A 69412-nucleotide genomic window follows, 5' to 3' on the forward strand; every position below is an offset into this window, starting at 1 on the left:
TGCAGGAGTATTTCTATTTACCAAGAGCCCTAAAGAATGTTGACCATGAAGACAGGCATCCTGTGACTGTCCACTAAAAAGTGACCATCACAAGATAATGATCGTGGGACTGAAAGATGTTTCCCTGCTCCCAGCCCCTCACCCTTTGGAAAAGTGCCTTTATAAGCTGCACATGTTGGGGGGGGGGGTGGCAACATTCCTCTTTCTTGTTGGCTCCCCTGAGATAGTACAAGCTATCTCTAATAAACTCTGCCTGTTTTCTTTCTCAGTGTTTATTTTTGTGACATTGAGATTCAAGAACTGGATTCAGGGGTCCAGTAGCATCCATCTCCAAACTCATTCATCATCCCAAACTGAAACTCTGTGCCCATTAAACAACTTCCCTTTCCCTCCTCCCCCCGCCTCAAACCCCGTCCCCTGGTAGCCATCTGTCTACTTTCTCATCTTTATGAACTGAAATAGTCTAGAGATCCCACATAAGTGGAATCATACAGGGGCGCCTGGCTGGCTTAGTCAGACGAGTGTGCGACTCTTAATCTTGGGGTCATAAGTTCCAGCCTCACGTTGGATATAGAGATTACTAAGAAAAATAAACTTCAAAAAAAAGTGATAAAAAATCTTTAAAAAGATAAAACAAGGGGCACCTGGCTGGCTTAGTCCATGGGGGCATGAAACTCTTGATCTCAGGGTTGTGAGTTCAAGCCCCATAGTGGGTATAGACATTACTTAAAAATAAATTTAAAATCTTAAAAAATAGGGGCGCCTGGGTGGCTCAGTCGGTTAAGCGTCTGACTCTCTGTTTCGGCTCAGGTCATGATCTCATGATTCCATGGGTTCGAGCCCCACTTCCGGCTCTGTGCTGACAGCGTAGAGCCTGCTTAGGATTCTCTCTCTCTCTCTCTCTCTCTCTCTCTCTCATTCTCTCTCTCTCCCTCTCTTTCTCTGTCCCCGCCCCCTCTCCCCCCCCACTCATGCTATCTCTGTCTTTCTCAAAATAAATACATAAACTTAACAAAAAGTTTTTAACCTTAAAAAATAAATATATAAAAGTGGAATCATAGAGTATTTGTCTTTTTCTGTCTGGCTTATTTCACTTAGCATAATGTTTTTAAGTTTATCCATATGATAACATATTGCATTATTTCCTTCCTTTTTATGGCCGAATAATATTCCTTGGCATGTACATACCACTTTGTTTATCCATTCATCCATCCATGGACACTGGCGTTTCTCCCACCATCTAGCTACTGTGAATAATGGTGTTGTGAACAACAACAGGGGCACCTGTGTAGCTCAGTCGGTTAAGTGTCCAATACTTGATTTCAGCTCAGCTCATGATTGCACAATTCATGAGTTCGAGCCCCACATTGCGCTCCGTGCTGACAGTGCAGAGCCTACTTGGGATATTCTATCTTTCCCTTTCTCTGCCTCTCCTCACCTCAAAATAAATAAATAAACTTAGAAAAAAAAAAAAAGATATCTGAAACCAGAGATGAACTGAAACTAACTAAAGCTACGACCTAGCCCACCTCCTGATTAGCTGGAAGAAATTAACCTCATACCATGGCTGCCTGACGGAGGAAAATACAAACTCTTTCTAGAGGCATTTAGTATGTACTTCTATCTCTGACTTCTTTTATTTATTTTTGTAAAGTTTGTATTTATTTATTTATTTATTTATTTATTTTTGAGAGAGAGAGAGAGCACAGAGGAGAGAGGCAGAGAGAGAGAATCTTAAGCAGGCTTCATGCTCAGCATGGAGCCAAATGTGGGGCTCAATCCCACAACACTGGGATCGTGACATGAGCTGAAATCAAGAGTCAGATGCTCAACCAACTGAGCCACCCAGGCGTCCCTCTACCTTCTTTCAAACATAATATGTAGCACACAATATTAAATTATGAGACATGCAAAAAAAGAAGAAAATGTGACCCATAATCAGGAGGATAAAAAAACGGCCAATAGAAATAGGTCCACAGGGGACCAAAGTATTAAAATTAACTGACAAATTGGGGCACCTGGGTGGCTCAGTCGGTTGAGCGTCCGACTTCGGCTCAAGTCATGATCTCACTGTTCATGGGTTTGAGCCCCGCGCCGGGCTCTGTGCTGACAGCTCGGAGCCTGGAGCCTGCTTCAGATTCTGTGTCTCCCTCTCTCTCTGTCCCTCCTCTGCTCATGTTCTATCTCCTCTCTCTCTCAAAAACAAATAAACATTCAAAAGAAAAAATGTTTAAAAAAAATAAAAATAAAATTAGCTGACCAAGACTTTTAAGCAATGATTATAAATATGCTAAAGAATTTAGAAGAAAATATGGACTAAGCAGGTATACAGATGGTGAATTTCAGCACAGAAATGGAAACTTAAAAAAGAACCTAGTGGAATTTCTAGAACTGAAAAAAAAGTATCTCAAATAAAGACTGTATTACGTGGGTTTCATAGCATCGTGGGGGCAACAGAAGAAAGAATTAGTGGAGTCAAAGTCAGAGCAGTAGAGACTCTCCAAATGGAAAAGAAGAATGTGATGGCGCTTTAGCCCCTTTGGGGTGATACCCTGACTGACCTCCCCACCCCAGGGCCTCACCTTATGCCACAGGGCCCCGAGACAGCTTCTCCGCAGGGTCGTATGCTGCCATGCCAGGTACTCATCCACACGGGCGCAGGCCTGTAGATCCTGGGGGTACCAATGGTCAGCGACTTTATACTTGCGGGTCAGGTAGAGCAGGATGGCCACACTGCAGGGGAGGAAGGACACGGTGCTAGGGGCTTTATACAGAGTCCCTTCTTTAATCTTCCTGACAATGTGCCAAGGTATTTGCCTTATTCTTCAGACAAGGAAGCCATGCTTAGAATAGTGAAGGGACTTGCCCAGGCACAGTTTCAGAAGAGCTGAGAGTCTATCTGAGGCTCATCCTACCACCGGGCAAAAGCCCACAGCAGAATATCCTGCCAAGTGTTCGGAGACAGTTTCTGACCAGAGAGCTTCCTGGAGGAGATACCATCAAAGCTAAGCCTTAAAGAAGCTTAGTTCTTCTTAGCCTGCATCCATTCTCATCATCTGGCATCCAGCCTAGCCTCAGACGGCCTGATTGCTCAAAAAGGCTTTCTTGTCGTCTCTGTTCTCCCTAAAGCATCCTGTAGGAAATGCTGGGGGTGCCGCAGGATCATGGAACAGAGCAGACAAGGCCCCTGGAGCTTCCTCCTGCCCTGGGTTATGAAGGTGTTGTGACAGGGGTGGACCTAGAGGGCCCTTGAGTATGCATGAATTGTCTCTAAAATAAAGGGGTAGGCCAAGATGGTTCCAGTGAGGTCTGGTAGCAGTTACCTCTCAGCCAAGGTGAAGTCCCCATCTTTCAAAGCAGGCACCTTCTTCAGGGGGTTCACCTGGGCAAAGGCATCGCTGAGGTGTTGGCCTGCGGAGAGCCCATCATGTTGGGGGAGGGAGTTACCACTGAGGGCTGCATGGCCTGTGCCCACTCCCTCCTATGCCCAGGCCCCAAATTCATGACTTTTCTCCAGCCCCCAGCTGTTCTCCTGCATGGCCTAGGCTGGTGAGGGCCACTTTGGAAGGAACAAGAGACTACTCTGCCAAATGTTGCAAAATGAACCTAGTCAGCCCATGCCAAGTCCCTTTGTGCACAGCCCAAGGTGTAGGATATGATGCTTCAGTTGGGCCTTCGTATGCACCCCACCCATCACCTTTGCACCATCCCCAGCCTCATAAGTTCATATTCAGGGTGCCCCAAGCTTTCAGAGCAGGGTGGCTGTTCACCCTAATGGAGCTCTGACTTCATACAGTGCCCCTTTCCCTGTGGACTCTAAGGTAAGGTCACCAAATACAGAGAAGTGGCCTCTTCCTGGTATCTGTTTACCTGCAAAGAACTTCTACCAGCTCTTCTGTGTCCCCTTATTCACCCTGTCCTGGCCATTAGGGACGCGGGGGCTGGCCCTGCCTTTAGGCTCTGCTGGAGCTGGGACAGTCACATTTTTGTCCCCAAAAGGTACAGCCTAGTGTCCCCGGGGACACAGGCCTCTGCTTGAGCGCATCTGGGTGGTTCCTACTCCTTCAGATGCAGCCAGAGAGAAGCTTCTGAACAGCACTTAAGCTCATTGCCATCCTGCTCAACAGTCTTCAGTGGCTCCCTATTACCCCAGGATCAGGTGGAAGTTCCTCAAAGCCGTATATGATTGCCTTCACCCTCTAGCCTCAAACACACCCACCGTCCTCCCACTTCCCTCCCTGAGACTGCTCCTTCTTCACCAGACACACCTGCCCTCCTCTCCTAGTGAAACACACTGCTCTCTGCACCCTTTATTTAACAGCCTGGCTGGGATGTTCTCTTGTCCCTATGCCTTCTCCCCTATACTCTGTCCCTGGGCAAGACAAGTGGGAAATGCCCTGGAGGGGGGAGAAGATGATGATTCAGGCAGAGGGACAGGCCAGTGCCAAGGCACAAAAGCAGGCAAGGGCCCCACACTGGTGGGGAAGCGATGAGGGGAAAGGTTCAGCCAAGGAGAGTTACCCTACTTGCCCACCCAGGAATATCTGGGTCCTGCCTCCCTCTTACCCCCCAAGTTCCAACTGTGTCCTTGGAGCCTCGGGAGCCTGCCAGAGAAACAAATCCTCCTGTTGAGAGTGCAGGGATCACCAAGCCGCAGCAGCCTTCCCTGCAGTCTCCCCTCAGGCTCCCAGCACACCCCCAGGGGGACCCCCACCCAGCAGGAACAAGAGAGGCAGAGGACAAGGTAAAGCAGGAGAAGGCAAAGCAGAAGAAGGAGGAAGGGACAGAGGGGGACCCCCAGTGCAGACTGGACCAATGCATAGAGCAGGGCTGGAAAGTGAGACCCTGGGACAGTGACCGTTGTTGCCGAATTTCAGCAGTTGGGGGCCACCAAGGAGGGACTCGGCTCTGCCCCGGTCTCTGTGCTCAGCCCTCCCCCTGCCCCCATCTCTGTTCTGGAGGTCCTCTATCCCTATGTCCAGGTGTAGCCCTCCTTTTTGCTCACGACGTCTCTCTTTTTCAAGTTCTCCACCCCTCGACTCGGCCTCCGCCGAGCCCCATCGCCTACCCGGTGGGACGGAGCACTGTTTTGGGGATGAATCTCTGATCTCCCTGGCGGCTCACCTTTTCCGGCGATGGCCCCGAGAAGGAGTTGGCGCCGCAGGTCCTTTTAAGCAATATTTGGTCTCCCCGTTCCTCCCCGATCTCTCGATTCCCAAACCCGAGCCTCGGCCCACCTTTGAGCAGCTCCACTGTGCGCATCTCGAAAGGAATGCGGTTCTTCTTGGCAAAGATGTAGATGGCGCGGCAGGGCTGGGACAGCAGGTCCAAGTACAGCTCCAGGCCCATGGCGGGGCGGAAAGACCGGACTCGGGACCCGAGGGACTCTGCAAACCCCAAGCTGCCAGGGAACTCACACGCAGTCCTCGCGGCCACGCCCCACCGGCCACCACTCCCCATTGGGCAGCTCCGGGCACCCCGGCGCTTTGGTCCAATGGCTGTGCGGCCATGGGCCTGTCTGACAGGTTGGTTAGAGCAGCGCACCGCCCAGCAGGCCAGGTGGTGGCGCGATGGTCATCCCTCGGAGGGTCCTTTGTGACTATCTTATTTCACTTACCATGGTGTCTTCAAGGTTCTTCCGTGCTATTTGTGTCAGAATTTCCCATCGTTCCCATTTTAGAGATGTAGAAATGGAGGCAGACAGTGATTAAGGACCCAGAAGGTCCGGCTCCAGAGATCTTAGCCCCACACCCCAGAGATCGTGATACTAGCCAATGGCACAGCCTCAAGGCTTATGTCTAGCATTTTGTGGTAACTCACTCTGCTCAGATGGTACTCCCCGTACTTGGGTCTTCCTGCTCCTGCCGGCACAGTGCCTCACATTCCCTGAATTTGTTTCTTCCCTCATTCAAATCCTGGGGAGAGATCCAGCAATCCCACTTCTGGGCATATATTCAAATGAACTGGAAACAGGATATGAAACAAATATTTGCGCGCCCACGTTGATGGCAGCATTATTCACAACAGCCAAGATGTGGAAACAACTATTCGAGGGATGAACGGATACAGAACATGCGTACAGACACAATGAAATACTATTCAGCCCTGAGGAAGAAGGAAATCCTGCCATTTGTGACAATCTGAATGAACCTTGAGGGCATTGTGCTGAGGTAAGTCAGACAGAGAAAGAAAAACAAATATGGTTTCACCACACTTCTATGCAAAATCTAAAAGAAGCCAAACTCACAGAAACTAAGTAGAATAGTGGTTACCAGGGCCTTCGGGTGGGAAAACTGGAAAGATACGTAAGAGTACATACTTGCAACTAGGAGAGAAATAAGTTGTGGAGATCCATCACAACATAATTACTATTAGTCAACAACATTAGTTGTCAACAATATAGTCAACAACTGTATTACAATTTCAAAGTTGCTGACAAACTAGATCTTAATTGTTCTCCCCACAAAAAAGAAATAATTAGGTGACGTAATAGAGGTGTTAGTTCATATTGCAATATATAAATGTATCAAATCACCATGTTGCACACCTTAAACTTCCACAGTGCTATAGGTCAGTTATATCTCAGTAAGAGATAGGTAGGTAGGTAGGTAGATTAAATGGTGGGGAGGCTAGAGCCCTCCAGGGCCCTTGCAAGTTGCCACCCCTAGACACACCTCTGAGCCTTGATCATAGGCCTATTCCTTGCTACCCAGGAATCCCCTAGAGCCTGCCACCTGGCTGGTCAGATGGTGTCTGTGTCATCTTCTAAAACAAGTCCAACTGAAAAATGCACCTGCAGGAACATGAGGTTTTCTACATAGTAAGGAAGATTTCTGCAAAGAAAGGAAATGTTGGTAATAATGATCTTTAACAGAGAAAAAAGTTTTTTTTAATTTTTTTTATTTTATTTCATTTTATTTTTTTTAGAGAGAGCACATTCAAGTGGGGGGAGAGCAGCAGAGGGAGAGAGAGAGAGAATCTTAAGCAGGCTCCACACTCCACGCGGAGCGACATGGGGCTCAATCCATGACCCTGGGATCATGACCTGAGCCAAAATCAAGAGTTAGACGCTCAACTGACTGAGCCACCCAGGCGCCCCTCACTGGAAAAAAAAAAAAAAAAATTTAAGGAAGGATGAGAACTTCAGATTTCAGTGGTGAAGTTTGAAAAAGTACCTAGACCCTCAGATGAGGCAACAGTTAGTTACCCAATGCCCACTTTCCACTGACCCCAGTCAGCACCCCCAGAGGAGCTGGGCAGGATCCTGTCTCGGGCTCAGCCTCAATCTTGAAGGTTCAAAACCTACATTGGTCCATATTCAGGATGAATCCTTTTCTTTGGGTCTGACTCACGTAACCTATCTCACAAGAGACTGATGGATTTATTATTCTATAGAAAAAGAGACAAAGGCTATTTATTTATTTGTGTTTTATTTATTTTTGAGAGAGAGAGAACGAGCCGGGGAGGGGCAGAGAGAGACACAGAATCTGAAGCAGGCTCTGGGCTCCCAGCTGTCAGCACAGAGACTGATGAGGGGCTCGAACTCATGAACTCCACCATTAAGTATGATGTTAGCTGTGAGTTTTTCATAGACGCCCTTTATCAGGCTGAGGGAATTCCCTTCCGTTATTTGTTGGGTTATTTTATCCTGAAAGGGTGTTGGATTTCATCAAATGCTTTTTTCTGCATCTATCAAGATAATCATGTGATAATCATGTGATTTTTTTCTTTATTTTGTTAGTATGATGTGTCATAATGATTGATTTTCACGTTTTTTTGTTTTAAGTAGGCTTCATGCCCAGCACGAAGCCCAATGCAGGGCTTGAACTCGAGACCCTGAGATTAAGACCTGAGCTGAGATCAAGAGTCAGATGCTTAACCAAGTCACCCAGGTGCCCTGATTGATTTTCATATATTGAATCATCTTTGCATTCCTGCTCATGATATATAATCCTTTTAATATGCTGTGGATATGATTTGCTGGTATTTTGTTGAGAATTTTAACGCCTGCATTTATAAGGAATATTGCAACAAAGTTGTTTATTTTCTCATGTTCTTTTTCCTGTTTGCATCTCAGAGTCATCCTGGCTTCATAGTGTAGTAGCACTCCACCCAGTCTTAAGGGTTCACTTGCTTCAAGCTTATGCACTCCTTGTTTGCTGACTTAAATCCCTTGATCTGTAGCAGAACTTATTTCCTTGAGATTTGAACGCCACTGGCCTTGAGGAGTGAAGGACCAAACTTACCCAAAAGATAAGGATTGACTACATCCCAAAATAGCTGCCAGTGATGCCAGCAAGTCCGTTCAGGGTCATGTCCACATAGCACTAGCCACCTGGGCACCTACATCTCCCCCATGTAACCCCACTCCCTTTTCCTGTGCCTTCCCAATTAAAACCCTCTGGCTTCACCTGGACGAGGAAGATGATCTTAGCGACATTTATCCACCATCTTCCCAGGTTTCCAGCTTCCTGAATAAAGCAAACTTTCCTCCCCCCCCCCCATCATTTGTCTCTCAAGTATTGATTTTCAAGCCTCAAGCAACAAAATATGAATTTGGAACTGGTTCTCTGATAACAATGGAATCAAGTGGGAAATGTTTCCTCCTCTTCTATTTTCTGAAAGAGTTTGTAAAGGCTTACTGTTAATTCTTTTTATGCTGTTAAGATTTTATTTTATTTTATTTTTTAAGTTTCTTTATTTACACAGAGAGAGAGAGAGAGAGAGAGAGAACAAACTGGAGAGGGGCAGAGAGATGGAGAGAGATTAAATCCCACATAGGCTCCACACTGCCATTGCAGAGCCCAGTGGGGGTCTTGAACTCACAAACCGTGAGATCATGACCTGAGCTGAAATCTCAAGTTCGAAGCTTAACCAACTGAGCCACCCAGGCGCCCCTAAGATTTTATTTTTAAACAGTCTCTACACCCAACATGGGGCCAGATCTCACAACTTCAAGGTCAAGAGTTGCATGCTCCACTGACTGAGCCAGCCAAATGCCCCATTTGGTGTTAATTCCTTAAGCATTTGATAGAATTCACCCGTGAAACTTTCTGATCCTAGGCTTTTCTTTGTAGGAAGGTTTTTTTTATTATTATTTTTACTATTTCAATCTCTTTACTTGCCATAAGTTTATTCAGACTTTCTATTCTTGAGTCCATTTTGGTGGATAATGTGTTCTAGGAATTTTCCATCTCAAACAGGTTGTCTAACTTATTCTCATACAATAGTTCCTAGCATATTCTTTACAATCCTTTATACTTCTGTAAGATGAGTTGTGATGTACCCACTTTTATTCCTTATCTGAGTAGTTCAAGTCTTATATTTTTCTTGTTCATCATAGCTGCTAAAGATTTGTCAAGTTTGTTGATCTTTTCAAAAATCCAATTTTGGGGGTGCCTGGGTGGCTCAGTCGGTTAAGCAGCCGACTTCGACTTAGGTCATGATCTCACGGTTCGTGAGTTCGAGCCCCACATTGGGCTCTGTGCTGACAGCTCAGAGCTTGGAGTCTGCTTCAGATTCTGTGTTTCCATCTCCCTCTGCCCCTCCCCTGCTCGTGCTCTGTCTGTCTGTCTGTCTCTCTCTTTCAAAATTAAATTAAAAAAATTTTTTAATCCAATTTTGGGGGCACCTGGATGGCTCAGTCAGTTAAGCATCTTGATTTGGGCTCAGGTTGGTAGTTCCCAGCCCCAGGCGGGCTCTGTGCTGACAGTGTGGAGCCTGCTTGGGATTCTCTCTCTGTCCCTCTCCCACATGGGTACACATGCACAATTGCGCATGCATTCTCTCTCTCTCTCTCAAAATAAACATTTTTTTAAAAATCAATTTTTTTGTTTCATTGATTTCCTGTCTTGTTTTTCTCTTTTTAAAGGGTTTTATTTACTTTATTTTATTTTTATTTTTTTATTTGAGAGTGAGAGATAGCACCGGCAGGGGAGAGAAACAGAGGGAGAGAGAGAGAATCCCCAGCCTCAGCAAAGAGCCCAACTTGGGGCTTGATCCCACAACCCTGGGAGCATGGCCTGAGCTGAAATCAAGAGTCTGACACTCTGGGGCGCCTGGGTGGCTCAGTCAGTTAAGTGTCCAACTCTTGATCTCAGCTCAGGCCTTGATCTCAGAGTCATGAGTTCAAGCCCCACATTGGCCTCTGTACTGGGTGTGGAGCCTACTTTAAAAAACAAAAGAGATGGGGTGCCTGGGTGGCTCAGTCGGTTAAGCGTCCGACTTCGGCTCAGGTCATGATCTTGCGGTATGTGAGTTCGAGCCCCGCATCGGGCTCTGTGCTGACTGCTCAGAGCCTGGAACCTGTTTCGGATTCTGTGTCTCCCTCTCTCTTGACCCTCCCCCATTCATGCTCTGTCTCTCTCTGTCTCAAAAATAAATAAATGTTAAAAAAATAAATAAATAAAAAATAAAAAACAAAAGAGAGAATGTATTGTTTAATTTCCAGATATTTGTGAACTTTCTAGTTTTCCTTCTGTTATTTTCTTTTTTTTTAGTTCATTTTTAGTTCATTTTTTCTTTATTTTTGAGGGAAAGAGAGAGAGGGAGGGAGGAGCAGAGAGAGAGAAAGGGAGAGAGAGAACCCCAAGCAGGCTCCTTGGTGAGGAACCGATGTGGGGCTCAACCTCATGAACCATGAGATCATGACCTGAGCCGAAATCAAGAATTGAATGCTTAACTGACTGAGCCATCCAGGTGCCTCTCCTATTATTTTCTAATTTCACTCCATTGTGTTCCCAAGAATATACATGATATGACTTCAATCTGTTTAAATTCATGGAGATTTATTTTGTGACCCAACATATGGTCTATCCTGGAGAATATTCCATGTGTGTTTGAGAAGAATGTGTCTTCTCGGGCACCTGGCTGGCTCAGGTGGAAGAGCATGCAACTCTTGATCTCGAGGTCATGAGTTCCAGCCCCACAATGGGCATGGAGATTACTAAAAAAAATAAACTTAAAAAAAACAAAAAGAGTGTGTATTCTGTGGTCGTTGGTGGAGTGTTCTGTATATATATCTGGTAGGTCCACTGGTTTATAGCATCGTTCAAGTCCTCTATTTCCTTGATGATTTTCTGTCCTACTGTTTTATCCATTATTGAAAGTGGGGTATTGAAGTCATCAACTATTATTGACAATTGAATCATGTTTATTTTTTAAGTTATATTAAATCCAGTTTTTTGTTTGTTTGTTTGTTTGTTTGTTTTTAGGTAAGCTCTATGCCCAATTTGGGGCTCGAATTCACAACCCTAAGATTGTTGCATCCACACGACTCCTGAAACAGAATACTATGGGCACCAATGACAGTCACAACAAAGTTTATTGCAATAAGAGGCAAGGCCAACCGATCAAGACCGACACTCTTGACCCAAGTGCGGTCTCAAACAGCCGGGGTACAGAGTTTTTATAGCCGACCACATGGTCTTATCATCATCTGGGAACAGAACAAAGAAATAGTTCCCAGATGGGGGTGGAAACAGTTCAGACATGCCCTGCCCCACTCCAATCAAACACTAATCCAGTTGATTTTCCTTGAACTTTTGTTCCCTTGATTGATAGGCCAAGGCTGTTATCTCTTAATCTACGGTGTTAAAACAAAGCTGTTATTTCTTAAGGCTACAGGTTAGCCCTACACTACAATTTAACCCTTACAAGATCAAGAGTCACATGCTCTACCAACTGAGCCAGCAGGGCACCCTTAATCATATTTAACCTTTAGCTTTTAAACTCTTTTTGGAACCTGGGAGGACCCATCACCGCCATCTTCTCCCACATGAGAACTTATGCTCACACCAACTGTCCCAGGCCCAGCAACCATGGTGGTTGTGACAGTACTTTATTAGGTGAAGAAGTGGAATTGTTTTCAACATCTCCCCTAAGGAAAGAAGCTCAAAGGCCTGGGCCAGCCAGGCCCTGCAGGATGGGCTGCTTCTACTTGAACTTCTGCAGCAACTCACAGATCCTCTCCTTGACCATTGGATCCAATGTTGAACTGTCCCACTCGGCCAACCTCATCAGCCGGTCATGGGCCTCCCCAAAGAGGCTAGGGCCAATGGCCAGCTCCACCCTCATGCGCCACTCAGCAATCTTGGAGCTACTGAGGAAGACATTATAGTTGCCTCCCATGGGCTGTAGATACACAAAGAGGAAGAGATGGTCAGCCAGGGGACCAGCCCTACCTACGTCCCCTCCTACAGCCTCAGGGTGTCTCCCTATCTGCCACTGCAAAGAGTGAGTCTGTGACCCATCCCATCCCAGGCCTGAGCAAGGGGTCATACGCTATGTGATAGATGTGGGGTGGGGGCTGGAAGGTCAGAATCTCCAGGTTCTCCACTGGTCTTGCTCCAAGGTTCCTGAACCCCTTTCTGAGGTGACTCCTGGCCCAGATGACTCCTACTTTTTAGTGTGAAACCTCCCATGGGCCCTGCCTTCTACCAGAGAAATCCCTTATTCTCAGATGAGAGTGGGAAGAATTCACACATTGAATTTCCACATTGAACCTTCCTCTGTGATCAGGCGCAGGGCCTGGAATGGGAGACCCAGCAGGTAGTCTAAGAGACATGCACGCAAAAAGCCTGGGGGCTCCAAAATGGGGTGGGGTGGGTGAAATGTAAGGGGTAGGGTTTGAAATGTAGGGGACTACACCACCTGAGACAGAAAAACTGAAATGGTTTTCTCTGGTGCTGATCTGCCCTGCACACTGACCATGGACTAAAGCGGACATTTTGCATACTGGCCAGAAATTGCGTTGGCCTCTCAAGACATTGGCCGGGGTCTCAATTGGCCACCCTGCATACCAGCTAGGGCAGAACTAGCCACCCTCCCCTGCATGTAGAAACCACAAAACTGTCCCACACCCAGGTGGACCCCCAAAAGCACTGTGGATGCCCCTCCGACCCAGAACCAGGGAGCTTCCTTGTATAGCTAGATGTCTGGTGCTCTAGAAAAGAGGCATTCATCCAGAAGGACTCTTTGGAGGCCTCTGGACACTTCCTGGAGGGTCCGGCAGGAGGCGGAGGCATCCAGGATCCTGGCTGACTAACTGAGAAATGTTGTGTTCTTCTCCCTGTCCCAGGCCTGCCTTCCAGCTCCTGCCCACACTGAAAAAGCATTGTGAAGCATGGATGATCGTGACCCTCCTTGGTTCAAAATCTCCTGTGCTTCCGGTTACCCTTGGGTCAGGTCTAGGCACCTGGCTCCCAGAATCCCTCTCCCTCCAGCAGCCTATCCTCACACTGTGGCCCCAGTGGTCACAGAGGAGTCCTACCTCTGCCCAGGCTGTGTCCCTACCCCACTGCACACCTGCATCATCTCCACCAGGGCCACCACGTCAGCCAGTGAGATGTGGTCCCCGGCAATGAACATCTTGTCCTGCAGAAACTTCTCCTCAAAGAGCTGCATGCTGTTCTTCACCTCTGCCACCATCTGCTCCACCTTCTCATCTGGAACCTCCTCACCAGTGATCATTGGGATCAGCATCTGGCCGGGGTGGGGGAGAGGAGGGAAGAGGAGGTTGCACCCTAGTCCCATCTGACCCTCCAATCTTCAGCATCCTTGTCTGCTAGAGAGGTGTTGGACAGAACCAAGGATGTAAAAGCAAGTTCACCTCTTTTAGCAGTTCTGGTTGGTAGAAGTTACCTGGGGCCATTGTCCAGAAGGATTTTGAGATCCTAGCAGGATGGAATCCTGTGATTGATTAGTGATGTCTGTCACAGGCATGAGATAAGAAGTAAGGGTACATATACATACATTGGCTAGTCGTCATCTTCAAATTTGGTGGTCTCTCTGGGCCCTTTGACTGTGATGTTTTCTAGTTCAGAATGAAATTTCTTGAATCTTATCCAGTCTTGAGTAATATCAGCCCCTCCTGGGTACCCTTCCCCTTGTCTTTATAAGGCTTTTTCATACCCAATCGTTCATTCCACACTCCCATCAGCTCTGTAAGGCAGGCAGGAGAGGGAGCTGAGGAAATGATGCTCAGGAAGGGAGGGAGACTTGCTTGAACTCACTGGTGGTCAGCCCAGCCTTGACCCCACTCACCTTGATCCAGAGGATCCTGCTCATGGGCATCTGAATGGCAGTGTGCTGCCAGGCCATGAACTCATCCACGCGGGCACGTGTGTGCAGGTCTGGTGGGTACCAGTGTGAGGGTGTGCTGTACTTGCGGCACAGGTAGAAAAGGATGGCCACGCTGCAAAAAGGAAAAGTCGGGGGGCACTGCTCTTGCCTTCCTCAACATTGTTACACCCACCACCCCAGCGTGGCCGGGGCTCAGTGTGGGGCTTCCAGCCACAGGCAGGTGCTAGGCATTGACATTCTTCTGGGGGGAGGATGAGCCCAAAGGGTGCCAGGAAAGGCAGTCAGTCCGCCAGTCAGCGAGTGCCCGAAGGAAGACCAGCAGGGTGAATGGGATCTGATGGATGGCATGAGGAAGGGCAGTCTAGACGGAAAACAACATGTATGGGAATTCAGGGGTAAGAGGTAGCTACACTCTGTCTCTCTTTGTCTCTCAAAAAATAAATAAACATTTAAATATAAATAAATAAATAAATAAATAAAAGAGGGGTGCATGGGTGCCTCAGTTGGTTGAGTATCTGACTTCAGCCCAGGTCATGATCGCACAGTTCGTGAGTTCAAGCCCCCAGGATCCCAGCTGACAGTGCAAAGTCCACTTCAGAACCTCTATACACCCCCCTCCCTGTCCCTCTCTCGCTTGTGCTATCTCTCAAAAATAAACAAACATTAAAATATATATTTTTTAAAAAGGGGGGGGGGCGTCTGGGTGGCTCAGTCAGTTAAGTGTCAGACTTCAGCTCAGGTCATAATCTCACGGTTCTTGAGTTCGAGCCCCATGTCAGGCTCTGTGCTGACAGCTCAGAGCCTGGAGCCTGTTTCAGATTCTGTGTCTCCCTCTCTCTCTGCACCTCCTCCGCTCTCGCTCTCTCTCTCTCTCTCTCAAAAATCAATAAAATTTTAAAAAATTAAAAGAAAATAAAAAATAAAAAAATATAGTTGCTAAGAGAGTAGTTGTTAAAAGTTCTTATCATAAGGGAAAAAAATCTACAACTATATGTGATGACAGACGTCAACTAGAACTTACCATGGTGATCATCAGTTCACAATATATACATAAACTGAATCATTATGTTGTACACCTGAAACTAATATAATGTTGTATGGCAATTGTATCTCAATTTAAAAAAAAAAGAGGGGTGCCTGGGTGGCTCAGTCAGTTGAGCGTCTGACTCTTGATTTCGGCTCAGGTCATGATCTCACAGTTTGTGGGTTCAAGCCTTGGGTCGGGCTCTGTGCTGACAGTGCAGATCCTGCTTGGGATTCCCTCTCCCCCTCTCTCTGCCCCTCCTGTGTTCTCTCTCTCTCTCTCTCTCTCAAAACAAACTTAAAAAAAAAAAGAAACAAGATCTGGTACTTGGGTGGAGGGGTTCTGAGGAGGACAGGGGCCACAGGGGTACAGGGAGGGTACAGACTGGAGGCACAATTTGGAGGGAATTGTCTTGCTCTTGGCTGGTGGAGGGCAGGAAGGGAGGAACTCAGAATGGACACATATGTTTGAGGTGTCTAGAACATCTGGGGTCCCAGAGAGTCCTGAGTCAGAGTCTGATATGACACCAAAGTCCAAGAAGCAGGAGCCTGCCCTGCCGTGCCCCCGCAGCCCACCACAGAGTCAGCAGGTAAGAAGGGAACAGAGGTGGGAGGGGGGAGAAGGGAAGGAGCAGCCTGAGAGGGAGGCCCCAGAGGTACAACTGTCTAAGAAGGCAGGAAACATCAAGAAGGGAAATCCTAAATCCTGAATCATCTCAGTTGATCTCACAATAACCCTATAAGGTGGGTCCCAGTATGCTTACATTTGAGGAAACTGAGGCTCAAAGATAACAACTAACTGGCCAAAGACACATAGCCTGAGGCTACCAGAACCCGGGAGAGAAGCTTTTCCAGCTCCTTCACAGGGGTTTTGACGTCTAGCCTCTAGGAATGCAATACATTTCTGTTGTTCTAAGTCATTTAGTCAGTGGTAATTTTTTACAACAGCCCTAGGAAAATCATCCAGGACTGGGGTCACCCAAGTTCTATGGTCCACCAGGAAGATACATTTGACAATTATGAGACCGCCTCTGAAGCTGTCTGAGAAACAATAAACCCCTGAATCTCACCAAACCTCTACTTTCAATGACCAATTTACAGGAAATGAAGGGACAGAAAAACCATGTTAACATGACACCATGAGAACACGATCAGCAAAACTTAGACTGTGGGAAACTCCTCAGGACAAAGGATTCTGTTTCTTCAACCATAACGAAAATGTAAAGGCAGGGGCACCTGTGTGGCTCCGTCGGTTAAGCATCTGCCTTTGGCTCGGGTCATGCTCTCACGGTTTGTGGGTTTGAGCCCCACACTGGGCTCTCGGTTATCAGCTGTCAGCATGGAGCCTGCTTGGGGTCCTCTGTTGCGCTGTCTCTCTACCCGTCCCCTACTTGTGCTCTCTCTCTCTCTCAAAAATAAATAAACATTTTTTTAAAAGTATATTAAAAATGCAAAGGCAAAAGGTGGGGCATGGAGGGAACTATAGGCAGACCACAAGCTGCCATACTTGTAGTTTATTTGGAGCTGGATTCAAATGCACAAGCCACAAAGAAAATATTTTGGGGATAATCAGTGACTTTTGAATAGAACAGGGTATTGGTTGAAATCCAGGGATTACTGTTGCTGTTTTTTTAAATTAATTAATTATTTTTTTTGAAAGAGAAAGAGAGTGTGAGCAGGGGAGGGGCAGAGAGAGAGAGAGAGAGAGAATCCCAAGCAGGATCCAGACTCAGCACAGAGCCAGACACAGGGCTCGATCCCACAACCCAGGGATCTGAGCAGAAATCAAGAGTCAGATGCTCAATGACTGAGCCACCCAGGCGTCCCCAGGGATTATTGTTAATTTTTTATAAGGTGTCACCAAAGTATTGTGGTGATGCTTTTTTTTTTTTTTTTTTTTTTATGAGCCCTCATCTTTTATCTGGCAGGTAGGGGAATAGAGGGGAATAGAGTGGGTTGGTTACAGGTGATGCAAAATGGGCTCCCCACGTGGACCACTGTTGGAATTGTGTGATGGGTATCCTGTGGAGGTCTTCATATCCCTCATTAGTTAGTATTCATTCTACTTTGGTGTACGTATAAAATTTTTCACGGTAAATAAAAAGTAAGTACTAGTAGGTCGGCTCAACCTGAATGTCCCAGGAGGAGCAGAGACAGATGGGAGCAGGGGTGGGCAAGGAAGACTTACCTTTCAGATAAGACAAATTTTCCATCTTTGAGGCTGGGTACCTTCTTCAGGGGGTTGATCTTTATGTATTCCTTGCTGTGGTGGTGACCTGAGAGGGGTAGGAAAGGTCTGAGGGTGCTGGGACTCTAGGAAAGAGAGGCCCGGGTCTCCCAGAGGCAGATGCCTTTCTCCCCCTTTTCTCTAGAAGGAGAAACAAGCCCAGAGGAACACCATCCATGGCTCACTTCAGGTCAAAGGGCAAGTCAGTGGCAGAATCGGGATTAGGATCAAGACTCCTGCCCCCATCCCAGGCTCAGTGACCAGGACAACCCGTTGGCTTACAGAAGTTGGAGACCTCCAGCCCCCACTCCCAACTCGGCCTGAAGCCATAGCCTGTGAATCAGCAGCAGCCCTAGAAGCCTGGATCCCACCCCCACTCCTTCAGCCCCAGCCCCAGCACACAGCTGGAATCCAAAAGGGAGCCTCTCATATACAACCAATCTATCAGAAGACTTGTTATGTTGTGGTGGGTTTTGTTTTGTTTTCTTGTTAAGTAAGCTCTCCACTGCACGAGGGCTTGAACTCATGACCAGCCCCAGAGATCAAGAGTCCACAAATTCTAGCAACTGAGCCAGCCAGGCACCCTGGTCTATTGGGAGTTTTAACTCTTCCTCAACCAGCTGCCTCGGTCAGAAAACATTTCTGGGGCTGGATTCACACCTCATTTCGGAAGACCTGGCCTCCTCCTCTGTATTCTAGAGCCTTCTGCCTCTGCAACGTGAGCTTTTAAGAACCTCCTCCATGCTTGGGGTAATGTTGGAGACCAGTGCTCTGCATCTCACCCCGGGCCTGTGTCACCCTGAGCAGGTGTGAACGTGGAGGGAGAATGAGTGTGGCCTGAAGAGGTAGTCTTGACTCAGATTTGGATGACCACACACCTCTGCGACCTTTGCCAGCTCATCCGAGGTGCCGCAGCTAAAAAGATACTGCAAGGAAAAGCCGAGGGCTCTAGATGGGAGACCAGGGGATGCCTGGCACTTCTTCCTTCCACTTTATCTTATAAGAGCCTGTTCATAGGGCTCCTGGGTGGCTCAGTCAGTTAAGCATCCAGCTCTTGGGTTTCAGCTCAGGTCATGATCTCACAGTTTTGTGGGTCCAAGCCCCACATTGGGCTCCACGCTGGCAGTGTAGAGCCTGCTTGGGATTCTCTCTCTCACTCTCTCTCTTCCCCTCCCCCACTCACACTGTCTCTGTCTCTCTCAAAATAAATAAATAAACTTAAAAAAAAAAAAAAAAAAGAGCCTGTTCATCATAGCAGGGCAGAATTAGTCACAGGGCCGGACAGCCTACGATTCCCTTGGAAAGTCTGGACTTTAAGGTGGGGAGTCGCCTCTGTGTCTCCGCTTCTCAGAGACGCTCTGACCTTGCGTCCTGCCTCCCTGCCAAGGCCAGACCTATGCCGGGCAGCGTGGGATGCCTACCTTTTAGCAGATCCACAAACTGGAAGTCAAAGGGGATGTTGTTCTTCCTAGCGAAGATGTAGACAGCGCGGCAGGATGCTGACAGCAGGTCCAGATAGAGCTCCAGGCCCATGCTGAGACACGTGTCGGGCACCCCCACCAGCCACAGCCAGCAGGCTCTGAACCTGAGCCTATATGCAGCCTGAGCCCCTGGGCCTGGCTCTGTGCCCGTCGGCCCTCTCCAACCCAGGCCTAGGACCCCGCGTTCTGGAACTTCTTGTTTCACTTGGTGTTGTCATGAGGCCAGGAAGCCCGGAATTCTCACAGCAGCAAGAATTCTCGGGAGACTCAGGAGTAGACAAGGGAGAGGACCCTGGCTCAGGGGCAGGAGGTGGGGGCTGCCTGCAACCCTGCCCTTCCCCCTCCCTCTTGGCACACGTGTGTGCCCGTGGCCCATGTCGGAGAAGGACTTACACGCGGGAATTGTGAGGGCCAGAACTTTATTGTAGAATGTAACCCAAGGGCCTCTGCTGGGTCCAGAACGAGGATGGGGCAATAGGAAGTAACCATGGAGGGTTTCAGAAGCAAGGATTGGGGGTATGCATAGGTCAGTCTAGCCTGAACTATGGTTAGAAAAGTGTTGAGAGAAAGACAAACAGGATCCTAGAGAGCAGTCAGGGCACTGGGGACAATGCCACAGGAGTATCTAGGGTCAGCCAGCGAAGCTGTGCCATGGAGAGAACCCCAGAAACTTCTGGTCTGGCTTGGGACTGGCAGTGGCCAGTGGAGTTCAGCAGCTGGCAACTCAGGAAGGTAACTAGAAGCCCACGAGAGGCCTGAGTGCTGCTGCCTCTAGGCTGCATCATCTCGGGAGATCACTTGTCCCTCCAGATTCTGCTCAGAAGTGGGGAGACCCCACTTGGTAAGGCAGAGGAAGCTGGAGACAAGTAGACGTCACACAGCATGTTTATTGTGGGTGGGAGAGTGCAGGGGAATGGGCTGGGCCACATCCCTCTCAACTGAGCCGCTCCTGCAGCCGATGCACCAGCTCCTGTGCCAGCCAGGGGTCCTGCTGGGCGTCTCTGGGGTCCCGTGGCTGTAGCACAAGCTTGTGCGCATCTTGGACAAGCTCAGGGCCCAGGGCAGCCTCTACTCGGGCTCGCCAGGCTCCCAGCCGGGGCCAGTCTCTGAAGAGGTCGCAGCCAACAGCAGTGGGCTGGGGAGACAGGGTAGCCAGAGCAGGGGACTCAGCCCTGTGCCCAGAGTGCCCCCAGAGGGCAAACAGGCAGGAGAAGCTTACCTGCATCAGCTCCGTGAATGCCATCAGATCCGCTAGGGAGACCTGCTCGGTGGCCAGGAAGGGTTTGGCCGCCAGGACCTCCTGATCCAGGTGCTGCAGGGCTGGTTTCAGCTTCCCCAACAGCCGGTCTAGGCGCACAGTGTCCACAGGCTGCCCCGAGAAGTGGGGCAGGAGGGACTGGGCCAGGGGGAATGGAAGCAGCTTATCCTGGGTTCCTCCAAACATCCACAACCACCTCTCCACCCCTCCCTGGCCACCATCCATTAGTGATACCCCCTGGGGCACTGTATTCAGAAGGATTCTGAGAATTCATTTAGACTCAGGGGAAAGAATGCCGTGATCAATTACAGATGTCTACCCGGGACAGTGGATAGAGGGCTATATATGTGCCCGTGGGTCCTTTCCAGCACTGGGGGTTCTGACTGCTGCCCAAGCCTGCATAATAGGGCGGGGAGGCTCACCTTACACAGGTAGACATTGGTGGCAGGCAGCTGGATGGCCGTGTGCTGCCACGCCAGGTACTCGTCGACTCGGGCGCGGGCCTGCAGGTCAGGTGGATACCAGTATGGCGCCGTCTGGTACTTGCGGCTCAAGTATAAAAGGATGGCCACACTGCAAACAGGGGGTGTCAGAGAGTCCGCCACCCCTCAGGGCTAGGCAGCTTCATCTCTCACAAACAGGGTGATTTGACTGGATTTTTGTCCAACGCCACCTCCGGGGGAGGCCAACCCCACTCCCACATCCCCACCACGGGCCATCTTTTCTCCACCAAACTGCTCCATTCCTCACGCGCTCCCCATGGACCCGTATTTCCACCTCCCCTCCCCCGACTACTAACCCAGCCAGCCCTCTGCCTCCAGACCCACCTCTCTGGCATCCGGGTCCTACTGAGCAGGAGGGAGGCAGACCTGCCATGGACATCCTGCCCAAGGGATCTCCAAGTTCCCTCCCAGGCCAGTGCTCCCTAGCAGCCAGGGTCCAGGGGAGGGGATCGAGGAGAACCCCTTTCTTGATCCTCCCTGGGCTCCTGGCACACAATTTCTAAGTCAAATAATAAAAATGTAATGGCAACTAGAAAACATTTTATAGAAAAAGGTGGTGCCCAGTTTCCATTCTCAGGCAGGTCCTGGGAGGGGTTACATTACTACTCCATTTTACAGGGGAGAAACATGGGACACGAAGTTCTGTGACCCCTCTGTGGCCGAGATCGAGGATATGGGGAACTGGGATTCAGAGCCCAATGCAAATCTGGGGCTGCCTAGCTCCTGGCTCCTGTGACTTGAAGGCCAGTTTCGGGACATCTGGGGAGGGCTAACCTCAAGCTTGGATCTTCCCCAGCAGAGTCCAGGTTGTCCAGGCCTAACAGAGTGACCTTTGCCCAGCCCTCCATGCTGAAGCTACCAACCATCTTTAGCCCCAGAGCAACTCCTAGTCCAGCCCCTTGCCCCCAAGCTGGGTGAGCTAAAAGGAGGAAGAGGGGACCACAGCAGTCTGGAAAGATCTCCAAGTGTGGGACCATCAGCTTTCTGCCGTCCTCTCTCCGCCTCCCCCAACCTCGAAGCCTCCACAGGCGCCAGGACCCCATTACCTCTCCGCCAACAGGAAGTCTCCATCCCTCAGGGCAGGCACCTTCCCCAGGGGGTTCACCTTCAAGAATTCAGGCTTCAGGTGCTCCCCTGGGGGATGCAGAGGATGGGTGGCTCAGCAAGATCTGGCTCCTGGATGCCACCCCCCATGTGGCCCAGCCTAGCCAAGACTCACCTCGTCCCAGCTCCACAGGCCGAAACTCAAAGGGAATGCCATTCTTCTTGGCGAAAATGTAAATGGCACGGCAGGGGGGCGAGTACAGGTCCAGAAACCGCTCCAGCGGCATGCCTGCCCCGCCCAGTGTCCTCCCCTGCTCAACACTTTAGCCTGCTTCTGGGGAGGTTTGCTTGGCCCCTTCAAAATGGGACCCAAAGACGTCTGTTCCCCTCCCCCAAGCCTACTTCCTCTGAACTACTAGCTGGGCGCCCTGGCAAGCCTCCCCACCTCCTGGGCTGTCGGTTGAGTGGAGGCAGGGTGGGCTGTTGAATATTTGTCGCTGGTTTTTCAAAGCAGGGTCCCCAGCCTGGCCCTCCTCCTGCTTCACTGGGTGTTACAAGCCCCTGGACACCCCCAGGTCCTGCCTCTTCCCTCTGGCTGGGCCACTCCCTGATCTCTGCTTCCTGGCAGCCGGGGAGGCTTTCACAACCTTTCTGTCGAAGTAGGAGTCTCCCTGGCAGAGGCGCACTATTGGTCTTTAAGACCTTTTATGTTTTTCCTCCCACTGCACCTGTGCCTCACACACAGACTCACACAAACTCACACACAGAGTCCCACACACAGAGTCTCTCTCTCTCTCCTCTCTCTCTCTCTCTCTCTCTTTCTCTCTCTCTCTCTCTCTCTCTCACACACACACTCATGCTCATACTCACATGTCCCCAGCCCAAGCCTCTCCTCTCTCCAGTCTGAGTAACTGTCCTGAAATCCTGACATTGTAAAGACATCTCTCTCTCTTGACTGTCCTTCTCTGGTGCCCCGCACCCCCTGGGGCTCAGACCAGCCCCCTGGAGTCTTCCCTCTCCTTACCCACACCTGTTCCCTCCGGCCTCACCAGCTTCCTCAACCAGCCCTTTTACTTCCATCCCAGGGCCCTCTGTCCTGGTCCACACAGCACCAGAGGGGATTTCTCAAGTCCAAATCTGATCCCATGCTCCCAAGCACCCTCAGCCCTGCAGTGCTCCCTCTCCTCACACTCCCCAACCTTGTCCATTTGCCTCTCAGCCTTCCTCTTGGACTGTCCCGTGCACTTCTCTTCTGTCAGAACCCAAGTCTTGAGACACTGAGGGTGAGGTTGTGGGGCAGGGCCTCCATGAACCCAGACAACAGCCATGGGTGGGTTAGGAGCTGGGGCCTGGCATCCACACTGGCCCTGGCCGGTGGGGTGACTCGCGGAGCAGGTAGCAAGCCAGAGTAGCCCCCTGGGAACTGAGCCATGGTCTCCCAGGAAGCTGCCCCCAGCCCCATTCTGGGACCTGAGGAGGTCAGAGCCACTGACCATGCAAGGGAACTCTAATGCCTTCCCCACTGTTTTCATAGGAACTGAAGTCTGCCAGGCAAGACTTTTAGGGACACATTGCATCCCTTACAAACACACATACTCACAGGACATGTGGGTCGGGCAGAGCTGACCCCACCCTTAGTTTCAAGGATAGTTCATGGCCCAGCCCAGCCAGTGAAGACCCTGTATCCCTTGACCACTCTGATTGGATCAGGCAGGGTCCTAGGGCTGTGACAGGAGTTCCTGGGAAGGAAGGACTGGGAACAGGCCCAAGGCTGACCCCTGCTGAAGTGCATTGCCATTCCTAAGATGAGGCCGGGAAAGCAACTGTCTGCAGAAGGAACACAGCTGGCTCAGATTCTTCCCCGGTGGAGGAGGACAAGGGCTGGGCAGCCTCCAGGAGCCAGGCTGTCCAGAGCCAGCCATCCTGGAGCCCAGGCAGAAGGGATTGAAGCCAGGCAGGCCCAGCAAAGCCAGCAGCCATCCAGCAAGTCTGTAGATGGGAGGCTGGGCTCAGACTTGGCATGTCCAGAGCCATCAGGGAGCCCTGGGTCCAACACCCTGGGACCTGTAACCCAACCCTGCACAGAAAACCCCAACTGGCTTTACCATATTGGATAGGGGTCACAGCCCTACGGTGAAGGGGAGGAGCAAGAGAAGGGAGGAATAGACAGTAACCTGGAAGCAAGGTGGGGAGACAGAGATAGGGAGGAGGGCAGCAAGGGACTCTCATTCACTCATTCATTACTCATTTGCTCATTCATTCACTCATCCAACAGAGAGGCTCAGACAAACCAAAAGGCCAAGGATAGGTGACCAGAGAGGAGTCTTTCTTGTATCTCCCAGCCTTCTAAGCGGACCTATGATGTAACTCTGGTGGGGCCCCGGGAGGGATTGACCACCTGCCCCCCGGATCTTCAGGATGGGGCTGTGGCCCTGGCACAACCCTGTACCCAGGAAAGCCTCCATTAACTCCTGCTTTGCCACCAGCCATGACCACTCTTCCAACACAGCCAAGCCCCACATGGGTCATAGGGCTCACGGACAGGTCAGTGCTGAGGCTTTGATTCTAGACTCCAATACAGGAGACAGGGATAGCCATGCCACTGACCCCAAGGGCAGCCACAGGACCTGAGGAAAGCCAGGGAAGGATCCCACCATCTGTCAAACAGAGATTTTGGTCCCCCTGGCCCTCTAGGCAGGGTCAGCGGAGGGAGGCTGCCTGGCTGGTCTGAGCTCATGCCCACCAGCAGCTCCTTCAGCACCATAAAGTCAACCAGCGTCACCTGGGAACTTGAGACGAAAGCCCTGCCTCTCGGGAATTTGTCTGTCCCTGTTCCTACCCAGCTTCTCCCTGGGCACTTGCCTACAAATGAGCAGAACCAGCACGAGTCACGTGAGTGGAGGGTGGGCTCAGTCTGCAGCCCCACCCTCCAGCACCTTGGCCTTGCCCACGCCTGTCACACTCCCTCATCACCCCTCTCACCTGGGTCCACACAGGCATGCCCAGGGGGTGTCCTGGACACAGTCGTCATGCCAGCTCGGGCACTCATTCATGCGGGCATGGGCCTACAAGTGAGATGGCATCAGGGGGCTGCTGTCTGGTATTTGCAGGCAGGGTGGGGGCAGTGGCCTTGAGGACCCTGGTACCTAGCCATTCCCACCTCCCTCAAAAACTTGCAGGCCTCTGGCAGAAGAAGTCTCTGCCATTGATAGATTCCCCCTTCATCCTGTCCTCCACCCAGCTCTCTCTACCCCACTCCACCATCCAGCGGTCAGGCATGCCCCCACCCTCCCCCCCAGCTGGTTATGTACCCAGGCAATTACAGTTCCTGGGAACTAACGCCCAGTCCTCAGCGTGGCTCAAGAGCCTGTGCTCATCTTGCCACGTTGACCTTGGTCTCCCAGCATATGCCCTTGGCCACACCCGGCTGCTGGAAAGTCAAACACACTCAACCTTCCTGCTTCCAGCATTAGCTCAGGCCCTTCCCTCTGCCGAGACCAATTTGGGAGTTAAGGTCACTTCCAGGAGTGTCTTCTGTCTCTCCTCCTGGCAGGCAACCTGGGGATCCTGCTGCCCCTCCGTCCTACGATGGTGCCCAGCATGGCTAGTTCGGTTGTGGCCTCCCTCCCGGACATAGCTGTCACCTACACTGAACTCACAGTGACTGTTTAACTTCATTAACTTTATTGTTCGTTTACTTCTTATACTTTATTGCAGTGTCTGTTGAAAGAGAAACCATCCAATTGTTTGAACAACAAAGTAGCTGGTTTGGATCTAGAAGGCACAGGCTGCCTCCACCCCCAACCCCCTGGGGAAAGATGGAAAAGGCCCAGGAAAGCAAACAAGTATGAAGGATCTCTGAAAGGGAGGCCATCAGAACAGGATCTGAGGGGGAAGACAACCCCCGGGGCCCCCAGGGCAGGACAGATGTAACATGGGAGCCTAGACTCAGGCTGGAAATGACACAGGGTGGACCAAGGAGGGGCACCAAGGCCCAGGGAAAGGGGCTCAGAGCCCTAGGTTAAGGACCCCATTTGTTGGTTGGCAGTGACATCTACTGTCACATCTAAGAACTGCAGCCGCATGAGCCACGTGGCCTCCTGCCGTAGCAGGGGGAAAGGGGGTGCCTGGGAGACTGGATCCTGGCTCTCTCATAAGAAAACTACTCACTCACTGGAAAACAAATATTGGCAAATGGAACTGTAAGAAACTTGAAAGTGTTGTGTACTTTGACAAGGTCTGTTTCTGTGACATAAATGCAATTTCCCAGAAGTTTTGTGTTCAGGCACGTGGTTGGTGACGAGAAGCCCTTGACTACAAAACAGGGTGTTGGCTTTCAGTGATTTTTTTTTTAAATTTTTTGTTTAATGTTTATTTATTTTTGAGACAGAGCGTGAATGGGGGAGGGTCAGAGAGAGAGGGAGACACAGAATCTGAAGCAGGCTCCAGGCTCTGGGCTGTCAGCACAGAGCCTGACCCGGGGCTTGAACCCACGAACCATGAGATCATGACCTGAGCCGAAGTCAGACGCTTAACCGACTGAGCCACCCATTCACCAAGGGTTAACCAAGAGTTAACAAGGCAGGTAGTGCAGCTCAAATCTTTCCCCCAAATCTGCTTCTCTGCCACCTTGTTTCGGTAAGATAATATTCATGCTCGATGCCATGATAGCCAACTGTGAATTCTGTTGTTTTGCAGGAGATCAAGTTTTCATAAAGAAACCAGCCAGGGTAGGTGGCTCAGTGGGTTAAGTGTCCGACTTTGGCTCAGGTCATGATATTGTGGTTCATGAGTTCCAGCCCCTCATCAGGCTCTGTGCTGACAGCTCAGAGCCTGGAGCCTGCTTCGGATTGTCTCCTTCTCTCTCTGCCCCTCCCCCACTTGCACTCTCTCAAAAATAAATAAACATTAAAAAAAAAAAAAAAAAAAAAAGCCAGCCAGAACCCAGAACCACTGACTCTCTCTTTGAGCACAACAAAATGAGATTGACCCTCCCATATTTACCAACTTTCTTTGGCTGAGGAGTCATGTGACTCCTCTCCCCTTTCCCCAGACCTTCTTCTAATGGCCTTTAAAAATCCCTGACTCAGGATCACTTGGGTGGCTCAGTCAGTTAAGCATCCCACTCTTGGTTTTGGCTCAGGTCATGATCTCACTTTTCCTGAGATCTCACCATTCCTGAGATCGAGCCCAAAGTTGGGTTCTGCTCTGCACTGACAGCGTGGAGCCTGCTTGAGATACTCTCTCTCCCTCTCTCTCTGCCCCTCCCCCACTCACATTTCTCTCTCTCTCTCTCTCTCTCTCTCTCAATAAATAAATAAATACACCTTTTTAAAAAAATCCCTGGGGCATCTGGGTTCCTCAGTCGGTTAAGCATCTGACTCTTGATTTGGGCTCTGGTCATGATCTCATGGTTTGTGAGATTGAGCCCAGTATTGGGATCTGTGCTGACAGTGCAGAGCCTGCTTGAGATTCTCTCTCCCTCTCTCTCTCTCTGCAACCCTCTCAAAATAAATAAATAAACTGTGAAAAACTTTTTTTGTTTGAAAATGGCCTGTGATAGCAGAATCGAATCTATAACTACAGAGGACGAACTATTGGGTGCCAGAGGGAAGATGGGGTGAGGGCATTGGGAAAATAGCTGAAGAGAAGTGGAGGTACAGGCTTCCAGTTATGGAATGAATAAGTCAAGAGGATGAAAGGTACAGCACATACAGTCAATGATATTGTAAGAGCATCGTATAGTGAAGGATGGCAGCTACATTTGTGAGCACAGCATAAAGTACAGAGTTGTCACATCACTATGCTGTATACCTGAAAATATAACTGTGTGTCCACTAAAAAGTATTTTTTAATAAATGATTTTTAAAAATCATTCCATTTCCGGAAAAAAAAAAAAAAGACACACGATACCCTTACCCAGCAATGCCATTTGTGGGAGTGCCCACAGTTGTATTCAGCAGTGACCCACGAGGGCAGTGGCAGTAATAGTCACAGATTACTGGTCCATTAGCAGGAACTGGGTGGCCCTGTTCCCGTCCACAGGTGCAGTGGCCACCGTGCACCGTAGTAAAGCGCCCTTTACTCAGTGACTCAGTGAGCTCATACATGCAATGTGCTCAGAGCTGGGCGTGGCTCATCAGAAGCATATTATACAGGGGCACCGGGGTGGTTCAGTTGGTTAAGCGTCCGACTTTGGCTCAGGTCATGATCTCATGGTCCATGATGAGTTCAAGCCCCGCATCAGGCTCTCCGCTGTCAGCGCAGAGCCCGCTTCGCATTCTCTGTCCCTCTCTTTCTCTGCCCCTTCCACACTTGCATTTGATCTCTATCTCCCTCTCTCAAAAATAAGTATTAAAAAAAAACTTAAGAAAAAAGAAGCATACTATATAACTCAGCTGCCCCAGTTCTTAAAAGAAAAAAAAAAGTTCTCTAATGAAATGACCATGTATCAAAATACTTCTCAATAACTAGTGTCTCCCTGACACCAGTGTCTCCTGGTCCATCACACCAACCTTTTCACCGGTTACCACTTCACTGCTATTTTCTTATTCAAATACAACTACAAATCTCTCCAAAGATGCAGGATGCCACAAAATAATGGCAGCAGATGCCTTTGACCCACGGTCAGGTCTGCAGACTTGTTTAGAAACCTGTATGACCGTGATTTCACTGTTTGAAGCCCTTAGGGCAGGATTCATCAAATGGAATATACAATGAAACTGTCAAAATTCAGTCACAGTTGGTCTGAAACCTATTTGGTGTTAGACGCATTGAAGCAAGCCCAGGCAGAGCTCGCAGCTCATCAGGAAAAAAATTCTCCATGCTAACAACCTCATTGGTATCTCATTTTGGGACTTAATGCTGATGCTAGACAACTGTGTGATTTTACGCAGCTGGAGTGTCTGGATTCCAGATGTGTATTTGACTGACCTCTCCCTGTGCCTTGTCTTGTATCTGTAACTGGAAGCAAGCCCCAGATACCAAAACAACGTGGCCTGAGACCTTATGGTGCTGGACAACTTATTGTAGATTATGATCATATGGGTCTTCACTTTTTCTAAACAGACTGAGCCTCCCAAGCACCTCAAAAAAGATTTTATTTCTAAGTAATCTCTACACTCAATGTGGAACTCAGACGTACAACCCTGAGATCAAGAATTGCATGCTCTACTGACTGAGCCAGCCAGGCACCCCAATAATCTATACTTTGAACCCAAAGATACAGGGTGGTGAAAAGTACGTTTTAAGAATCAGTACAGGGGCGCCTGGGTGGCTCAGTCGGTTAAACGTCCGGCTTCGGCTCAGGTCACGATCTCGCGGACCGTGAGTTCGAGCCCCGCGTCGGGCTCTGGGCTGATGGCTCAGAGCCTGGAGCCTGCTTCCGATTCTGTGTCTCCCTCTCTCTCTGCCCCTCCCCCGTTCATGCTCTGTCTCTCTCTGTCTCAAAAAGAAATAAAAACGTTAAAAAAAAAAATTTTTTTTTTAAAAAAAAGAATCAGTACAGATGTGAATTTTTTCTCATGCAACCTCACTGAAACCATATAATGGGGTACGTTTTTCTTTGAGCAAGTCTATACGATCGATCATTTTCTAGAAAGTATCTCTGTCTGTACTAATGTAAAAATAAATGAATAGGGATGCCTGGATGGCTCAGTCTGTTAAGTGTCCGAATCTTGATTTTGGCCCAGGTCATGATCTCATAGTGGGTGGGTTTGAGACCTACATCGGGCTCTGTGCTGACTGTGCGGAGCCTGCTTGGGATTCTCTCTTCCTCTCTCTCTGTCCCTCCCCCCGCCCCCTCTCTTTTAAAAATGAATAAATAAACATTAAATATTCTATCTATCTATCTATATATCATCTATCTATTTAAAATACCATACTGGCAAGGCTTGGGATCTCCCTACTATGGACTAGATATTTGAATTCCCTTCTCCAAATTTATATGATGCAATCCTACCCCCCAAGGTGATGGTATGAGTCCCTTGTGAATGAGATTACTGACCTTATAAAAGAGATTCCAGGGAACTCTTTAGCCCCTTCTACCACATGAGGACGTGGAGAGAAGACAGCCATTTATGAACCAGGAAGCAGGCTCTCATCAAATACTGTATCTACGGGCATCTTGATATTGTGCTTCCCAAACTCCAGAAGTGTTGAGAAATAAATGTTTGTCACTTAAGTCACACTGCCCAAGGTTCACAGGGAGGAGGCATGAAGTGGTGGTTATGTTCTGACATGACCGACTTCCTTCTGGGTAAGGAAGGCTGCCAGGCACAGATGGAAAAGATCCCAAAAGTTCTGGACTCCAAGAAGGTGGGGGTGAGGAGGGGGACTTTAGGAGGAGGAGGGGGACCTTGGGAGGGTCAGGGCCTTGGAGAAGTACTGCTGAGTCCGACTTGGAGGAGATGCCATTCCACCTGGTGAAGATGTGATGGGGCAGATGGCCTGGGACACAGGTGCAGGTAGCGTGCCAGGTTCATGGTAGGGCAGGACACTGTGACTAGCATGGAGGTCTGAGGGCAAGCATGACTGGGGCCAATGAGAGGCCACCTCATTCCCACTGGGGATTCACCAGGAGGGCAGCTGGAGGCTAACTCTTTCACCACCTGGCAGAACACACCAAAATCAGGGTGTAGGAAACCGACAAATCAAAACTGAAAAATAGCCACAAGCCCCAGGATTAGGAGACAGTTCCAGAGAATAAAAAAGAAGTGCCAAACCATCAGCTTTCTTGGATACTGATCTGTGCCAGGAGACTCATGGCCGAATTTTGAACATCCTGGAGCAGGCAGCCAACAAAACAGTCCCACAATCCCCACCAGAACTCTACTCATATATGCTATTTTGTATTTCCAGGATCCCCTGAGGAGTCTGGAAGAGGGACTGATGGTTGGACACATGATGGATTTGAAGACAGAAGTCTCCCACCTGGCTCAGGGCTTTGTTTCAAGCCACCCTTCCATCACTGTCAGGGATCTCATCACAGTTAGTTGGGGGTGGTGACACCTGGGGTTGAGCCCATTGCTTCTTACCCAGTATTCTAGATGTTAGTATGGTCCTGGGTCAATGTCTTCTTATCTTCTGTTTGGTTGAACTCCTTCCCAAAAAGCACACCTTGCTTTTGTTAGGTAGCTCAGGAGAGGTGCACAGCTGACATTTTCTATCTTCCCACAAGAGTGCTATTTTGGTTGGGTATAAAATCTTATGTGGGGAAACCCATTTTCCTCAGAATCGTTTTTCTCTTCTAGCACTCCTGTTCAAATAAATGAAGACATTTTGATGCCCAGGCAGAAATGGCCACAGGGATGCAATTGACCACCAGCTTCTCCAAGAACAGAGGTTTTTAGATCATGCCCTACACCATGGGGTATTAGACACAGGATTAAGCCCTGCCCTTAAAACACTGATACCATGAACTGAGTAGGAGGCTAGAGGAGGTCAAAAGTTCTGGACACTGTCAACATCCCCGCACCAACAGGTCTTTGCTCTGGGGGCAGTGATTCTCCCATAACTGCAGGTGAACTCAGTTTGCAGTTTTCCAACACAACACTCTTAGGACCATTGTTTTCATTCACCCTGAGAGATACCAGAACCCTCTTCCATCAGTCCCTTTTCCAAGGTCTGATCTAAGTTCTATGGGAACATCTTTGGGGTTCTGGAGGCAGCAACACCCTCCTCAGAGACCTAAGTTCTACTTCTCCTTCAGCACCTGGATTTTAATAATTCCAATTTCCTCCCTTGGTCCCCCAGCCCTAGGGTTATTGGCTGTCTCTGGGATAATCTGGGTTTTCTTTGCCAGTGGAGTTCTATCATGCCTGGTGACCAATTCTTTCTATTACATTCTCTCTGCTAAAATTACTGATGTGGGCTTGGTCATACAAATAAACCCAGCTGATATACACGGTAACTTATGCGACAATCTATAACCCCATAGTTTGCTGTTATGCTGAAACTGCCGGAAGACAGGAGTGCTAGTTGTCTTTTAAGTTTCCCAGACTTCAAAAATCATTACCATATCCCATGAAACACCATCTATATCCCTTAGCAGTTTTCAATTCTCATTGATTTCTTAATATTTTGTTGTCCTGGTACCAATGCTATACTGACTTGTTATCTGTGAGGTTACTTTGGTTAACTGTGATGAGGGTTATTGGAACATACTTTTATTCCATACATATAATACAACAGTGTAATAAAACCAATAAGTCTGGGGCCTGGGTGGCTCAATTGGTTAAGCATCCAACTCTTGGTCTCAGCTCAGATCTTGATCTCAAGGTCATGAGTTCAAGTCCCAAGTTGGGCTCCACACTGGGCATAGAGCCTACTTAAAAAATAAATAAAAATAAAAAAACAAAAAACAATAGTTCTTGGTTCTTCATTCAAGTTGGAGTCTTCATTATTTAAAAAAAAAAATTTTTTTTTTTAATCTTTATTTTTGAGAGAGAGACAGAGTGTGAGTAGGGGAGGAGCAGAGAGAGATGGAGACACAGAATCCAAAGCAGGCTCCAGGCTCTGAGCTGTCAGCAAAGAGCCCGACACAGGGCCCGAACCCACGAACCATGAGATCATGACCTGAGCCGAAGTCGGACGCTCAACCGACTGAGCCACCCAGGTGCCCCAAGGAGTCTTCATTATTTTTAAAAGACCAATGACCTTTGCTGATTTTTAGTTGATTTGTTTTTCTTCATGTTATTGAATTTTCAGAGCTTTTCACATATGGTAGATTTTAGTCTTCTATTGATTATTGTATCTGCTGTACTGAGAAGAAGCACTACCAGGGACATAAGGTATCCTGCCTGTGCAGAGCTCCTCCTGGGATCAGAAACAAGACACTGAGGCAAGATGGAAAAGATGAAAAAGGACAAGTACGAAACTAAGAATGAATCTTTATTGCTAATCTCCTGGCCTCCAACCATCAGTCCCTATTCCAGATTCCTCAGGGGATCCTAGAAATATAAAATAGCATATAGAGGGAGAGTTCTGGTGGGGGCTGCAGGACTGTTTTGTTAGCCGTCTGCTCTAGGATGTTCAAGATGGGGCCATGGGTCTCCTGGCACAGATCAGTACCCAGGAAAGCCTCTACTCAGTCACGCCATGCTGCCAGTTTCAGCTGTCCCTCAAATAGGTCACAGCCAAGAGCCACAGACTGTGGGGACAAGGATGGGAAAGTTAAAGTGATACTGAGGCCTCAATGTCAGGCCCCTTCCCCAAACCCCACGTAAGGCCCAGGGCAGTGTGGCCAACATTAGGGCCCAAGAGCACCAGCATGAAATATACACAGGAGGGGAGCAGGAAGTCAGGGCTCCATCACTAGTTCAAAGAGAAACTTGTTCTGTGATTCTGGGCAAATTCCTAGCTTTCTGTAGGCCTCAGTGTTTCTGTCTGTGTAATGGGCATGGTGATAGGAGGAATGCTGCCCACAGATGATCCTCCTCTGGCCAAGCTGGTACCTGCACCAGCTCCTCCAGCACCATGAGGTCAGCCAGCGTCACCTGCTGGCTGTTGAGGAAGGCCCAGCCCCCCAGGAACTTGTCCTCCAGCCACTGCAGTGCCCGGTCCGTGGTGGCCCTGTTGCGCTCCACCTTCTCCTCAGTCACATGGACTCCAATGAGTGGTGCCAACACCTAATGGGGGCAAAGGGTGGGCTCAGGCTGTGGTCCCTGCCTCCTCCCGGGTCCCTGACAGTCAACAATCCCCAGATGGCTCTCCTCACCTGGGTCCACAAGGGCACGCCAAAGGTATCACGAATGCAGTCAGCATGCCAGCCCAGGTACTTGTGGGCATGAAAACGGGCCCAAAGTTCAGATGGGTACCAGTGGTCTGCCGTCTGGTACTTAAAGCTTAAGTAAATCAAGATGGCGGTGCTGGAGATAAGGGCAAGAGCAGCGACTGTGATGACCCTCGTTCGTGGCCTTTACCCCAGCTGCTCCCATCCCTCAGTGGGGTTCTGGGGCTTCTCTGTACTTGCTGGCCTCCACTCCTACCTGCAGCTCCCTGGGCATTGCCTCCTCTCTCTCCCCTGACTCTACCCTCCAGAGCTCCCTCGTTCCTTTGCTATCTCAAGCAAGGAATCTTGGCCAGACCTGCTGCTTTGAGCATCGAGAGCCTTCTCTCTGTGATATCACAACAGCGGCTCTCTAAGCTAGAGACTTGTCCCATTTGTGCATGAGGAAACAAAGGTTCAGAACAGTGACTTGTGCAAGGCCTCACAGCTCAGAAAAGGCTCTCTGGGCCTCTGCAATCTTGTATCAAGTCTAAGTGCGTGGGACAGAGGCCAAGAGGGGAAACGTCCTCAGATCTGCCATGGGTCCCTTCTGACAGGGTCCTCTGGCCATCACTCCTGCAGCCACCTGACTTCTTGTCCTCTATCTGCCTGGTGGCTGGCCCTCACCATGGGTCGTGCCCTCAAGTCCTGGCAGACCCTGGAGGGTAGCCTGAGGAGTCAGAAGAGGCCCTTTTGGCTTCCATTTTTCGAACCTGCTCTCTGTGCAACACTGGGTAAAAGTTTCCATGTTCTCTTTTAAATTTTTTTAATATGTATTCATTTTTGAGAGAGGGAGAGAGAGAGAGTGAGCATGAGTAGGGGAGGGGCAGAAAGAGAGGGAGACAGGATCTGGAGTGGGCTGCGTGCTGACAACACTGGAGCCCGACGCGTGGCTTGAACTCACGAACCATGAGATCATGACCTGAGCCAAAGTCAGACACTTAACCAACTGAGCCACCCGGGTGCCCCCACATGTTCTCTTCTAGTAACCCTCAGTCTGGGGGAAGAGAGGCTCTGTGGTCCAGAAGGGAGGAGGAAGGCAAAAGAGGTACAGAGGCATGTTGTATCAACCCCCCCCCCCCAGTCATCCTGATCACCTCCCTCCCCAGCTGTCAGCTCTCACCACACCCCTCACCTTCACCCCCACCTACCCCCTGTGGTCTGAGAGGGCACACAGTGGGAGAGCCAGAGGCCAGGTGAGCTGGGGGCTTAGGAGGAAGGAGGGAAGATGAGCACCTTTCAGTCAAGACGAAGTCACCATCCTTGAGGGTGGATACCTTCTGCAGGATGTTAAACTGGGAGAACTCCCCGCTCACGAGGTGCCCAGTAGAGGAAAGGCCCTTCGGAGCAAGAAACACACCTGCTGTGCCCTCCCTCTCCCTTCCCCAGCCAGAACCCCAGGGGCCAGGCTTGGCTAAGAAACAGCTGGGTCTGTGGGGAGGGCTGTGTGGGGCCATGGCAGGGCCATGGCTGGGCCTTGGGACCAGGAATGAGGATGGCCTCCTTGCCCTGTCACCTCCCAGGGTGGCTGAGGGGTTTCAGCGGGTGCAGTCAGGTGCTCCAGATGGATGAAGAGGAGTTATTTGTCCAGAACTGGGGTGGGGAGGGGGAAGGGAGGCAAAGAGGGGAGGCTCAGCAACTCTTACCTCTAAATTCTCACATTGTGGCCATGTCCCCAGGGTCTTTAGGGTTTTATGACTTTAAACACAGGCTTTCAAGGCAGGAACTCTGAAAATCCAGTTCAGTAGTTTCTTCCCGTCACACAATGTGGAAATAACATTATCCTCCTTTTCAGAGGGGAAAGCCAAGGTTCAGAGGGTCTGTGACCTGTCCTAGACGGCCACACAGCAGAGGGCAGTCTCTGGTGGGAGACACAGATGAGAACAAAGGCAAAAGAAATGTAGATAAAATGAAATTTACTTACAACTTGCAGCCCTTTGATAAATACCAGAGACGGAGACAGTGTGACTTTCCTCAAAGAATTCACAACTGCCTTAATGTTAATGTTTTGCCAGAGGCAAAAAGCAACATTAGTTTGACAATAACCAGACCTCCAGGATCCTGTAATTCTTCTGCAACACACAGAAATCCCTTTCTAGACTTCCTTTGTCTCTACCTGCCTCTCCCCCACCCAATTCCTAAATACCTAATCAGTTGCACCTCATGATCCCAGGGCAACTCTTTCTCCCTCCAGTCTTGTCTCCTGTCTTCATGCTATAATAAAAGGATTTTTTTGCACCCAAAATGTCTCAAGAATTCTTTCTTGACTGTTCCCTCACTGGCCTAAAATTATTTTTGGCGCCTAACGTGGGGCTATTCCTCTTGTCTGGACGCTGAGCCTTGGTGCAAACTTGGTGAGTTATTCCCTCTTCTTTTATTTCAGGGGCTTTTCAAGAATGTGGTCTTACTGGAACACTTTCATGTCAATTTCTCAGGCTACACTTTTCTAGCCCGTGGCTATGTTACAGAGAGGAACAAAAGCCTGCCTTTTGGCTGGAAGTTAGTACCTTGATCAGAATGGTAATAAGACGCAGAAACTTGGTGCTCTCTCTGTATTCTTATTCTTACACAGAGTTGCCTTTCTTGGGCACGGGACAGCCACCTAAGTCACTGGGACGGCTGCCAATTGTAAGACTCCCATGTGAGGTTTCCTCTTCATTGGTCCAATTGTGATCCCCTCCACATCTCTGGTCTAGCTCTTCTACCTGAGAGACCTCCACTCAGAGCCAGCTAAAACCAAAACCTGATTGAATTAAAACCCAACTGGGACCGTTTCCTAGGGAAATTGGCTATAAAGACTACATGTGTTGAAATGTCCCTTAGACCACGATGGATTTCCATCTTTACTATTGTTCATCAATGTCCTCTACTGACTAGTTAAATTTGTAACGTTAGGTATTTCCCCTCCTGCAAATTCTTAGCATTTCCACAGGTTAAAACAGCAGGGTCTCTTGCTCCATCTACCGGCACCTATTGTGTCTGGGAAAAACAATAAGGAAGCAAAGGGATGTTGACATCCCTTCAGGAAAAAAGTCAGTACTCAACATGGCTCTTTGAGGGATGTCTCTTGTCGCTTTGAACACTAGAAACCCTTGATATGATCCTGAATGGGATGCCACCCAGGAGTCAGGGGGGTATGGTAATGGACTTTTCCACTTTTATAGGACCATGGGATCTTCCTCTTCAGTCCCTAAGGACTCCCCGTTGGGGCATCTCTTAACCCATTGGAACCAATTTGGATTGCAAGATTTAAAGAAGAAAAGACTCATCTTCTGTAATAATGCATGGGCTCATCACTCCCTAAGACACGAGGAAAAATGGTCCGTTAATGCAACAATAAACTTAAATACTATACGCCAACTAGATATCTTCTGCAGGAAACAAGGCAAATGGACCAAAGTGCCCTATGTCCGGGCCTTCATGACCTTAAATCAAGATCGTGACATAAAGGCTTCTTACAGAATGTGTTTAGCCACCAAGCAGCTTAATAAACCCCCTCTGGACATATTGGATGATGATTGTCTAAATAGGTCCCCTCCTTCTAACAAACCTGGGCTACCCGAGGAATCATCATCCAGTTCAGACAAAGGGGACATTGACTCTGTTACTATCCCTCCTATAAGCCCCAAGATTCTTCTGCTCCCAACCCAGCTGGGCATGCCAGGAGCGGAACCCCCATCTTCCAGGAGCTCCTCCAAAATCTGGACTATATCCCCCTCGGGAGGTTGCTAATGAAGAAGTGGGCACAATTAGAGTCCCTGTCCATTCTCCATTGCAGACCTGGCTCAGATAAAACAATTAGGATAATATTCTGAAAACCCTTGTCAATTTATTGAGGGTTTTCAACAGTTATCAATCATGTTTGATTTGACCTGTCAAGATATCCATGTTATATTAACTCGTTCTTGTACCCATGAGGAAAAGAACCCTATCTGGGCAGGGACTCAAGAATTTGCTGATGAACTAGCAGCCAGAGATAGAGATTGTTACACGGTAGGGGGCGCTGCTGTCCCAAATACTGAACCACATTGGAATTATGCAGGCAGGCAAAGGGAAGGAGGAAACCAAAAAGATCGCTTGTTTAATAGAAGGAATGAAAAAGATTCCAAACCTGGAAGCTTTGTTAAAATTCAGAAAGTTCCTCAAGGAGCTGATGAAAATCCAGGTCTATTTCAGGGTCGTTTGGTAGCAGCCATTAGTAAAATATACAAATCTAGACCCAACATAGCTTGAGGGAAAAACTATATTAAACATGTATTTTATATATATCAGTCATCACCAGACATCCCCCGAAAATAGACTAAAATGGTTTAGACCCTTCACCCCCCATCCAGCGCCTACCAGAGGTAGCTACTGGAGTTTCTATTCATTTATTTTTACTTTTTTTTTTTTTTTTTTTTAATTTTTACTAGGCTCCGTTTCTTTTGTGGGGCTTTGAACTCACGACCCTAAGATTAAGAGTCACCAACTGGGCAAGTCACGCACCCCTGGAATTCTTTTTTTAAGTTTATTTATTTTGGGGGGGGGTAGAATCCCAAGCAGACTCCAAACTGTTAGTGCAGAGCCCGATGTGGGGCTCAAACTCACAAACAGTGAGATCATTACCTGAGCTGAAGTCTGACGCTTAACTAACTGAGCCACCTAGGCGCCGCGTCACCCCATTGAATTTTTCAAAATAGAGATAAGGTCATGTGTTTTTTAATGTTTATTTCTTTATTTTGAGAGAGAGGAAGAGAGGGAAATAGAGAATCTGAAGGAAGCACCCCTCTCAGCATGAACCCAACACAGGGCTTGATCTCATGACTATGAGATCACGATCTGAGCTGAAATCAAGTCAGACACCTAGCCGACTGAGCCACTCAGGCACCCGTTAAGAGATAAGGTTTTAAGACAGGAAAAGGACCAGAAAACTAAACTGCAGGGTAAAATACAGGCCTAAATAGTGGCTACCACTGCTGTGGATTCACCCCAGTGCCAGACTAACCAGGGGCCAAAGAAAAAGCCAGTATCAGAGAAAGGACCAGGTAAGACGTCGTGCTATAGGTGTGGCCAGATGGGACATTGCAGCAAGGAATGTCCAAACAAACATTCTCCACTGGGGCCATGTCCTGTCTGTGAGAAAGAAGGACATGGGAAGAGAGACTGTTCTCATTTCCAGAGAGAGGCAGCAACTCACTTCCCATCAGAGGGCAGGAACCAGAGGATCTGGCCTGACAGGGCCCCAAGGCTGCTCAGATGACTGAGCCCTGGGTTGCCCAGGGTGTGGAAGGTGAGTTTATCAATTTCCTTATTGATACACTAGCCGCTTACTCTGTTGTTATTCAGCACTCGGCCTTACTTGTCTTTCTAACCATAAAATTGTTGGCATAGAGAGGGAAACAAAAACATGCTGTCAGACAATGCCTTTAACCTGTAAATACAAAAGTCAGTTGTTAGTCATGTTTTTCTCCTCCTTCTGTCTTGCCCCACTCCATTACTTGGATGAGACTTAATGTATACGCTAGGGAGCAGGTTTGTTCTTAGGAAGATGGCTTATTAACATCTGGAGAATTAAAACCTTACCCTGATATCCCTTCTAATATGTGGAAGGAAGTAAAGCCACAGATCTGGGTTTGCAGTGTCCCAGGACAGGCTCTTAAAGCCCAACCAGTTAAAGTGACCTTAAAGGGGGCGCCTGGGTAAAATAAAGCTGGCTTACAACCGTTTATTGATAAGTTTCTCAAACATGGTATTTTAAGGCCTTGTCAATCTCCTTATAATATTCCAATTTTACCAGTAAAAAAGCCAAATGGAGACTATCAAACTGTGCAAGACTTAAGAGCCTTTATAAACGAGGCAATTGTACCCATCCACCCCATAGTGCCAAATCTATATACTGTTCTCACCCATGTCCCTGGTGATGCTAACTGGTTTACGGTTCTTTGATTTAAAAGACCTCTTCTTGGCGCACCTAGGTGGCTCAGTTGTTTGAGAGTACAACTCTTGATCTCAGCTCCAGGTCATGATCTCATGGTTAGCGAGATCAACCCTGCATTGGGCTCTGCTTGGGATTCTTCTCTCTCCCTCTCTTTCTGCCCCTCCCCTGCTCACACGTTGGTTCTCTCTCTCTCTCTCTCTCTCTCTCTCTCTCAAAATGAATAAACACTAAAAAAAAAAAGTTAAATATTTTCTACACTCAGCCTGGCATCTACATAATCCTCTGGGAAGGTAGAGAAAGCTGATCATCCTTTTTTTTTTTTTTTCTTAAGAGAAAAAAGAGCCAGTGGAGGAGAGGGGCAGAGGGAGAGAGAGAATCTTAGGCAGACTCCATGCTCAGTGCAGAGCCCAACACAGGGCTCTATCCCATGACCCCGGGTTAATGGCCTGAGCTGAAACCAAGAGTCTGATGTTCAACCAACTAGGCCACCCAGGAGCCCCATATTAATCATACTTTAAAATGACACCTTACTAAACTTAGTCCAGAGACAAAATTAGGTTACTCTCCTATCAATAGAACTTGTCAGAATGAGGACTACTCCACAACAATCTATAGGACTCAGCCCTTTTGAGTTGTTATACGGCAAACTACATCTTACAGTGGACCTGATGTTAGATGATTATAATACTTTATTAAATTATTCACTCGAGGCTGGTTTAATTCATAAGTTACTTAACAAATATGCTGATCACATGCTCCCCAAACCTGATTTAACTATAACTGAAAGTCCACCCATGTAAGCCCCAGAGACATGGTTTATTTAAAAGATTGGGAAAAGAAATAAAATAAGAGATTGGAAGTGAAGGGGTGCCTAGCTGGCTCAGCGAGTGGAACATGTGACTATTGATCTCAAGGCTCATGAGTGTGAGCCCCACATTGGACGTAGAGATTGCTCAAAATAAAAATGATTAAGCAAAGTTTTTTTATTTTTTTATTTTACATCCAAGTGGGTTAGAATATAGTGCAACAATGATTTCAGGAGTAGATTCCTTAGTGCCCTTACCCATTTAGCCCGCCCCCCCTCCCACAACCCCTCCAGTAATCTCAGTTTATTGTCCATATTTATGAGTCTCTTCTGTTTTGTCCCCCTCCCTGTTTTTATATTATTTTTGTTTCCCTTCCCTTATGTTCCCCTGTTTTGTCTCTTAAAGTCCTCATATGAGTGAAGTCATATGATTTTTGTCTTTCTCTGACTGACTAATTTCACTTAGCAAATACCCTCCCGTTCCATCCACGTAGTTGCAAATGGCAAGATTTCCTTCTTTTTGATTGCCGAGTAATACTCCATTGTATATATATACCACATCTTCTTTATCCATTCATCCATCGATGGACATTTGGGCTCTTTGCATACTTTGGCTATTGTTGATAGTGCTGCTATAAACAGGGGGTGCATGTGCCCCTTTGAAACAGCACCCCTGTATCCCTTGGATAAATACCTAGGAGTGCAATTGCTGGGTCGTAGGGTAGTTCTATTTTTAGTTTTTTGAGGAACCTCCACACTGTTTTCCACAGTGGCTGCACCAGTTTGCATTCCCACCAGTTCGCAGTGCAAAAGAGATCCTCTTTCTCCACATCCTCGCCAACATCTGTTGTTGCCTGAGTTGTTAATGTTAGCCATTCTGAGAGGTGTGAGGTGGTATCTCATTGTGGTTTTGATTTGTATTTCCCTGATGATGAGTGATGTTGAGCATTTTTTCATGTGTCAGTTGGGCCATCTGGATGTCTTCTTTGGAAGTGTCTATTCATGTCTTTTGCCCATTTCTCCACTGGATTATTTGGTTTTTTGGGTGTTGAGTTTGATAAGTTCTGGATAGATTTTGGATACTGACCCTTTATCTGATATGTCATTTGCAAATATCTTCTCCCATTCTGTCGGTTGCCTTTTAGTTTTGCTGATTGTTTCCTTTGCTGTGCAGAAGCTTTTTATTTTGATGAGGTCCCAATAGTTCATTTTTGCTTTTTTTCCCTTGCCTCTGGAGATCTGTTGGCTAAGAAGTTGCTGTGGCCAGGGCCAAAGAGGTTTTTGCCTGCTTTCTTCTCAAGGATTTTGATAGCTTCGTGTCTTATATTTAGATCTCTCATCCATTTTGAGTTTATTTTTGTGTACGGTGTAAGAAAGTGGTCCAGGTTCATTCTTCCGCATGTTGCTGTCCCGTTTTCCCAGCACCACTTGCTGAAGAGACTGTCTTTATTCCATTGGATATTCTTTCCTGCTTTGTCAAAGATTGGTTGGCCATATGTTTGTGGGTCCATTTCTGGGTTCTCAATTCTGTTCCATTGATCAAGGTGTCTGTTTTTGTGCCAGCACCATACTGTCTTGATGATTACAGCTTTGTAATATAGCTTGAAGTCCGTCAACATGTATTGATTTCAAAAATACATTGTTTTAGGGGCGCCTGGGTGGCTCAGTCGGTTAAGCGGCCGACTTCGGCTCAGGTCATGATCTCGCGGTCTGTGAGTTCGAGCCCCGCGTCGGGCTCTGTGCTGACCGCTCAGAGCCTGGAGCCTGTTTCAGATTCTGTGTCTCTCTCTCTCTCTGACCCTCCCCCGTTCATGCTCTTGTCTCTCCCTGTCTCAAAAATAAATAAACGTTAAAAAAAAAATACACTGTTTTAAAAATCTCAACAGGAGAGTTTCTTTTTTTCCTTATTCTGTCTTCCGAATCAGTGTGCATTTTACACTCAGAACACGGCTCAATTCAGAGGAGCTGAATTCCAGGGGCTTGATTGCCATGTGTGATTGGTGGCTGTATTATTGGACACCTCATGTCTGGTCCATTTTACCAGCTCAGGTCAAAGCTGAATGACCAATCGAGTCTTTTATTCTAATTAGCATCTCAAATATCAAAAGATTGGCACTAAGAGTCACTTATGTGTAGTGTATGTCATTTCCTAGTATAGGGATGACACATAGTAGGTACATGACATGTCTATGCAAGCAAAGAGGATAAAACCCCACGCACTCCTATTCATTTAAGTCATTAGGAAACTCTAATATCATGCTCATTTTTCCACAGAGAGTGGGTATGGCTGAATATTTTAAAGAAGGATGCCTGGGTGGCTCAGTGGTTTGAGTGGCCGACTTCAGCTCGGGTCATGATCTCGCGGTCAGTGAGTTCGAGCCCCGCGTCGGGCTCTGTGTTGACAGCTCAGAGCCTGGAGCCTGTTTCGGATTCTGTGTCTCCCTCTCTCTGACCCTCCCCCGTTCATGCTCTGTCTCTCTCTGTCTCAAAAATAAATAAACGTTAAAAAAAAAAATTAAAAAAAAAAAGAAGGATGTAGATGTCTCATCTGCCTCAGTTACCTTGAAAAACCTATGTTGTGTCTGCTGCCTCCAGTGCATCTATTCATGGCAGAAGGAGCCCTGTGAAGAAGGATCATTGTGGCCCATTCTGTCTGCAGTCACTCGGAAGGATAAGATCAAGACAGATGGCCAGCTGGGGAAGCTGGTGTCCAAGATCGAGGACCTGGAGTGCTCTTTGAGAACTACTCTAAGCTTCACAGAAGGATGCTGAAGGACCAAGGTGAGGCATCTGTCCTGTCCCAGGTCCTGTGACTCACCTCCGGGACATGACATAGGAATTGGCCTCGGCTAAGTGAGATGTTGAAACACAAGGTCCAGTCAAATATAGGTGACCCTTATAGACCAGACCCTTTCCTGTGGGCAAGGAACACTTCACCGCTATCCCAGGGGGAGGCAGGCAATCTCCTTTCTATGCAAAGCTCCAGTTGGGGAACACAATGTAAGGAATTACAAGAGGAAAAGGACAAGTTTCCCCCTCTGGGCCCCGTGAGGAGCAAGAGGTCTAACGGCACAGGGTGAGAGTGGTGACCCTGCCCCCCAACCCCACATGGAGTGCACTACAACCCATCGTGACACCTGCACAGTCACAGTGGACTGTCAAACTCTCCCCCCTTTTCCTCGCTCATAATCTTTCTTACTAACAACACCCTGTCAAACTTTGCCTACGGCTTTCAATTAAAACACAGCCAGTACACTTCATATTAATATCATGAATTATATGTCGTTAGCATATTCCAGCAGGGTAAGGTCACAGAAGACACTGCTTTTTAAAATACAAGTTACGTTTGTTTTATTTATTTACAAAATTGGAAAGAGAAATGTCAGTAACTTGTAATCCTAACTCCTTAACATATTCCAAGTTAGCACTGCATTGAATTTCCTTCAAATTTTTCTGCTCTGTTTGGTTTTTATATGTATGTATGAAAAATCTATAGAATCCCAGCCTGAGAAATGGTGCCATGAGGTGACCCAGGTCGTCCACAAGACTCTGCAGGGGTTGAGGGGACTCCTGATCTTGGGCACCTCCCAGCCTGGATTGGAGGCTGCTATGGCCCCTACTTGATGGCAGGCTGCTATGTGCCCTTGAGGAAGCCGAGCTGGGCCAGGGGAGTTGCCCTACTTGATTGACAGGGAGGCTCTGGGCCTCTGTCTTCCACCCCCTTCCCCCTGGAGCCTGAACTAGGAGAAGTCAAGCCCACCTCCGCACTGTCTCACCATATTGATTGGCTGAAGTGCTCCCTGTTTACCTTGAGAGGGTTGGGCGGGATAGGGTCCTGCAGAACTGGGTTCTTGAACCCTCCAGGGACACTTTCCACAAAGAACACGATGTGACCTGCTCCTCCTGCAGTCCGGCACACGGTGGCCCAGCAGGTGCCTCCAGCCCTGTCTCCCAAATTCAGCAGCCAGTGGAGGCCTCGGTCCAGCAAACGTAGGGTGTCCACTCCCTGGGAAATGTTGTCAGTACATTCACTTGTGGCAGTGGCCATGACCTTCATGCCCTCCCGAGAGGTCATGCGCATTTACAGCCACCCCAGCGTGCTCCTGGAGGTTGAGGTTCCCTGAAGGGCACTTGCTTGCCTTCTGCCCTTCCTCCTGCCTCTCTCCACTCCATTTCCTCCTCCTGTTCCACTCCATACCCCTTCTTTCTTGATTCATTCTCTTGAGTCCAGGACATGAGGATTTCTGGAACCAGATTCCTGATGGAATAATTCTTTTTTTAAAATTGTGTGACCTTGGTAGCTGTAAGGCAGAAGACAGTCATGTGATTCCAGAGGCCCCCACCCCCCTCTCTGGGGCAGGAGAGCACCAAGAGGGGGTCTGCCAGGGCAGACCCAGGCTTCCAGGGGGGACCTCCAGCGGTGTGGGCTCAGCCCTCCTCATTCCAGCCCTGCTCTTGGCCCACCACTCAAGGCTGCTCAGCAGGATTCAGTCATGCAGAGCTCAGGTCTGGAGCCAGGGTGCTGCTGAGAAAGTGGGTGAGGGGGTGGCGGGGAGATTGTATAGACACTGGAGATGCGAGGACCTCCTGTGCCTGGACGGGACCGGGTCCTTCAGGATGAGAATCGTCCAAAGAGAGAGCAGGGAAGAGTCACACAGGAGATTTATGGGCAGGAAATAAATAGAAAAGAGCCGGAAGTGGGAAGTAAATTATATGCAGATGGCTGGTGTCTGCATCCTAGTCCTCAGGATCTGTAAAGCAGACTTCTGTGCACACAAGGGCAGCGACAGTGATGGGGTGGCCTTGGGGAAGGGAGGGTGAGGTCAGGGTGAGGTGAAAACTCAGGCCGCTGCCCCCGGGATTTGCCCCAACCCCAGATGGCAATTCTGTCCTCAGGGCTGCAGTCCCCCTGGAGCCCTGATCCGATCCTTTCTCCAATGTGATGAGGAGCAGGTCCAGGGTCTCTAGGTCCTTCCCAGCCCTCAGATTCCATACCTGGGACCAGGAAGCAGCGCCTGAGCCACCCCATCCCTCCGAGTGGCAGTCACTGTCCCCAGCACTTTGTGTGCAAGACACTGCCCGCCTCCCAATTTCCCTCCCCCGGTGACCACCTGGCCTCCTTCCTGCCTCCTGATTCCTGTCCATTTCCCGTCTCCTGGTCAGCCTCCACCTTAGTAGTTTTCTCCAATATGGGGACAGTGGAACCACAACCATGGGTATACTGCGACCTTCCCTAACCAGTCAATCCATCAACTAATCGATCCAGCCAAATCCAGGGGCACCTTCATGGTTGTGCTGGGCCCGTGGAGAGTGACCACCAATTCCCCATATCATGTGACCTGTGCCTGCTCCGACCTTAGGTACTTGGGAGACACTGGACGTTCACACAACCTTGTCCTCCACATGGGTCCCCGAGCCCCTTAGGGAGGGTGACCATGACATTAGAGGTAATGCAATTTATCCAAAGTGGCCCAGTCTATAGGCGAAGCAAGGGGAAAACACCCACGGGTGCAGCCACAGAAACACCTGTGCCTGCCAGCCTTTGCCCTGAGCACTGGGAGGAGTAGGAGCATTGGGAGGGCCCCGGCAGGCACAAGAAAGATCACAGTGTGGGCTATAAGCGTGGTGTGGGGAGCAGGCCCATTGCCTGCTGGCAATCCCATTGGAGCAGTGGGATGTGACAGGGGCAGGAACCCCAGCCCCACTGCCTCTGTCCTGGGCCTGTTCAGTCCTAGGAGACAGCTCAGCGGGGCTGTGAGAGCCAGTGTGTGCGGCCGGCCCGGAAGCCTTCACACAGGCCTCTAGAACTCCTGCCAACGAGGGAGGGCCTCGGGACAGCCGCACAGAGGTCTCTCTCACAGGGAGGCAAGTACGGGATTTATTCTGGCCCAGGGACCCAGGATTTGGATGAGGAGAGGAGGAGAGAAATGTGCTCCAGGGAGCACCTCTCACCTCGCTTCTGCAGGAGGTCCCGGGAGCACGCGCAGGAAGGAGGCCGAGAGGGAACATTCTCTGTGATGCCCACCCTGGGAGCGCCCTTTCACCCACGGGCAAAGCTGCGGGTGGCCCATGGAGGTGCTGCTCCGTGACCTGAAGCTGCAGAGGGAGAGGGTCCCCGGGTCCCCAGCGCCCGGCTCACACGGAAGCACTTTGTCTCCAGTTCAAGTGTGCGTGACAGAGTGCCTCATCGGACCGCCTCTGTCACAGGTCGCACCAAACCCGACCCAGTAACTGCCCCTGCTCGATTCCCAAGACGTGCGAGCCTAACATCGCCGAGGCTTTGATGCTTGGCAGAGGCAGAGCGGAAAAGAGCCGGTCTTGGGGGAAAGAGAAACTTTAAATAACAAAGCAAGAAAAGATGATTCAAAACAGTACACCCTAAGCCAACAGACACGACAGCTCTTATTCCTACATCATTAAAATACGAGAAGAACACACATTTCCTTTTCTCTCTGATTTCACACCCCCCCCCTTCCTCAGTCTCCAAAGCTGCAGGTATAACCTGACTGCTCCCGGGAACCGTTTCCTGATGCACCTGAGGGCTGTTCCCTCCCTGCGGGTTCTGTATCCTCGCTGCTCGAATCATATCTGTGGACGATCCAATCTGTAATGACACAAGCATGTGTGGGGCTCAAACTCCCAAATCGTGAGATCATGATCTGAGCTGAAATCAAGAGTCGGACACTTAACCGACTGAGCTACTCAGGCACCTCCGGTCAATAATATTTTAATAACATTGTACGGTGACTACACTCGTCATGGTCAACAGAGTAATGTATAGAATGATCCAATCAATATGTTGTGCACCTGAAACTAATATAACATTGTATTTAGATCAATTATTTGCACTGGATATATATCAATTATACATTATAATAAAACAGAAAAAAGAAGATAATGAATAATGGGCAACCTAGTTCCAGATTTATACTAGTGCTCAAAAACATCTGCTAAAAGAAAGATTTCAAGTTAATCATTGTCTTGATACTGGGATAGAAAGAATACAAAATAAAAATGCGTGACCTGGCAGTCTCTCTCACTAGTAAATTCCAACAGAAAGCTCCTCACTAGCCCATCTTCCCTGTCCTTAACCCCCAGCATCTGGATGCGTGTCTGAGGCCAGAGAAGCCAAACTGAGGCTCAAAGCCTGAGTCAGATGTCGACGCCCCCTAGTGGAGAAAGATACTTTGGGGCCTGAGCTGAAGGACTGAATAAGGGAGAGAGAACAGGCTGGTCTCCATGACTGCACTTCTAATCCTGACCCTCCCTCCCTCTAGATGTCCAGGCCTTTCAAACAGACAGAGCCTTTTCTTTTTTTAAATGTTTATTTATTTATTTATTGATTGATTTATTTTTGAGAGACAGTACAAGTAGGGGAGGGGCAGAGGGAGAGAGAGACAGACAAACAATCTCAAGCAGCTTCCGCACTGTCAGTCAGGATGGGTCTGATGCAGGGCTCGATCCCACTAACCATGAGATCATGACCTGAGATGAAATCAAGACTCAGAGGCTTAACCTACTGAGCCACCCAGGCACCCCTGCAGGGCCTCTTGGTCTTTGGACTGACTCTACCAAATTACCGGACTCCTTCATGGCTTGCACCAAGCCTAACTCTGCAGACATGAGACACATGGCATTTTTAGTCTTTGTCACCATTTATACAGACTAACATACATACATGCAAATTCACATCCTTACTGTAACAGACCTAACAGTCTGGGTGGAGGATAAGCCTACAGCTAACCCAGCAGTGAGTTTCAGTTCTGATCAACACTTGCCATGCATGAGTGTCACCTCATTTAGCCCTTACAACCACCCTACAAGGCAGAATATCTGCTATCACACCCATTTTACAGAAGAGGAACCCGAGGCCTACAGAGGTTAAGTTACATAGCTAGAAAGAAGTGAAAACTTGACCCCAAGCGTTTTGGCTCAAGACTCTATGCTTGTAACCACCCCATTCTACTTTTGGCTTGGGGCAGTTCAGGGTACAGAGAGAGGAAAATAAACAGACTTTCCAAAAGGAAAGTCAGAAGCATATGGTAAGGAAAATGATGGAGTTGTGGTGGCTTTCCAGACCCTAGAATGCACAGAGAAAAAACTGTGGCTTCAAGTCACATAATCTAAGGGTGATGCAATGGTTTGTCAATTCTGTTGCATTGCAAATGTCTCCTTTAACTCCTTCTAATCTAGAGTTAGGTGTATCCTTCAGTCCCCAGTTCAGGGGGAAAGTCGATACATTATGGTCTTGAGGAAAAGACAAGCACTTGCCACAGCCCCTGAGGAAATATTGAGCATCCAGCAAATGTAAATATCAGGGTAATTTCTTCAAACACCCTTCCCCCACTCTCTGCCCTCTCCCTAGGCAAGAGCCTTTCCACACAAACTGCCAAACATAGAGAATGAGGCAAATGAACTCACATTTGCTTCCTGCTGGTTGAAAATAAGTGTCTGGTGACAGATTTCAAATGGTTTACTTGTTGGAGTTAATTCCTGACTCTTAACACCAACTTTGAAGCAGAATAATTACGGGAAAAAAAGAAGGTTCATTTGCACAGAAAACTCCCTGGCCAGGAGCATAAGTCTCTGAAATACAATTATGACTTGGTGTCATCAAACAAACAAAATATGTAACTTTAGAAGTGCTCAAAGTAGGTTGTACTCAAACTGACAAAGGACAAAAGCTGCTGGAGTTGATGGTTTTAAAATGAGACTGTTGGCAGGGCACCTGGGTGGCTCGGTTAAGCGTCCAACTCTTGATTTCAGCTCAGGTCATTATCTCACGGTTTGTGAGTTTGAGCCTGACATTCGGGCTGACAGTACAGAGCCCGGTTGGGATTCTCTTCCTCCCTCTCTCTCTCTGCCCCTCCCCTGGTTGCTCACGCTCTCTCTCTCTCTCAAAATATAAATAAAATAAACATTAAAAAAATAAAGATACATAAAATGAGATTGTTCGCAGAAGTAAATTTCACCCTGTCTCAGGACACAAGAGCATACACATGATCCTGTTTAAGGAAATTTTTAAAAAGGCAACCTTCATTAACAACAAAAGGGGCAAGCTGTACCGAAGAAGGCCCTTGCTTTTTTCTGCTCCAAATGTAGCTGCAAATGTACATTTTGCAGCTGTATTTTAAATACATAACTTTTTTGGACGCCAGTCCCCTGTCATCATCTGACACTCCACTTCTGCTAGAGTTTTAACATTTTTCAAACTGTAATCTTCAATGGCCCAGTAAGAAAAATAGTCAAAAAGGACACGAAGGCCATATCGGGATTCCTGTTTCAGGACAACGTGCGCTGAGATGAACTGCCGATGTCAGAGGGAGGAGATGGGAGCACAGACGGTTGTGTCCTGCTTCAGCCGATGCGACAGGTCAACAGTCCAGCCAGCCATTCCCTTTGCTAAGATAACTGGAGTACTTCTTCAACTCGGGCTTCTCCAGGGCCCACCATGTCAGGATCCTTTTGGGTGACAGTCACAGCCACCCAACTCAACAAATAAGCTAAAGCAAAAAAAATGAAATTGATTGGCTTAAGTGACTGAAGGACTCTACATGAATTTTGCAGTGACTGCAAACTCTAGCCCAGGAGTCCCGGCTGGAGGCACAGTTGTCATCATACTTCCACCATGTCACACGATCATCTCAGATCTCTCTTTTCTTGCGTGTTGGCTTCATCATCCCAACAACAGATGCCCAAAGTGGCGGTTAGTAACTCAGGCGAAACAAAACAAAACAAAACAAAACACAAAAACCGGCTTGGCTGTAATTCCCATTGGGCTAGCTCAGAGTCACATGCTCAGGATTGGGAACCAATCACTGTAGCCAGAGGGACGGATGATGCTGACTGGTCACATCTGGGTCACGTGTTCACCGGTGTGGCCATGTAGGAGATGTATTGCCCCATAAGCCTGGTAGGATGGGTGGTTCCCCACAGGGCACCTGCTATAACTGGAAGAAGGGGAATAGATGCTGGGCAGGCAAAACCAGAATTCATTTTATCAACACCATGGGATGTCCTGAGCCTTTTTCAACAGCTCCAGTGAGTCTCCTGATGTTCACTTCTTGCTCAGAACTTCTCCCGTATGCTTTCCTGTTACCCCGCGTGATTTCCTCAACACTCCTAAGGCTGTAGTCATATCTTTAGCCTGAGTCACCCCAAACATGGACTCAACCGCCCCTTATTCCCCAAATGCCCCCCCCGCTATGACCTGAATGCTTGTGTACCCCTAAATTCATATGTTGAAATCCTAGTCCCCAATGTGATGGTATCAGGAGGTGGGTGCTTGGGAGGTGATTAGGTCATGAAGGTGGAGCCCTCACAAATGGGATTATAGAAGACATCCCATAAAGCTACCTTGCCCCTTCTACCACGACAAAGTAAGAAGGCACCAGCTGTGAACAGGAAAACGTGTCTCATGCGATAATGACCATGATGCTATAGCAGCACTCCAGCGGGTCTTAAGGGTTAACTTGCTTCAAGTGAACACACTCCTTACTTGCTAACCTAAGGCCTTTGATCTGTAACAGAACCAATTTACATGCTTTGAGATTTGCAGGCCACTGGCCTTGAGGAGTGAAGTATCAGAACTTGCCTAGGCCACAGAGGCCAGCAAGTCTGTTTGAAGCCACCTCGCCTGTCTGATTAGCCTGGCAATTTTTTTTAGCAAAATATTTTTCTTTTATTTAGGTCACACAAATGTCTACCTGTAGCCTGTGCCCTCCTTTGCACAAAGAACAGAATACTCATGCACATTATGAAAGAAGAATGAGACCCCCTGGCTCAAACCCCAAGCACTGAAATAACATTTGTAGCTGGCATCGAGTCTGTATGTGATGAAGAAATGTTGCAGGCCCCTGCACTCCCTTTGGTTATTAACTACCCTAGCCCCCTTTTTAATCTTTTTAAAGATTATTTATTTTGAGAGAGAAAGAGAAAGAGCAAGTTGGGGGGAAGGGTAGCAGAGAGAGAGGGAGAGAGAGAATCTCAAGCAGGCTCTGCGCTGTCAGCACAGAGCCTAACACGGGGCTTGAACCCACAAACCACCAGATCATGACCTGAGCAGAGATCAGGAGTCAGACACTCAACTGACTGAGCCACCCAGGTGTCCTGGTTAAACCCCTTTAAAAATGCGTGGGCCATGGGGTGCTTGGGTAGCTCAGTTAATCTCAGCCCAGGTCTTGATCTCAGGGTTGTGAGTTCAAGTCCTGCGTTGAGCTCCACGCTGGGTGTGGAGCCTACTTAAAAAAATAAAAATGCCTGGGCCAGGCACAAGTTGGCTTTTGGACAGGAGTCCACCCTCTCACCTGGTTGCCGGCTTCCTGAATAAACCTCAAACTCCTTTCCAGTCAAAACTCATCTCTTGAGCAACAATGAATGATGATCTTTCGAGTGATGGGCAGCCAAATTTTGGTTCAGTAACAACACTGCCTTGATCTTGTACTTTTCCAGCCTCCGGAACCGTGAGCAATAATTTTTGTTGTTTATAAACTCCATAGTGTATAGTATTTTGTCATAGCAGCCCAGGTGGACTAAAGTTTTGGGCAGAGGGTGGTTTTGGAGCCCATCACAGGAAACCAGAGACACCCAAATACCAGATAGCACCAACCGTCCATCTTGTGAGCCTTCTGATGCCAGAAGACTGGGGTTGGCTTCCTCCCAACCCAGCCATTCTCCCATCTGTATCATGCTTTCATCTCAGGGCCTCCACCATGTATATTTCAGGTGTCGGGTGAAAATGAGAAATTAAGATGATTTTACTATTTAAGCAATTTAGCTTCTTTTGTCTTCAGTTCTCCATTCCAGACCATCATCTGGGCTTTGCCTTTCATAACCAAAAAGGCTACCAAAGTATCTTCCTAAACCACATCACAAAACACTCCTTTCCTAAGTTAAAACTGGCACCTTCCCTATCTTGGCTGTTGTAAATAATGCTGCAATGAACATAGGGGTGCATGTATCTTTTTGAATTAGATACATGCACCCCTATGTTTATTGCAGCGTTATTTACAGTAGCCAAGCTATAGAAGCAGCCCAAATGTCCATTGGTTGATGAATGGATAAAGAAGATGTGGTACATATTCATATATATATGATGGAAAATTATATATATACACATATATATATGATGGAGATAAATATATATATATTTATATATATACATATGATGGAAAATTACTCAGCCATAAGAAAGAATGAAATCTTGCCATTTGCAACACCATGGATGGATCTAAAGATTATAATGCTAAATGAAATAAGCCAGTCAGAGAAAGACAAATACCATATGGTTTCACTCATATGTGGAACTTGTGAATCGAAACAAACGAACAAAGAAAAAAAGAGACAAGCAAAACACCAGACTCTTAAATATAGGGAACAAACTGGTGGGCACCAGAGGAAAGGTGGGTGGGGTGATAAGTGAATAGGTGAAGGGGATTAAGAGTACTCTTACTGTGATGAGCACTGAGTAATGTATAGGATTGTTGAATTGTTATATTATACACTGAAACTAATACAACACTGTATGTTAATTACACTGGAATTTCAAAATAAATAAATAAATTTCAAAATAAATGTAAATTTTTGACAAACTGGTGCCTCTCAATGCAAATCAAAACCACAACAATATACCACTTTATACCTACTAGGGTAGATATAATTTTTTATGTAATTTAAAAAAACCCAGAAAATAGCAAGTGTTGGCAATGATGTGGAGAAATTGGAACCCTCCTGCATTTGTGAGGGGAATATAAAGCGATGTAGCTCTTATGGAAAACGGTTTGGCAGTTTCTCAAAAGGCTAAATGTAGAACTAATCATATGATCCAGCAATCGCATTCCTAGGTATATATATCCAAAAGAATAGAAAGCAGGAACTTAAACATGTATTTGTATAATAATGTTCATAACAAAATTACTCACAATAGCCAAAAGGTGTAAACAACCCAAGTGTCCAACAATGAATGAATGGATACACAAGATATCGATAGATAGACAGATAGATAGATGGAAATATATATAATGGTATATATAATGGAGGGGTACCTGGCTGGCTCAGTCAGAACAGCACATGACTCTTGATCTTGGGGTCATGAATCTGAGTCCCATATTGGGTGTAGAGATTACTTAAATAAAGAAAACTTAAAAAAAAAAGAAATATATATGACAATATTATTCAGCCACAAAAAGGAATGAAATTTTGAAATATGTGATCATATGAATGGACCTTGAAAACATTATGCTTAGTGAAATAAGCCAGACACAGAAGGACAAATATTAGATGATCCCACTTACATGAGGTACCCAGTATAGTTAAATTCATAGGAACAGAAAGTAGAGGTTACCTGGAATTTAAAAACAGTACAGGTTATTCTGTTACTGGTAACAGAATAGAGGTTATCAGTGACTGGGGAGGGGAGAAGGGAGAGTTATTGTCTAATGGGTAGAGAGTTTTAGTGGAGGATGATGAACAAGTTTTGGATATAAATAGTGGTGATGGTTATACAACATTATTAATGTATTTAATGTAATGCCACTGAATTGTACATTTATGAATGGTAAAAATGATAAATATTATGTATCTTTAACCACAATACTAATTAATTAGCTGATTGATTGATTATTGGCAAGTCCCAAAATTTTGCCATTTTTGCTTTTGTTTATGTTTCTATGGGGGAAAAAACTATAAATGGAAATGTATTACCTAAACCGTAGGGACTTGGACATCACAGATTAATACTACAGTCTATGATCACGCAAGTATTCATTACACATGCATTTACTGAGCACCTACTGTGTGCAAAGCACACCATGTTAGGAAGTTGGGAAGGAAAGGTATAAAAATGAATGAGTTTCAGATTGTGCTCTGAAGGTAGAGTTGTCAGATTTAGCAAATAAAAATACAGGAGGCCCACTTACGTTTGAGTTGCAGGTAAACAACTAATATGATATCCCATGCAATATCAGGGTGGCACTTTTACTAAATGTTACTCACTGTTTACACGAAATTAAAATTTAACTGAATGTCCTACAACCCTGATGGAAGAAGTTTGCAGTCCCGTTAGAGAAATAAGATGCTCACAAATCACCAGAGTATAAAGTACAATGAGCCGAGCATCAGAAAGTCAAGGGTGTGAGAATTTGGAATTAGAAATGACTACATTTAATTGTAAATGGTCTGCTGTTTTAGTACTGTACAAATATATGTAATGTTACTAAGTGGAGAAAACAGGCTATTTTCAATATTTTTATTGTTTTTCTTCCTCCCCTCGCCTTTTTGCTTACTCAACATTCAACTGGGGCATTTGGGTAGCTCAGTTGGTTAAGTGACAGACTTCAGCTCTGGTGCTGATCTTGTGGTTCATGAGTTCAAGCCCTGTGTCAGGCGCTGTGCTAACAGCTCAGAGCCTGGAGCCTGTTTCAGATTCTGTCTCCCTCTCTCACTGCCCCTCCCCCTGATAGTGCGCTCTCTCTCTCTTTCAAAAATAAATAAATAAACATTAAAAAAAAAAAAAGATAGTGATGACAACTATACAGAAGAGAAGATGGGCTTGAAGAAGAGTGAGTGTGGAGGCTGTGTTGGGGGTTCCAGAAAGGGCAGTCTGAGGAATGCATATCTGGGCGGAAGACAATGGTGGACAGTTGCCTGCCATGCACATATCTCAGGGAAGAGCAGTACAGGCAAAGGGAACAGTAAAAATCCTGATGCAGGAACAAAAAGAAGGTCAAAGTGCCTGGGGTGTAATTACACACAATATATTCTCATTAAACAATTGCTTATTCTCTTGGTTTTCTCATTCTTTTTTTGAAGGGAGTGTAAGTTCAAATTGAAATGGTTAAATGATAGGCAGCCAAGAAAGATGAAGCTAGGCATCCAATAACCCACAAACTGTTAGACTACAATGACTTTCAGGGTTCATTTAATTTTTTAAATAATTTTTAAGTGTATTTATTTATTTTGAGAGAGAGAAAGTATGAGTGGGAAAGGGACAGAGAGAGGGAGAGAGAGAGAATCCGAAGCAGGTTCTGTGCTGTCAACCTCTGTGTCTATATAACCGTGAGATCATGACCTGAGCTGAAACCAAGAGTCAGATACTTCACCAAATGAGCCACCCAGGCGCCCCAGGGTCCATTTTAAACCCACTTTTCCAAGACGTATTTTCGAGAATAGTAACAGTCAACATCTCAATCACTTATAATGTATGATGTCAGTTGCATGTATTATCTCATTCAGTCCTCTAGCAACTCAGAAGCAAACTCTCTTATATATCATCCCTGTTATCTCAGACACTGAGATCCACAGAGGTAATCTAGTGGTCAGCAAGACAGAAACTGGAAGTCTTGTCACTATGCCGTACTATCTCTTTCTACTTTTAAAGACATCAGGAACCCATGGATATTAGGATGGGCTGATTGACCTTACAGAAAATGAGTTAGGTCCCTGATCTTGGCTAAAGAGAAGCTTTTTCCTTCCTTCTTTCAGGCAGAGATTTGTTGCATGCCCTACATTCCAGCAGTTCCCAGGGCAGATATCTACAAAGGAAATCTACCAGTCTACTGGCAATACACTTAGCTGATGCCTAAACTCAAAATTGTTGTTATTATTATTGTCATTATTTCCTTTTTCTTCTTATGGTATCTGTCACAATTTTGAATTATATAAACCTCCGTGTGATTGGTGAATATCTGTCTTTTAAAAAAATTTTTTTTAGTGTTTATTTATTTTTGAGACAGAGAGAGGCAGAGCATGAACGGGGGAGGGGCAGAGAGAGAGGGAGACACAGAATTGGAAGCAGGCTCCAGGCTCTGAGCCACCAGCCCAGAGCCGGTCGCGGGGCTGGAACTCATGGACCGCGAGATCGTGACCTGAGCTGAAGTTAGACGCTTAACCGACTGAGCCACCCAGGTGCCCCATTATATCTGTCTTTTTAACTAACGTGAAAGCTATGAGGTCAGGCGAGTGAGGGGCACCTACTATTGTTTGTTTTGTTTTGTTTTGTTTAATAAATGAAGACACTCCCCTTTGGGATCTCCTGAGTTTGGATTGTTAAGCTTAAGAAAAAAAATAATCAGATATTTTACCAGCAAAAATGAGTTTATTTGGGATTAAAAGAGAATTGAAATTCAGGATATGCAAGCTATGGCAAGCTATGCAAGCTATAGACAAGTCCAACAAACAAAGGAGAGAAAGTTATGGCCAAGAGGAACAAAGTTGGGAGGGGTTATTTTGAAGGAAAGTCCATTGGAGAAAAGCAAGAATTCAGGGCAATGACAGTGTCTCATTGTCTGGGTTGCATGGGGTAGTCAATTTATTGTAGGAGATGCAATGTACATCTTTTCCTACTGGGGCCTGGAATTGATGATTCTTTCCTCTGGAGGATTCTTCTGTTGGGTCTGTAACTGACAGTTCTTCCTATAAGTGACATTAAGTGGTGTGCCTCTCCCTTTCTAGAAGCTAGATGCTTCCCCTTCTAGCATGCTAAGTCCGTTTTAACAAGGTTTCTCTTTATTAATTTTCACATGATAGGACTACAGAGAGTTGACAGAATGCTTTTCCATCTCTTTGCATTGTGACGTAAACAATGGTAAACTGCAAATCAAGCCTTAAAAATGAGGCCAGGCAGTGCCTGCAGTGGTAAAGCCTCCAGATTCAGAACTATATATGGGTCAAAGTCTAGCTCTGCCACTTACAAAGCCAAACACTTAACTAAGCTCTGTTTCCCCATTTATTCAGCAAGCATTCACAGAACGTACTATGTTACTAGTCTAGGCTCTGGGACAGAGCAGCGAGCAAGAATGAAATCTCTGCCTTCAGGGACCTGACATTCTAGGAGGGATAGCAGGTACTCAGAAAATAATAAAATGTACATTGAACGCATTAATGTAAATGGGGATGAGTTAAGAGGGATGCGGGAGAGAGAGGGAACAAGGGGAGGGAGAGTGTATGTTGAGAGAGTGGGAGAGTTGCAATTTTGGAAAAGGATGTCCAGGTAAGGGCTTCTTGAGAAGGTGGCATTTGTCAGATGGCAACACAGTGTCTATTTCTTGGGCCTGTGGCGAAGATCGAAAAAGAAAATGCACAGATTCGTTAAAACAAACGAAGGAACAAAAAACAAAACAAACCAAAAAACCTTCGATAGACCCAAAATGGACGCAGCAGACTCCTACGTAAAGAGACCCGCGTGGAGCTCACAAAAAGGGGAACGTTGGTCACAGCGGAATGGTGATCGAGGTGGACGTTGCCCCAGACGGACCGGTGATCCCGCTAAAAATTGGCCCCGGGCGGAAACGCTCGCCAAGACGTAATGCTAATCCCGTAGGAACCACTAGCGACAGGGTTACACTGGGCCACGGATTTATGGTTACCCTGGTAACGGCGTGCGCCAGCTGGGCGGAAGCAGCGGCGGAAGGAGGCGCGCGGGCGGGGACTGAGGCGAGGCTTTCGGCGGAAGTGAGCTCTCCGCCGCTTCGAGCCTGGGAAGATGCTGCTTCGTGTGTGGCGGTGGCTGTGCTTCGGCCTGGGCAGCCTCCTGGCGGGGCAGGCGGAGGCCCCGAGCCCCGTGGAGCCGCCGGAGCGGAGCAGGCCGTATGCCGTGCTGCGTGGGCAGAACTTGGGTGAGCGACCGCGGGCTGGCGGGCGGCGGGGGCGGGGTGTGAAGGTGCAGCTCTTTTCCGAAGCTCCGCGTCGGGGCTGGTACCCAGTGGGCTCTCCCTGTGTGCTGGTTGCATGAATGACCTGGGAGTCGAGCCCCCACTTCTCTGGCTGCGCGGGCCCAGGCTAGACAACAAGGGTGACTTAATGAGAAAGGTAAGGAGGAGTGCAGCCCTGTTTTACGGATCAAAGTGAAATTCAAAGAGATGAAGTTAATTGCCTACGTTTACACAGCTAGAATAGTGGTATTGGAAGACAGTGTATCCCCCCTCTGCTTTTCGAGCGTTTTCGTTATGCCCCTTCACTCTGAAGAAAAGACCCAAATTAGTACCTGTTTTCGCTAACCTAAAGAAACCCGAAGAGGATTAAAGGCAAAAAGTGGAAATAGCGTTGGGCAGGTTTTCTGCAGTGCACACCTCCGAGCAGCGAGAGTGGCACCACCAAACTCCTTCCCTGGAGCTACACTCAGCATCTTAGCATCAAGCCGTTATAGCTTTGAAATGTGTCTTAAGGTATCGGAAAAGCCTAAGACAGGTTGTTTGGGGGTCTGGGAAGCTCAGACGTGATTCCGTGTAAATTAACGGTAATTGCTTTTTCCTTTCCCACCATTTCTGCTTACTAAAGATTTCATAGGCACACTACCTTCAGAGAGCAGGAGAAACTTGTACTAGAACCTCGGTTTTGTGGAGCTTGAAAACCTACCTTTTGGGAGGAGCTCTAAAAGACACATACACACACACACACACACACATACATACATGTGGCTGGCTGGCTTTGAAAGGGGTCCTGAAGCTTAAAGCTTGGCCGACTTCTGCCAAAGTCAAAGTCCTTCCTTTCCCACTGTACCTCATTGATACATCTGTATCTCTATGCCACAGAGAATCATTTTGGGTTATCTTGACTCCTCATGAACTCATATTGAATACATGTATGACCACTTACCGTGTACCTAGCACTCTTCTGAGTGGGTTCCACGTGCTCTGTGGCTTAATCCTTTAGAACAGAGTTTCTCCACCTGGGTACTACTGATATTTTGGACCAGATGGTTTTTGGTGGGGTTTGGGGGAGGCGAGGCCCACTGTCCTGAGCACCATTAGGGGCGCCTGGGTGGCTCAGTCAGTTAAACATCTGACTTTGGCTCAGGTCATGATCTCATGGTTCACGAGTTCGAGCCCCACGTAGGGCTCTGTGCTGACAGTGCAGAACCTGCCTGGGATCCTCTGTTTCCACCCCCCTCTCTCAGCCCCTCCCCCACTTGCACACTTGCTATCTTGTTCACTCTCTCTGTCTCAAAATAAATAAACTTTAAAATATTAAAAATTAAACAACATTAAAAAAAAGAAGACGTTGAGTGGCATCCCCAGCCTTTACCCACTAGATGCCAGTTGCACACCTGGCTCCTAATGAGGATAATCAGAATATCTCTGGACATTACCAGATGTCTACTGGAGGCCAAATCCCCCTGGTTGAGAAGCAATGCTGTAGAACAATACTGTTCATAGAGTGGTCTGCAGACCAGTGGGTCCCCAAACCACTTATCTGCAAAGAGAGGACTACAGAAATTAAGCTTTAGAAATTTAAAAATTTGACATTGTTTCAACATTGTTGCAAGCAAGTAGAGACCAGTCCCAGGTGTCCCTGGACTGTAATGCTTTGCAGGCAGAGGGAGCTGCTAATTAGTCATGCACATAGTAATGACCTGGGACAGGCTAAAAGTTATAAAATCTAGTTCATTACCACAGATGGTTTGAGAAACACTTCCCTAACAGTCCTGTGCAGTGGGTATTTTTGTCTCCCATCTTTTCAGAGGAGGGAACAAACACAGAGAGATTGTATAACTTACGTTAAGATCACACAGCCTGTCTATGATCTACATTGGGATTCCCAGTCTGGGAACCCAGTCTGACCCCAAACCCTGAATTCTTGACCACTGTGCTATGTTGCCTATTCAGGACATAATAATGGCTTTCAATTATAATATGCATGTTATATGTCCACACTGTTGCTGAGTGCTTTTCATAGGTTACCATAGGTAGGTTTCAAGAACCCTGGTGGGGTGGGTTTTATTTGCCACGTTTGATAGATGTAGGAAATGAAGCTGACCAATGGGAAGTAACCATAAGGAAGGACCTAAATAGTCTTAGGTTCTGCCTGCACCTGCCGTTCAGGCAGCTAATACCATGTGCAAAGTGTGAGAGAGGTAAAAAGATGAAGAATAGAATTTGTCAGGTCCCAAATGGATCGCTGTCCAAACGGATATTGTGTAGCTAACAATTCATTATTTTAAAACAGTTTTGAGATTCCATTCTCCACTTCCAGTCACATGCGTTCCTGCTTTGGGAGTTTGTTTTTTTGTCCAGAGCGCTTCCAAAATGTAAAATGTAAGAAAATGGTTCAAATAGAATAAGGCAACCTAGGTTCAGTTTCAGTCAAATTCATGGAATTCAAGACTTTGAAAATAAGGGCAGGTATTTAGGTAACGAGGCCTGTTTTTGAGATACGACTTTTAGCTTGTATAAGTTGTAGGTTGTCTTTGTCACCTGTGTCTTTTCTTCCCCTTCCCCCCCTTAAATTATATATATATATATATATATATATAGAGAGAGAGAGAGAGAGAGAGAGAGAGAGAGTGTGTCAGCTTTTAAATAATAACTGGGTTCAGTGTTGGGGCATTTTTGTAGGGATCACAAATACCCCCACATTATGGACTTAAATAAAACTGTGGTCAAATCTTATTTTTTCAGTAGCCACAGTGGAGAACAGCCATGGTTAGGCTCCAACTGGAGCCTGGCATGGGCCCACGTATTTAAAAACAAATGTACATTTGCTTGGTGAGGGTAACATTTTGAACTCTCCAAAGAGCTCTGAGGTCATCACACAAATGGAATTGCCCTTTCTTTTCGCTGGGTTGCTGGTTACGTTAATTATTTTTTAAATTTTTCTTTATTTATTTTTGAGAGAGAGCAAGAGCATGATGGAGAGGCAGAGAGAGGGGGAGAGAGAGAATCCCAAGCAGACTCTGCATCGTCAGCACGGAGCCCGACACAGGACAAACCGTGAGATCGTGACCTGAGCCGAAATCAAGAGTCAGCCGACTGAGCCACCCAGGTGCCCTGGGTTATGTTAGTTTAAAGCCCTGGTTCTTATGTCTAGTACTGTACCGGGGCTCAACCGAAGTGATGAGTTGGAGGCCCTATTTCTCACTGGAGCTCCTGGAGATTTTAGATGTGAAATTTGCTCTCCAAAATATAATAGGTTTGTGAACTTAGTTCATTGCTTCTTGGCTCAGAAGGCCTTTGTCAAGACTCATCTAGAGATTGACATGCTTCACTCTTTTTTTTTCATCTCAGTTTTTATGAATGACTTTAACGTAGTTGGGCACCTGGGTGGCTTAGTCGGTTAAGCGTCAACTTCAGCTCAGGTCATGATCTCACAGTTTGTGATTTCGAGCCCCACATTGGGCTCTCTGCTGTCAGCACTGAGCCTGCTTCAGAATTTCTGTCCCCCTCTCTCTTTGCGCCTTCCCCACTCATGCTGTCTCTCTCAAAACTAAATAAACGTTAATTTATTAGTCGGTTAAGTATCTGGCTTCAGGTCATGATCTCATGGTTTGTGAGTTTGAGCCCCATGTTGGGCTCTGTGCTGGCAGCTCAGAGCCTGAAGCCTGCTTCGGATTCTGTGTCTCCCTCTCTGTCTGCCCGTCCCCTGCTCGTGCTCTGTCTGTCTCTGTTAAAAATAAATAAACATTAAAATTTTTTTAAACTTAAAAATGTGGTTGGGCTCTCTGCTTCTGTTCTTGTGCCCTATAATCAGATGGTTCTCCGTATAGCAGCCAGAGGGATCTGTTTTCCCTACTGAACCAGATCATGTCATTCTTTACGTAAGGTCCTCAAAGTCATCTTAAATCCCATGTTGCTTTCATGGTCTGCAAAGCCCTGCGTGAACTGGCTCCAGCCTTCCTCTCACTTCATTTCCTGCCTTTCTTCCTTTCCCTTCAGCCATGCTTGCCTCATTCCATTCATTGGCTTTCTGGGCCTTGTGTGGCCCTCAGGGCTTTCCGTTGCTGGCCCTCGGGGCCGCAGTGCTCTCCCTGCAGGTCTTTGGGCGGCCAGCTCCTTCCTTCATCGTGGTCTCCCATTTGTGTGTCACCTTCTCAGGTCCTCTCTCCACCTCCCTCCCTGCTGTTACCCAGCCTCTACCCGTCACTATCGCATTCCTTCAAGCCACGTGAGATGCTCTTATTTACGTTTTCTCTCCCACATACGTGGAAACATCCCAAGAGAGAATCTGTTTGTGTCTGTCTCCCACACACCCGGCGCAGTGCCTGGCACTAAGTGGCATTTGATAAATCATCGTCCGTGAACGGATGAGCAACAGAAGCTGGAGCTGCCGCTAGGAGGTAACCTGTCTTCCTTTTGCAGTGTTGATGGGAACCATTTTCAGCATCCTGCTGGTGACCGTGATCCTGCTGGCATTTTGTGTCTATAAACCCATTCGGCGTCGGTGACAGCCGAGCAAACCAGTTCTTCCACGAGTATTTGAGAAAAGAATAAATTGTGTTGCACGTGGGTCATTGGAGAAGTTGGAATCAGAACCTTCCTGCTTGGAGATGACCTTCAGTCTGGACTGTTGTCAAATGTGAAATGATTTAGAAAAAACAACTGGCAGTTATTTTTTCCTAACACTGTAATGCAAATAATTGGGTCTGCTTCTCAGTGTTTCTTTTTGTACCTGGCTGCACTTACACTTGTTACAAGGAAGACCTGAAGCTCCAGGTTTCCTGTAGAGATGAGAAGACAGTAACTACGTGAGCAGTGTTAAAACCACACTGGGAAGGACTGAATGTTTGAAAATACTCATTAGAAGTAGACTTAACACGTAGACATTCCCTTCTTAGAAGAACCGTTTGGTCACAGTGGGGTTAAGAATCGCATATGTTTTTAATCACACTGAGTTGGCCTGGAATGCTCCGGTTGCAGAGCAGTGTCAGCTGTGGGGAACTTAGGCCGTCACTCCTCATGCTGCATCGACTCTGCACTCAAATGCCCCCGTTCAGGTCAGGGTCACATCACGTAGGCCTGTGACCGCACGCACCTTCGGCTGGAAGGTTCTGAGTTAGACTGGAAACGTTACTGGTTGGTCTATCTGAAAAAGAGCTCCATCCCACCGAAACACATTGATCTCCCTTGGGCTGCACTTAAGTCTTTCTAGGTGGTGGCCTAAAACTTGTGGCAGCTTTGCAGATTTGGAACCTAAAAGAAACTCAGCAGGAACTCTTTTTAGCCCAGGGTGAGGAGGTTCTCAACCAACAGAAGCGTGTGTTCATTGTAGGAGGCAAAGTGGCAGGTGGGTGTGTGTTTGCACAGATTTGATTTCAACCTCGAAAACGCTGCTATTTTGCACTGTTAGACTGGATTTTTTTTCCTATTGAAATGATACAAAGTGGTTATCAGTATTTATTTTAAGGGTGCTAAGTTTAATTTTTTTATTGAATTGAAATGCTTACCTTGTACTTCAGTCACAGCACTGATTTTTTTTTAATCTGCACTAAATGTGAAATAACTAACGTGGGATACTGTAACTGTTTGACTTAAGGATTTTGTTTGTAACCCTGACATTGAGCCATTGAATGTTCACTGTTGAGCAAAGTGTCAATTAAAGTAAACCTTAACATGCCGTTTTACTCCTAGTAATTATTTCCCAAGCGTCTAAAATGCTGGTGTGCATTTGAATCCGATCTACTCAGGGAAGCACTGTGAAGTTGAATTTTAAGTTTATGTGTAAAATAAGACAGCTGCCCCAAGCCAAGGTATTATTTCAGAAGACTGGGCCGTAAGTAATCTCTCAGGCTGGGTTAGGGGTCAGAAGACCTGGATTCTTGTCCCAGCTCTAATTACAGACGGGCTTAACTTCCCTAGAGCCTTGGTTTTTTCATCTGTAAAGTGATGTGTACACACTTTATCTTTCGTAATTGTGGTGAAGATCAAATGCTGTGAAACCAATATAAATAAGGAGGGGTCACCACCTTTGGCCTGTCCTATAAAAGACCGTGGTTATTGACTGACTGCAGTGGGGAGGAGTAGGTGGGATTTTGAGACTGGCATTGACAGTTAAGTCCCAGAAGTGCACACCCCCACCTCATCTGGAGCGCCGTTTTGACATGCTGCCTAAAAATGTGTAACAATTTTTTGGATTTTAAAGGGAAACAGTAAAAACTTGGTAGGCCCAGGGTGCCTGGGTGGCTCCGTTGGTTAAGCATCCGACTCTTGATCTTGGCTCCAGTCATGATCTCACGGTTCGTGGGTTTGAGCCCCACATTGGGCACTGCACTGGTGACGCAGAGCCTGCTTGGGATTCTGTCTCTCCCTCTTTCTACCCCTTCCCTGCTTGCACATTCTGTCTCTAAATAAATAAAATTAAACAAACAAAAAAAGAACTTGGTAGGCCCATAAACCTTGTAACCTGCTGTTTGTTTGTTCAGTGATCCCTAGGCAGGTTACAGTAGGATCATGTTCCGGTTTTCTGAAACAATCTTGCAATAGTTCTTCCACATACAAACCCAAACCTAGCCTACACCTTCATTCCAACATTACCATCTGTTCAGTATGAGACTGCAAGCTAAAGTTAGAGGGTAATCTTTATCGCCAGAGGCTTATTACAGAGTAAGGATACAAATTTCAATTCTGGGGGAGAGCGAATTTTACCCAAAACATTCATGCACGAGAGACTGACCACTAGTCCTTTACATGGAATTATTTTACCTTCATCTCTGGTTATACAGGGTGGGGAGGTAGCCCAGACCTCCCAAACTGAACAGTGCCCTGAATACCTACCGTATACCCAGATGAGCAACGTTCACTTCCTTTATACCAATCATAAAAATGATCTCTTAGTAAACAGTAATTTTATTTAAAAAAAAATTTTAACGTTTGTTTATTTTTGAGAGAGAGAGAGGAGACACAGAATTCAAAGCAGTCTCCAGCTCTGAGCTGTCAGCACAGAGCCCGATGCAGAGCTCGAACCCATGAACCGTGAGATGATGACCTGAGCCGAAGTCAGACGCTTAACTGAGCCACCCAGGCGCCCCTCATCTCAACTTCCTTTAAAATGGAGATTACTAAATCTGCAAGCGCTGCTCGGGATTTAGGGACTCTGGAAGACTTAGGAGTGTATTACATTTTTTCCAGCTGGACCTCAATCTTAAACCCACACATTTCCAGGCACAGGCCTCGTGTGGATTCTGAAGCCCTTCACGGCACTGCACATAGTCCCGTGGGGCTGCTGTCATGCACTTTGTCTTTGAGGTCTTCCACGTTCAGCAGGAAAGTGGTGGTTTGGCAAGTCCCTGTCCCCTGGTGTCATGTACACACTTAGCTTCCTCAACAGATCCCTCACGTTACGCGTGCTCCGGGCACAGAGTGTCGAGCACTTTGTTGTACTTAGCTCCTAGCACTGTCTTACGTGCAGAAGTTGCTCGGCCGGGCCCCCTAAGCTTTAATGAACCTAAAGGTAAAGAAACCGTTAGTCTTTTAATTAAATAATCCAGCTACTGCCTCTCATGACTGACGACTAAGTTTTCTTCATGGTGTCCCTACCCCCACAACCCCCCCCCCCCCAGCTCAGTGTTATTTTACCCCCAAAAGCAGAGCAGCTCCTTCACATCTTCTGGGAAACACCAAGGCCTCGTTTCTGGAACCCAAACATTTTTTGCCGGTCACTGCCCTTTTTTTGTTTTAATCGCAACATAATTAGGTGTAGGATAAACCTGGAAGCCCCCACCCTCACCTCAACTTGTGAGGACAGCCTCATGAAGCATTTCAGCTTCAGAGGGGAGAGCAGATTCATTCGGTCACACGAGTGATCTGATGTCAGCCTGGCTCCCCGCGCTCCTCGAGGGCCGGCCATCTCCGGCAGGCGGACTGGGGTCTGGCAGCAGCCCCGGCACCAGCTGGCTTTTTAGTTTACTTCTGAAATGAGTAGCACTCGGTGTGTGGACCGTACGACCCGGGTGGGAAGGCTGGGAGGGGCAGGTCACCTTTGTCACATACTCTTGAGTATCGCAAGGCATCCTCGTGCTCCGGTCACGTACGTAACAGGAAGTGGGAGCGACCAGAGAAACCGTATGAAAAGGAAAAAAAAGACGCCAAGGCGGTCTAGGATATCGTACGAGCACCCTCTTGGGAAGCAATCTTTATTTGCATTTTACGAGAGTGGACACGTAAATGAAACACGCTGCAACGGTGGACACACGCTCAGTCCCTTTTTAACTGACTTCCTGGGGAGCCCAGGACCTCAGGAAGCACAACAATGGAATGCAAACACGGAAATTACTGATGATTCACCGCAGTGAGTAAACGACGTGGCCTAACTGCAGCTATTCCCAAGAAGCGTCTTCACGCAGGGAAAACGCTAGGTGAACGGGAGTGCCAAGCTGGGTCTTTGAAACGAATGTGACACTGCAGTACACTGGCCTTGTGTGCAAAGAATCTTGGCCGGACCGTGACAGACAAGGCAGATGGTTATGTGGAATCAAAAGCACGGTTCTTTGTGGCTAAGAACGTTTTACTGGCAACGCTCACTGTAGGATACAGACGTTCACTCTAGCAGTAGTCTATGTCTCCCTTCCGATCCCTAAAGGAGCGCAACAGATAGGAAATAGATGCAGAACGAAGGGGGCTGTTGTTTACCAGGGCATTTCAGTGCAGCCTGTGGGGACGAAGAGGCGGGCCAGAGGGACGGTGCCCTCATCTCTGTTCCCCTGGCTTCTTCCGTTGTGTTGTGCGATGGTTATTTACAGAAGGGTCAGATAAAATCGTTAACTACTAAAGGTATCCAAAAGAGGCCTGAGAAAAATCTGGTTAAAATGTATAACCTTGTATTGCTACTGATGGGAGGAGTTGTTTTTATATCTTTTAAAAATAATAAAAAGATTCTGTTAAAAAATATATTTATCCAGAAAGATGCTGACTTGAACTCTAAAAAGCGATGCGGAGTCATCATTTTCCCTTTGGAACACAGAGCTACTCTTCTAACTGCAAGTCTACCCCTTCCTCTGTAGTGAGCCCAGGCCCGCGGGGGGGCCGTCCTAGGCCTCGACGTGGAAATCTTTCACGAGGGAGGGTGTGGAACACACCTGGTTTTGGTTCTGGGCTGTCCCGCTGTGTTGGCCAGCCTGCCCCATTCAACAACAAGCCTCAGGCTCTCCTAGCTGCTCCTTCAGGGCCAGGATTAGCTGCCTTGGATTTAGCCTGGAAGATCCTGCTCTCAAAGGAACCGCCTTTATAAATTCAACTCAGACCCCTCAGTAAGTGGAGTGAGGTGGTTTGAAACTATTGGTAATTTTTAAGGCTAAGGCAACATCCGTGGTCATTTGTATATCCTAATGTGATGCAAATAGCCCTAATCTAAAACCTGTCCTGTACATGTCTCCTCTTTAACTTTAGCTGGGGGTGGAAGGAATGGACGAAGGTGGAGAAGGAGGAGGAACAGTGATAGTGTCCTAGAAACCCTGTATAAAGGTAAAAACAAAAGAGTAGATCGGCACAGATTATCCATTTCTTTGGTGAACTGTAAAGAAGCGTCTCATAAATTCTCATAAACCACGCTCTAAAAAGGCTGCTGCTCTCATATATAAAAGCACCCTGACTCTGCAATAACTTGTTTTGTTATCACTCCTTGGTAAAAAGTAATCTACAAACTCGCGGGGATTGGGGTTTTTGTCTAAAGCTGGTAGTAAAAACGTGACCTGCAAGCCAATACAGCTAATGGAAAGTGACGATGCTCTCCTCCCCTTAGCCTGGAGATGGGGCCTGCCGGTCCCCAGCCCCTTTCCAGGGGGAGGGTCGTGGGTGGGCCCGGGAGCCCCTGGTCTTGCACCTCTGAGTAAAGAAAGGGCAGCTGCTGTCTGCCACATACGTGCGAGGCTGCGAGGCGCAGGCCCTCAGCCCCGGGGCACTGGTGACGCAGCACTGGCGCGCAGCTCGCGTGCAGCCCAGAACCTCCGCTGGGCGCGGCCGTGGGCACAAAGGTCTATTTGTCAGTCAGAGACAGCTGTAAGACCTGCTGGAGCTCCGCCTCCTCCTCCCGAAGCCGGAGCTCCCGCTCCTCCAGCTCTTTGGCAGAGAGCTCCATGGCCAGCTGCAAGTCGCTGTCAAAACGGCTTGTCTCGCTCATAGCACCAGGGCACAGGCCTTCCGTGCTGGTGAGGAGGCTCTCCTGGATGGCCCTGCGGTAGAAGGAAGAGGGGGAAGAAGACCGATCAGCAGCAGCATCTACAGTTGACCGCTCACCGAGAGGACCCCACGCCAGGGACCTGATCGGCACTGCACGTGCACCGTGCCATTCAATCCCACAGAACCCTGGAGGCGTGGGTGCCGTGGACAGGGGAGAAGCCCAAGGCGCAGAGAGGTAAAGAAACCTGCCCGAGATCACCCAGCTACTAAGTGATGGGGTGAGGAATGGCACTTGATCTCTTTTAAAGCAAAACCCAAGTTCTTCAACAGGCTTTCGTTTCTGCCTGGAGTATGTGAAAATACTTACAGAATAAAGGTTTCCAGTGTCTACCACCCCCTCCTTTAAAAAGATAATCTACTTGTGTCTGTAGCTGTTCCCCAAAGCCTCATCATTTTTAAAATCGTATAAACTTCCCACGGAGGGTTTCTCAGACCCTGTGTAATCATACATTCTTTGTAGAAGATCAGACCGATCAAAAAGCCATTAACTAGGCACCTTTCTGCCAATGGCACTGGCCTGGGACTAGTCCACAAACAACTCTATCCACGGTTCCTGGAAACAAGGCTACCAAGCGTTTAGAACTACTTTAGCGAGCAACTGCCACAAGAAGAAGCAGAAGAGCCAACTCTCAAGTCTCTCCTGCCAGGCAGGATGCTGGCACCAAGTGCCTATGTCCACCTGGGTGTAATCACTAAGAGTCATGCCAGTCACCTCTCAAACTGGGCGTCATAGGCATATGTCTGGTTGATCCCTCCATTCGAAGCTGGTCCTGAAAGTTCCTACAAAAAACAAATGTGATGGACATGAATACCTCCTAGAAGGAACAGGTGTCGTACCGATTAGGAAATGGAAGTGGCAAGAACAAAACTGGAAATGTTGACATGCCCATTATTGGTGGCACTGTGCGAAAAACGAACAGGGACTTGGGTCATCTCAAAAATGACACCTAACTGTCAGGTGGTATATGGTATGCTGCTGTGATGAACACCCACAGCCTCTCATACTTGACACAAAACAGTCTATCAGAACAGCTCTGGGCAAAGTTTAAATGAACAAAGCAGACAACTCCTTTAAGCAAGGTGACACTACCTAATTCAATATTTGTCATCTTTGACTCTGGCTACTCCCCTTTGCAAAATTTATGCTCAACAAAGGTTTATGCAGGTATTAGGGGGGAAAATAAGCTCACTATTTGAGGGGAAGGAGAGCGTACTGGACTGACCGTGATGTCCAGGCACTGAGTCTTCTCCCAGGAGGCCTCACAAAGGGAATATGTTGGCCGTGGGTGTGGTCCTTGGCCCAGCAGCAACTGAATGGTTCTAAGAATGGAGCCATGGGAAATGGACGTGGGTAGGGCTCACACTGCCCAGTCTCTGAGTCTCCAGAATAAAACCAGAATGCCAAAAATCTGAGCTTGGACACT

At 47.5% G+C, this 69412-nt stretch overlaps 6 protein-coding genes and 1 long non-coding RNA gene across 9 annotated transcripts in view; 2 read left to right on the forward strand and 5 right to left on the reverse strand.

Annotated features, from left to right (window-relative positions):
- Positions 1-264, forward strand: part of LOC125914032 (uncharacterized) — an 8599-nt gene extending 8335 nt beyond the window's left edge. The window contains exon 3 of the long non-coding RNA XR_007455181.1: positions 6-264. This is a non-coding gene — a long non-coding RNA (uncharacterized LOC125914032). The remainder of the gene's footprint in view (positions 1-5) is intronic.
- LOC125914029 (glutathione S-transferase theta-1) overlaps positions 1-5627 on the reverse strand; it is an 11782-nt gene extending 6155 nt beyond the window's left edge. The window contains exons 1-3 of one of the 2 annotated variants that reach the window (XM_049619135.1): positions 5238-5627; positions 3324-3411; positions 2583-2733 (exon numbers count right to left, since the gene is read on the reverse strand). In XM_049619135.1, coding sequence (XP_049475092.1) covers positions 2583-2733; positions 3324-3411; positions 5238-5460 — 462 coding nt within the window. In that variant the 5' untranslated portion in view covers positions 5461-5627. The remainder of the gene's footprint in view (positions 1-2582; positions 2734-3323; positions 3412-5237) is intronic. The other variant, XM_049619136.1, reaches the window with a different exon arrangement.
- Positions 5628-11822: 6195 nt separating this feature from the next.
- Positions 11823-19235, reverse strand: LOC125914034 (glutathione S-transferase theta-4-like). Its single transcript, XM_049619140.1, has 5 exons — positions 18754-19235; positions 17294-17381; positions 14044-14194; positions 13306-13482; positions 11823-12132 (listed from the first exon to the last, which is right to left on the reverse strand). Exons 1-5 carry the CDS (start codon positions 18863-18865, stop codon positions 11935-11937), a joined length of 726 nt encoding a protein of 241 aa, XP_049475097.1. The 5' UTR covers positions 18866-19235; the 3' UTR covers positions 11823-11934.
- A 504-nt stretch (positions 19236-19739) lies between these two features.
- LOC125914033 (glutathione S-transferase theta-1-like) lies at positions 19740-22222 on the reverse strand. Its single transcript, XM_049619138.1, has 5 exons — positions 21794-22222; positions 21621-21708; positions 20494-20644; positions 20033-20209; positions 19740-19948 (listed from the first exon to the last, which is right to left on the reverse strand). Exons 1-5 carry the CDS (start codon positions 21903-21905, stop codon positions 19748-19750), a joined length of 729 nt encoding a protein of 242 aa, XP_049475095.1. The 5' UTR covers positions 21906-22222; the 3' UTR covers positions 19740-19747.
- A 10335-nt stretch (positions 22223-32557) lies between these two features.
- LOC125914630 (glutathione S-transferase theta-2B-like) lies at positions 32558-34869 on the reverse strand. The gene is given in 4 exon segments (XM_049620120.1): positions 32558-32767; positions 33072-33245; positions 33335-33485; positions 34622-34869. Coding segments are annotated over 4 exon segments (756 nt in total). The 5' UTR covers positions 34843-34869.
- A 22625-nt stretch (positions 34870-57494) lies between these two features.
- Positions 57495-63432, forward strand: CD3H12orf76 (chromosome D3 C12orf76 homolog). Its single transcript, XM_049619141.1, has 2 exons — positions 57495-57719; positions 62178-63432. Exons 1-2 carry the CDS (start codon positions 57587-57589, stop codon positions 62261-62263), a joined length of 219 nt encoding a protein of 72 aa, XP_049475098.1. The 5' UTR covers positions 57495-57586; the 3' UTR covers positions 62264-63432.
- A 2483-nt stretch (positions 63433-65915) lies between these two features.
- ANKRD13A (ankyrin repeat domain 13A) overlaps positions 65916-69412 on the reverse strand; it is a 33034-nt gene continuing 29537 nt past the window's right edge. The window contains exons 14-15 of one of the 2 annotated variants that reach the window (XM_049619142.1): positions 68701-68768; positions 65916-67981 (exon numbers count right to left, since the gene is read on the reverse strand). In XM_049619142.1, the coding sequence (XP_049475099.1) occupies positions 67786-67981; positions 68701-68768 (264 nt within the window). In that variant the 3' untranslated portion in view covers positions 65916-67785. The other variant, XM_049619143.1, reaches the window with a different exon arrangement.

Source organism: Panthera uncia (genome assembly GCF_023721935.1).
Source record: "Panthera uncia isolate 11264 chromosome D3 unlocalized genomic scaffold, Puncia_PCG_1.0 HiC_scaffold_8, whole genome shotgun sequence".
In the NCBI taxonomy this organism is placed as follows: Eukaryota; Metazoa; Chordata; class Mammalia; order Carnivora; family Felidae; genus Panthera; species Panthera uncia.

What these genes read in the sequence shown, in the direction of transcription:
- LOC125914034 (XM_049619140.1), bottom strand. Translation starts at nt 18,865, where the DNA reads ATGGGCCTGGAGCTCTATCTGGACCTGCTGTCAGCATCCTGCCGCGCT. An exon ending in GTTTGTGGATCTGCTAAAAG is followed by an intron (nt 17,382 to 18,753) that starts GTAGGCATCCCA and finishes TACCCCTCTCAG; the next exon opens with GTCACCACCACAGCAAGGAA. An exon ending in CCCTGGTGGAGATGATGCAG is followed by an intron (nt 12,133 to 13,305) that starts GTGTGCAGTGGG and finishes GTGTATCTACAG; the next exon opens with CCCATGGGAGGCAACTATAA.
- CD3H12orf76 (XM_049619141.1), top strand. Translation starts at nt 57,587, where the DNA reads ATGCTGCTTCGTGTGTGGCGGTGGCTGTGCTTCGGCCTGGGCAGCCTC. An exon ending in GCTGCGTGGGCAGAACTTGG is followed by an intron (nt 57,720 to 62,177) that starts GTGAGCGACCGC and finishes TTCCTTTTGCAG; the next exon opens with TGTTGATGGGAACCATTTTC.
- LOC125914033 (XM_049619138.1), bottom strand. Translation starts at nt 21,905, where the DNA reads ATGCCGCTGGAGCGGTTTCTGGACCTGTACTCGCCCCCCTGCCGTGCC. An exon ending in GCCTGTGGAGCTGGGACGAG is followed by an intron (nt 21,709 to 21,793) that starts GTGAGTCTTGGC and finishes TGCATCCCCCAG; the next exon opens with GGGAGCACCTGAAGCCTGAA. An exon ending in GACTTCCTGTTGGCGGAGAG is followed by an intron (nt 20,645 to 21,620) that starts GTAATGGGGTCC and finishes CCCTGTTTGCAG; the next exon opens with TGTGGCCATCCTTTTATACT.